Source organism: Citrus sinensis, chromosome 4 (assembly GCF_022201045.2).
Source record: "Citrus sinensis cultivar Valencia sweet orange chromosome 4, DVS_A1.0, whole genome shotgun sequence".
Lineage (NCBI taxonomy): Eukaryota > Viridiplantae > Streptophyta > Magnoliopsida > Sapindales > Rutaceae > Citrus > Citrus sinensis.
The window spans coordinates 18,852,972-18,925,060 of record NC_068559.1 but is presented as its reverse complement, the minus strand read 5'-3'; the positions used below and the strand labels follow the sequence as shown (position 1 = coordinate 18,925,060).

General features: G+C 34.4%; 3 protein-coding genes and 1 long non-coding RNA gene across 10 annotated transcripts; 3 read left to right on the top strand and 1 right to left on the bottom strand.

Annotated features, from left to right (window-relative positions):
* The first annotated feature begins 6,462 nt into the window (after positions 1-6,462).
* Positions 6,463-10,084, top strand: LOC102620579 (cyclic nucleotide-gated ion channel 1-like). Its single transcript, XM_006484848.4, has 7 exons — positions 6,463-6,854; positions 7,196-7,766; positions 8,074-8,253; positions 8,374-8,657; positions 8,786-8,897; positions 9,027-9,251; positions 9,426-10,084. Exons 1-7 carry the CDS (start codon positions 6,850-6,852, stop codon positions 9,954-9,956), a joined length of 1,908 nt encoding a protein of 635 aa, XP_006484911.1. The 5' UTR covers positions 6,463-6,849; the 3' UTR covers positions 9,957-10,084.
* Positions 10,085-32,128: 22,044 nt separating this feature from the next.
* LOC102620841 (callose synthase 7-like) lies at positions 32,129-62,062 on the top strand. 5 transcript variants are annotated; one of them, XM_052439472.1, is made up of 43 exons: positions 32,703-32,758; positions 33,396-33,484; positions 34,925-35,025; positions 36,112-36,224; positions 36,317-36,404; positions 36,507-36,617; positions 36,712-36,864; positions 38,201-38,290; positions 38,418-38,509; positions 38,658-38,781; positions 44,774-44,917; positions 45,003-45,079; positions 45,169-45,256; positions 46,111-46,233; positions 46,317-46,434; positions 46,687-46,955; positions 47,078-47,130; positions 47,272-47,332; positions 48,488-48,569; positions 48,660-48,709; positions 48,830-48,916; positions 49,134-49,238; positions 52,744-52,838; positions 52,931-53,012; positions 53,095-53,258; positions 53,360-53,486; positions 53,613-53,716; positions 53,830-53,935; positions 54,028-54,179; positions 54,726-54,835; positions 54,925-55,044; positions 55,130-55,198; positions 55,325-55,505; positions 55,597-55,708; positions 57,244-57,366; positions 57,452-57,570; positions 57,680-57,763; positions 58,925-59,037; positions 59,110-59,339; positions 59,562-60,362; positions 60,471-60,521; positions 60,640-60,822; positions 61,241-62,062. In XM_052439472.1, exons 2-43 carry the CDS (start codon positions 33,469-33,471, stop codon positions 61,493-61,495), a joined length of 5,526 nt encoding a protein of 1,841 aa, XP_052295432.1. In that variant the 5' UTR covers positions 32,703-32,758; positions 33,396-33,468; the 3' UTR covers positions 61,496-62,062. The 5 variants fall into 5 exon arrangements, 4 of the variants coding, with proteins under 4 accessions (XP_006484913.2, XP_006484912.2, XP_052295432.1 ...); XR_008054095.1 differs by lacking the exon at positions 33,396-33,484 and having other exon boundaries at positions 32,129-32,758; positions 60,605-60,822; positions 61,241-61,389; XM_006484850.4 differs by lacking the exon at positions 33,396-33,484 and having other exon boundaries at positions 32,131-32,758; positions 53,363-53,486.
* On the top strand, positions 55,715-57,236 carry LOC112498937 (uncharacterized). The gene is made up of 3 exons (XR_008054096.1): positions 55,715-56,069; positions 56,176-56,812; positions 56,912-57,236. It is a non-coding gene; the product is annotated as an uncharacterized LOC112498937 (long non-coding RNA).
* A 7,420-nt stretch (positions 62,063-69,482) lies between the features above and the next one.
* Positions 69,483-70,862, bottom strand: LOC102626323 (glutathione S-transferase F9-like). Of its 3 annotated transcripts, XR_001508725.3 has the most exons (3): positions 70,708-70,862; positions 70,503-70,551; positions 69,940-70,114 (listed from the first exon to the last, which is right to left on the bottom strand). XR_001508725.3 is itself a non-coding variant. In XM_015532195.3 (2 exons), exons 1-2 carry the CDS (start codon positions 70,739-70,741, stop codon positions 69,669-69,671), a joined length of 480 nt encoding a protein of 159 aa, XP_015387681.1. In that variant the 5' UTR covers positions 70,742-70,823; the 3' UTR covers positions 69,483-69,668. The 3 variants fall into 3 exon arrangements, 1 of the variants encoding a protein (XP_015387681.1); XM_015532195.3 differs by lacking the exon at positions 70,503-70,551 and having other exon boundaries at positions 69,483-70,114; positions 70,708-70,823; XR_001508726.3 differs by lacking the exons at positions 70,503-70,551; positions 70,708-70,862 and adding an exon at positions 70,186-70,496.
* Positions 70,863-72,089: the final 1,227 nt, after the last annotated feature.

Below are 72,089 nucleotides of genomic sequence, written 5' to 3'. Positions count from 1 at the left end.
GTTTACAAATCCATCAACAGTCCCATAAATTGTTCAAGAGAGTGACATTAAAAAACCAAGGATAGCATCAAATTTCTCCATTTTCAGTAAGCAAACTGTAAAAAGTTTGTGTCTCAACACAATCACACGCGTCTCCATGCACTTCTCGGAATCACGAACAACAACCACGCGCCTCTGTCACCACTCACGCACCCTAACGCGGTCCAGAGGTTGAAGATGACTCCAAATGACATGTCATTTTCATATCCAGAAGTGCAACAAATTGGAAAATGACTTTTTTTTCATTCCACAATAACCTACATGTCGGTTTCTTAATCAGAAAGAAAACGACGTTCAGAAAGAAAATGACGTGCCGTTTTATTCTTAGAAGTGCAACAACCTTAAAATGACTTGTCGTTTTTATTCAATCAGAACCGACATATCATTTTCTTAAGCAGAAACAAAACGCTTGCCGTTTGGGCTCAAAACAATTATTTTTTCCCTTGTTTGAAGCTATACGCCCAAAAAAACAAAAAAACAAAAAAAAGGAAAAAAAGGAAGAGAAAAAAAAAGAAAAGAAAAAATGGAGAAAATTTCAATTGAATTTACTCCTGTTGTCATTCAATCTGTTCAATTTAATGGGGTATTTAATGCCGGAATTGTCCTTATTTAGACAAACTACGATGTTTGGTCTCAAATAATGGAGATGCATCTCGTAGAAAGAGAAAAACTCTTATATATTTGTAGCAGCACAAAGCCATCTGAAGAATCTTCAAAGGAATATGAGAAATGGTATAGTGAGAACCAAAAAGTAAAAAGATGGTTACTCATATCCATGTCTCCTGAGATCATAAAGCGATATTTACGAATTCCTACAGCCTACGAAATCTGGAATGCATTATCAAAGACCTTCTATGATGGAAGAGATGAATTACAAGTTTTCACTCTAAACCAGAAGGTGTTATCTACCAAACAAAATGGACGATTACTCTCTAAATTTTACGGAGAATTGATCGAAATATTTCGAGAACTTGATCACCGAGATAAAGTGGTCATGAAGGATCCAGAAGATGTTGTAATAAACAGAAAATCTGTTGAAAGATTGAGAGTGCACATTTTTCTTGCAGGGCTTGATAAAGAATTTGACCAAGTTCGTGGAGAAATTCTACGAAAAGATACTATCCCAGACTTAGAAGAATGTTATTCTCTGATTCGAAGAAATATGTACAACAAAGCAAACTAAACAAGAAGGTTGACTCATAAACATCTGCTATGATAGCATGACAACAGCCTCAAAGAAAACTTGTTGACAAGTCATCACTTCATTGCACTCATTGTAAGAAAAAGGGTCATATAAAAGAACAATGCTTTGAAATCATTGGATATTCTGACGGGTGGGATACGCGGAAGAAGAACACTAAACAAGGATAAGAAAAACTACAGTAGCTAAATCCACATCCACAACAGATCCTAGAAAAGAATCTTCAGTACAAATTACAACCTCTGTCAGTCTAAGTAAGGCCCTTAAAACTCTTACACCTGTTATTAATAGTACATGGATAATTGATTCTGGTGCAAGTGATCATATGACTTTTGATTCTCGACAAATTTCTCAATTGAAATCATCTTTACAAAAACATGTTTCTACTGCAAATAGAACCACAACCTCAATTATTGGGGAAAGATCTTTATGACTCACAGATAAATTAAACTTAGACTCTGTGTTAATTGTTCAATCTTTAGATTATAATCTTTTATCTGTGTCTCAAATAACCACTTACTTATCATGTGTTGTAATTTTTTGGATTGCGTGTTTAAGGACATCCAAACGAAGCAAACAATTGGTTATGGTATTAGACGAGACAACTTGTAATACCTGGAAATGACATTAACAAACACTGAAAAGCTAAGCCCCGCATTAGTAGCAGATAGTTCCATGGAAAAAAGAAAATCATAAACTTGGTTATGGCATAGACGTTTAGGGCATGTATCATTTGGTTACTTAAAAAAATTATTTCTTAATTTGTTTCTGAAATTTGATGTTTGTAACTTTAAATGTGATGTTTGTGAACTTTCAAAAAGCCATCGAACTACTTTTCTATTGTCCTTAAATAAGAATTCAATTCCTTTCATGGTAGTACATTCTGATAGATGGGGACCATCTAAAGTTTCTACAATTGGAGAAGTTCGTTGGTTTGTTACATTTATTGATGATTGTAGCAGAATGACATGGATTTTTTTGATGAAATCAAAAGATGAAGTAAACTCTTTATTTCAAAGATTTCATAAGATGGTGACGACTCAATTTCAGACACAAATTCGAGTTATATATATTGATAATAGAGGCGAGTATATGAGCACAATAATTCAACAGTTTCTGAAATCACAAGGAACTGTCCATCAAATCACTTGTGTGGGCACACCCCAATAAAATGGTGTTGCTGAATGAAAAAACATACATTTACTAGAAGTTATTTGAGAATAACTAATCCAGGCCCACATGCCACTATATTATTGGGGAGAAGCACTGGCATCCGCAACATACTTGATCAATCGAACACCTTCAAGCTCCCTTGGATTCCATACTTCTTTCCAAGTTCTAAATAAAGCAATTATATCACCAAATGTGCTGAATTTACCCCCACATGTGTTTGGCTGTGGTGCCTTCGTTCATTTGCCGCAACAGGATAAATTATCTCCTCGAGCACTACGTTGTGTGTTTGTAGGGTATGTCTTACATTAAAAGGGGTACTGATGCTATCATCCTCCATCAAGAAAAATATATATCACCATGGATGTTGTCTTTCATGAAGATATCATGTACTACCTATCGGAGCCTAAATTTCAGGGGCAGTATTGAAGAGGAAATTCATACTCTTACATATCTTCCACCTGAAGAAGATTAATCCTCCATTGAGGTAGTAAACCTTCAAGATATTGGAAAAAAAAATGGCGATGATTCTTGGGTTGAAATAAGTGAAGATACATTTGGGAAGCAAAATAACTCAGGCACAACCATAATCGAGTACGAGTTTCATGAAGAACCACATGAAGAAATACATAACCAATCATCTGCAGAGGATATTCCTACCACAAGTCTCAATCTAATCAGAAGAATACTTCCCCAACGTCAAAATAGAGGTATCCCTAAATCCACATATGAGTCTGACCTCTCTAGTAGAGTCAAATACCCTATAAGTTATTTTGTGTCTAACTGTCATGACCCAACCCAGACTTGGCAAGATATTGTCCGCTTTGGGCCTTAACAAGGCCCGCACGGATTTGTTCTTGGGGCGCCCATACACCCCAAAACGCGTCTTGCCAATTAAGGTGTGGATCACCCCTTATAAACCCAGCATCTCTCCCGTGCTTTGCCAATGTGGGATTCGCCTAGGGTGTTACATACACCCCCCTTGGGGACTCAGCGTCCTCGCTGAGGTTTGCCCCACCATCGCTCAAGAGGACACGCGGAGCCGCTCTGATACCATAATGTCATGACCCAACCCAGACCTGATACCATAATGTAACACCCTAGGCGAATCCCACATCGGCAAAGCACGGGAGAGATGCTGGGTTTATAAGGGGTGATCCACACCTTAATTGGCAAGACGCGTTTTGGGGTGTATGGGCGCCCCAAGAACAAATCCGTGCGGGCCTTATTAAGGCGCAAAGCGGACAATATCTTGCCAGGTCTGGGTTGGGTCATGACACTAACTATCGCTTGTCAGAATCAAATTAGTCATTTGTGAATCAATTATCTATTGTATCTATTCCTAACAGTGTGCAGGAAGCCTTAAAAGACCCAAAGTGGAAAGCAATTATGAATGACAAAATGAGATCTCTTCAGAAAAATCAAACATGGGAACTAGTTGATCTTCCACCAGGAAAGAAACCAGTGGGTTGCCGATGGATCTACACTATAAAGTACAAGATAGATGGCTCAATCGAACAATACAAAGCAAGGCTCGCAGATAAGGATTACACCCAAACCTACGGGGATAGATTATACTGATACATTTGCATCGGTAGCAAAAAAATTAATATTATTCATATCTTATTATCATTAGCAACAAGCTTGGATTGACCAGTGCAACAATTTAATATAAAGAATGCTTTCCTTCATGGAGACCTGTTTGAAGAAATTTATATGGATCTACCACCAGGATGTAGTGGACTAGAATGACTCAATCAGAAAGTATGCAAATTAAAGAAATTATTATACGGGTTGAAGTAATCCCCAAGAGCATGGTTCGGGAAATTCACAAAGGTTATAAGTGTTTTTGGCTATAACCAAAGCAGTTCATATCATACCTTATTTATTAAAAAATGGCAAGGTAAAATTACTGTCCTTATCATCTATGTGGATGATATGGTAGTTACAGGTAACAACGAGGAAGAAAGAAAGGCTCTTCAGAAGTATTTGTTGAGAGAGTTTGAGATGAAGGATTTAGGAGCCTTAAAACACTTTCTTGGAATTGAGATTTCTCGATCTAAGGAATGAATATTCCTGTCTCAAAGGAAATATGCCTTAGATCTATTGCATGAAACAAGAATGTCAGCTTGTCAGCTTATTGACACCCCAATAGAAGAAGGACTGAAGTTTTGTATTACCTCAGACCAAGTTCCAGTAGACAAAGGAAGATATCAAAGGTTGATTGGAAGATTGATGTACTTGTCCCACACAAGGCTAGATCTTGCTTATGCATTGAGTGTTGTAAGTTAGTTTATGCATAATCCCGGAGAACAACATATGGTAGCAGTAATGTAGATCCTGAGGTACCTGAAGTCAAATCCAAGAAAAGAAATCTTTTTTTCTAAAAATGAAGATTACAACAACATAAAAGTTTATACTGATACAGATTGGGCCGAGTCAGCTAGTGATAGACGCTCTACCTTAGGCTATTTTACCTTTGTGGGAGGCAATCTTGTCACATGGAGAAGCAAGAAATAACACGTTGTTGCCCATTCGAGCGCTGAAGCAGAATATCGAGGCATAGCCCTTGGGGTATGTGAAGGGTTATGGATAAGCTTTATCTTAAAAGATTTGAGCTATCCATCATAACAACCAATACAGCTATACTGTGACAACAAAACTGCACGAGATAATGCTCATAACCCAGTTCAACACGATCGAACAAAACACGTCGAGGTAGATAGATTTTTCATCAAGGAGAAATTAGATGAAAAAAGTCTTAGAACTGCCGAAAATTCGATCAGAAGATCAACTTGCAAATATTTTAACGAAGGCCATTTCAAGCAGAGCATTTACAAAATTCATAGACAAGCTGGGCATGCAAGACATCTATGCACCAGCTTGAGGGGGAGTGTTGAGAATGCCAAATAAAACGGCATTGAAGGAAGTTTTCAAAGGCATGATCCGCACTTGCCAAAGACACGATCTGCACCGAACGGATCGACACATTTCCTTCCGTAATCACGTATGTAATCTTTGAAAAAAATGTAGTCTCTGCATCTATAAATAACACTCAATGTATAATGTTTTATTTTGAGAAATGAAAAACAAGTTTCTTCAGTTTTGAGATTAATATTTGGGATATATAGCATTATTGTTATTAATTTAATTTTTTCTACCTTATGCACTTAGCAAGATTGTTAACTTAGTGCCTGTTTGGTATGACTTATTTAATGATCATAAGTATTTATTTTATTTCATAAGCTCTTATTATAATTTTTGTTGTTGTTTGGTTGCTTTTCTAATAGAGTTTTTGAAGCTTAAATAAGCTATTTTGCCTACTAGCAAAATTTCAAATTTTGGGCTTTTTGGAGTAGAGGTTGAAAAGTTTTTTTAAATGTTAAAATATTTAAAATATCATATACTTATTTGAATATTTTACTTTATTCTTGTCATAACATAACTTTAAAAAACTTATCTATTAAAGTAATTTCATAAATTTTTAATAAAAAATTTTATTGACAACTAAATAATTAAATTTTTTTCAGTAAAAACTTTATTTATAAAAGCTCTACTAATAAAAAATCTATTTAAATGAGCTCTACTTAAAAAACTGTATCAAACGGAGCCTTAATCTACTGGGCCAAATGGAAATCAGAAAATTTTATTGTATGTTAATTTCTTTAAGAAGTTGCTCGTTATTACTGTATTCTGTTTTGCACCTGCTTAAGAGTTGATTTTGCTTTTTGCCTTTTTGTGGGCTTTGGATTCTTTACTTACAAGTGTAGTAATATATGTCTTTTGGAACTGAATAATCACGAAACCAGTAGAAGAATCAAACTTTATATTTCTGCCAATTCGGTCAAGTTACTTCCTTAAATTTAGTGGAGAATGCTTCAACATTGAGCACTCCGATGGAATAATTTTTTTTTTCTCCCCTCTTTATCACAAATAAGTAGAAGTCGACGTGGGGATCAAGTAACTCTCTTCCCCCTCCCCCTGCCCCACCCCCCGCCCCCTTCTTTTTCCCCTCAATTTTGTTATATCAAGTAGCTCAAACCTAAGGCTAATACAGTTGAGTAAAATTGTTGGTTTGAGCTGTTTTCATTTTTTTTTTAAATTCTATCTTTCGAAAATCAGATTTAGAATGATGCTAATTTAATTAATACTTTACATTTTCTAATATTTAGTTAATTACTTTATCTTTTTTGTGGGTGTCAAATTTAAAAAATAAATAAATATAGACGACTTTTTTTTTCTTTTTTTATTGGAACTTTATTTTGGTGTGTAGCACTTCTATGGGACTGCATGAATTGATATTTAAATAAATAATTGTTTAACACTTGCATGCATATGTTTATTGAACTGGTTGTGTAAATACCAGTATAAGAAGCAGACTTTAGATTACTAATTTGGCCAAGTGAACTCCGCAGTCTTCTGCACAAATCGGCCCTCCAATGGAGTAAGTTCCCTACATTTTTTTTTTCAGTAGAAGTAAACATATAGGATCATGCAAGTTTTTATTTTTATTTTTTTCTCCTCTCTCCTCAGTGTTGGTATATTCATCGAATTTGGCTTAGTAAATTAGTTAACAAGTTGTTAATATCAACCTCAACTTTATTATTTTTTTTTCATTTTTTTTTCAGTTAAAGAAAACTTTTAGAAGGTTACTAATACTTAAGATATTTTATAATTTTAAGATGGTACATTTCGGATATATAGATTTTATATTCCAACAATGCTGCTTAATGATGCATGATAATATCATAATGGATAAATATATTCTATGCATGCTTTGATCAGTTCTCAGGGCTTGCAATTAGAGGAAGGTAGGACAAGGCCACCTTCTGGAGAACGTAGAGATGGAACATGCTCATTCTGGGAAAATGTCCGAAATACATGTTCACGTGCCAAAAATTGTATTGCACCTATTGCAACATTCCTAATTTTCATTTTGTCTCTGCCGGCAGTATCCTATTTGACTGCTGGTTTGATATCAGTGGCGTTATTTCTAGTGGCCATATTATCTCTGGTGATGTTTCTGCAAATATTGGTGCCGATTTACTGGCGGTTTGCAGTTGGGGAGAAAACATTTATTTCATTGAGGATGATTGCAATAACCTTGGATCCTTTTTTCTTCTACATTCCCGTTCTGAATAATCAAAACAAGTGCTTTCAATTGGACAGAAATTTGGGAATTACAGCTACTTTCCTCCGTTCCTTCATCGATCTTCATAAGTTACCCCGAATTATCCATCTGATGTATGTTGAATTACGCGGAAACAAGGAAGAAGTGAAAAAATCTGCATACGCAACCGCACGTTTGTGGATTTTCTTCCTCATTGATATTCTGGCTGTTCTTCCCATCCCCCAGGTATGGCAAATATCCAATCTTTCTGTTTGTTACTTTATATATAAATATCCACTCTTTGTATTTGTTTCAATTTAGAATCCTTAAATTTGTTAAATTTTGAAAAAACTCTTAAGCTATATGATTTAACAACATGCTTAACAATTTTTTCGAACGTTAAATCCAGAATCTTGAACCAAATCAGTAGTCGAGCTATACTCAAGTGCAAATGTTCATGTCACCTGAGCATTTTCATGTAAAGTTTATATTAAATCTTATCTGTCAGATTTCTATTTTCATATATCGCTAAAATGAACTGGAAACTCTCCAGGTGCTAGTGATGCTAGCGAAATCTCATAGAATGAGCGGCAGGAAATTTTTATTTTCGATGACGTTCTTTCTTCTACAATATGTGCTGAGGGTCATTCGAACCTACGGCTTACTTACCAAAAATGACTCAACGTGGGCCATTGTTTCATTCAATCTTTTTCTTTACATGCATGGCGGCCATGTAAGTTAAAAGTACCATATCCATCTGTAAGTCAATTGCCACAATTTAGTTGAGTTCCTCCTCAAACTCAGCAAATTTTTCTTTTTCCTGATCATGGTGCCATGGTGCTGCTCTGTTTAGGTATTTGGAGCATTATGGTACTTTTTGGCCATAGAAAAAGTGACCGCATGCTGGAAGAAAACCTGCATAAATCATCATATTAGATGCAGTAGCAGATCTTTCTACTGTGATGATAGTTTAAGAGACTACAAATTTCTTGATGAATTTTGTCCTATAACGACTGGAAATAAAACAAACTACGATTTTGGACTATTTGAAGATGCTCTTCAGTCTGGTATTGTGGGGGTGACATATTTTCCCCAGAAATTCTTGCATTGTTTACGATGGGGCCTACAAAATCTCAGGTTAATTTGTGCATGCAAGATACTTTTTTCTTTGTGGTTGGATGGTATGTTAATAATTAAGTGAAGTTGAATGTTTAGATATATGCAGACTAATTGAACTTATTTTTTTTTAAATCTTTTCTTTATAGTGCTTTTGGACAGAACCTGGAAGCAAGTACCGATATCTTGGACAACATATTTGCAATTTGTATGACCAACTTTGGCGTGGTGCTGTTTGTCTTTCTAATTGGAAAGATGCAGGTATTACAATATTTATTGCTCTCAATTAACTAATTTTCTTACGATAAATATTTAAGATTGAAGCTAGCTAGAAGCTAGAGCTCAATTGATTTTTAGTTTAATTTTATTAATTATCTCTCATTTGGGCAGTCTGACACCGAAAGATCAAGGAGTCGAGAACAGAAATTGAAGGAGATAAAGCAGGGGCCGTCCTTCGGCAGACTCTCTTCTCGACTCCAACAGAAGATAAAAAATTATAAACAGCAGAACTGGATAGACGACAAGCATGCCGATGTAGTTAATTTGGTCAATAATCTTCCCCAGGGTCTTAGAAGCCAAGTAAAGGGAGAGCTGGGCACAGAACTGCTCAGGAATGTGAGTTCCTGCTATATATATATATATAGCTAAAACAATCACTCGTTCTAATCTTCCAATCATGGAAAAAAAACTAGGAAATGAATTTGAGAAGGATCCCAAAATATAACTTTATTCTCAGCATTTAGTGTTCAATTGAATGATACATATACGTTGCGATTCTTGAATGTCTAGGTAAAGGAGTTCGAAAGGTGGGGCGAAAAAGAGTTGGTGGATCTGAGTGATTGTCTCAATCCCGTTTTCTTTACTGATCGTACACGCATTTTTCGGGAGGGAGACCCAATTGATGAGATGGTTTTTGTGTTGGAGGGTAAGCTTTGGAGCCACAGCGCCAGAAATGTAACTATAGCCACCTCCTCTGATGGTCATAATGGGAAAAAAGATTATCTCAGATATGGTGACTTCTGCGGAGAAGAACTTATTGCTTGGGCTCAGCAGAAGGTGGATAACCCCTCCTCATCCAACCTCCCCATTTCAACCACAACTATTCAAGCACTTACTGAAGTTGAGGGCTTCTATCTTTTGGCCAGTGACTTGAAAAATGCATTCATTGAGCATCGTCGGTATCAGATTGTTCGGGCCGTTCGTCTCATCCAAACATTTTGGCGTTTCAGGAGGATTTTGCGTTTTAAAATGAATCAAAGACGGAGCATAAATTTAGAGAATTCTGGTGATGTTGCTTTCACTACAAATCAAACTTCTTGATGCCAAGCAGCCAACAGAGATTATCAGGATGTAGAGTAGTAGTTCACTTAAAACATCTCCCTACTATATAGTATATTATGATAAATTCAGCAAGCTATATGCAATAAGCAAACTGACATTAGAGCCTTGCTCAAGATGTCCTTTAGATTGTTGGCAATACTGGTCCTCTGCAACTGCTCCTTTGGGGGTAATCTTCAATGGCTGCCTCAAGTCCTTAACGAACCAAAGATTTCTCACATCTTGACCCTCCAAAGATTAAACTCATTTTCACCATTGAATTTCTGAACTTCATATTTCTGTTGTGTCAATCAGCTCTAACACCAGTTTGTTAAAGCAAATTTAATCAACTAAATCCAATCATCCCCAAGAACAAATGATCTTTCGATCAAAAACGATCTTTCTATCAAGAACACACAACAATAAATTTGAGTGCATACAAGATCGAATCAAACAAGAATCGAAAGCAAAACAATAAATGATTATAAATTTATGTCAAAATTCAATTGAGTGCTTATGCTTATTAATTTTTTCTTTTTTTTAAGGAAAATAATCCTTCATCAGATTAAAGAGTGAATAAACGCATTTAATTTGTGCTGGGGACACGGTCCAGCCAAACGACAGATGCATTACCTCCTAAAGCTAGTTTAGCTAAGGTGTGCCCATTAGCAATAGGAGACCTAGGTGTGTATTGAATTTTGACTTCATTGAAATCATTCTTCTTCTCTTCAATCTGTGACACCACCCAATTTATATCTGTCTTGCTACCCTTTCTATTGTTTGGCAAATCAACTTCTTCTTGGCAATCATTTAAAAAATCACTGCTGGCAATCCTGCATTTTTAGCCACCTGCCTTCCCCATTCAACCACTTCAGTTTCTGCGTATTTAAGACACATTACCATTGCAAATTCAGGTTATGATAGCTGCTGCAACAATTGCACCCCATCCTTCTCTCATTACCACTCCTAGGCTAACAATGTGATTGTCCATGTTAGCAGCTGCATTAACATTGACTTTGCAGCAGCCTGTAGGTGGGGAGTCCATAGCCTGAGCTTCGCAACCCCTTTTTGTTTGGATAGATCTCTTAACACTCTTGTAAGCATCCGCCATTTCTTCAGCTGTGGCAGCTAGTATTAATGGGTTCAATTTCTTTCCTTGAAAAAGGAATTGGTTTATTGCATTCCAAGTAAATAGCCCATCAATTAGAGACTGGATCTCAATGTCTGTCTTGCTTAACTTCCTTGATGTATCAAACAATATCTAATTTCCAAAACGAGAATTACTTAATATCACCAAAACAAAATATAGTACATAATATCACCAAAACACCCAACTCCTTAAACTTTGTACAGCATTTTTCCTTTATTTTATAACAATTCACCATTCGCATATTAATATAAAATAACTCTTAATTATAATTGATTATTTAATAAAATTAACAAATAAAGTTAAGAGTGATAAATATAATATTACTATTAACAATCATAAACGGGCACATTCCAAGTTCCCGCTTCCGATCTCAGCTTCCATTCCACTGACAAGACTCAAGACCAAAGCAAAACAAAATAAATACAAAAAGTAGAAACAAATGCTCAACAACCGTCAGCAAAAGCAGAGTTGTCCCCTTCACTTCCATATTTGCTTATCAAAAGCAAAACACTCTCTATCAATCAATTCCTTAGATTCATGTACAGTCATTTCAAAAAAAAAAAATTGTAGAGACTGAGGAGAATGGATTCTTTTCTTGCTTGTAGAGACAACCACTTCGCCCCACTTGACACCCAAAGCATCTCTCTTTCTCTTTCAATTCAAATTACAAATATCCACAAAGAAAAAAGAACATGTTGTCTCTTCACGAACCCAACTCCAAAACAAAAGAACAAAGGCAGTTTACTTCTTGGGGCTGTGATAAACTTTGCAGTTTTCCTTGTCCTCAGCATTTCTAGATGCAGAAAAGAACTTTAGGTTTTGAGTCCAGTCCTATGTCTATCAATTGCCTAAGGGGCCGAGGAAGACATCTCATGGACTGTTAGTGAAGATTTTTTCTATATCATGAGTTATTGGTTTTCAAAGCACCTTTATGTCACTCCAGATAAGTGTGAATCCGAATCATGAGATGGCTTTTGATGGTCCAGATTAAGAACTCAAAACAACTTAAATATCTAGTCATAGTCCTTAACTTCAAAGCATTAATGGGACACATGAATGCAATGCTTTTTGGATTAATTTCTCTCTTGATTTTAACTCATTAAAGTCTGCGATGTAAGTTTGTATGAACAAGAAACATTTCCCTCTTGTGAATAAATTATTGAGAGCGAACAAAAGCAATATGTCAATGTCATGGCTGCTAGTGTTCAAATCTTTGCAGTCCTTTTGCCTATGTTCTTTCCGATGGTTGCCTCAGGAATGAGCTTCAGCCTTTCTTCAGCCTTTGTTGGTAGACCATAAATGTTACGGATTTTCCATTTTCTTATAGACAATCAACGGGTCAATAACACCTCTTGCCTAAAAAAACTTGATCTTATAGACGACTTTCTAATTCTTTGTTCTCATGCTTTGGCTTTTGATCCCAAATACTTCGGATATTGCTTCACTGAATTTAGTTAAGGATAGATATAATTTCTTGGTTAGGGGCGGCTTCAAATATAGGCGAATTAGACAGTTGCGTAGGACTCATATGTTAAAAAGACTCCAAAGTGGCTGCCTCGATCCCACATGTGAGGAAGACCCCCTTTTTTTTAAGTATTTCCTTAATATACTCAAATTAATAATTTTTTAATTAAATTCAAGAAGATAAAATTCTTTATCTGTTTAAAAAAGGTCCTTAATTATTTAACATTATAAAATTTCATGCTAAAAATTATTGCATTTATTGGTTCCCTTTTGAACTGAAAAAAAAAAGTTTCTTGAAATAATAGTTCTAAAAGAAGTAAAAAAGATATCTTCTTGATTACTTTTCTTTTTTAAAATTTCTTATTATCTTGCTGATTGTTGGTATTCAATATATAGTTAAAAATTGATTGAATTTTGAGCTCTCTTATGTTTCTTTGAGCATTGAAGTTGTTGAATGTAAGGAGGCCTCGTAAAAAAAATTGTTTGCCTAAGGCCCTCAACACTCTAAATGTAACACTCCAAAATCCAACACGAGTAGAGCACATGATGAAGGAGGTTACTTACAAATCAAAATTCTTACACAAAATCCTCAAACTGAAATACCTTAAATTTTATTCAAATAAATCCACAAATCTATATGTCTATATATTTTCTCCCGAAAACATAAATTTAACAAAAGTCTAAAAAATCTCCAATTACAAGTTCATAAAATAAACAAACTTAAAGAAACATGAGTTTATCCTTCTCCTATTCAACTAGCAAAAGTAAATGAATATCTGGCTCCAAAGATAAGCACACCTCTCAACAAGGTATTTAATCTGTAAAAAATATTGACAAAGGATGAGCCATCAACTCGGTAAGAAAAACCATTCCCAACACATTAGACTTATCGAATACCAAAAACATTGCAAGCCTTCTTTTTATTACAACATTTATTATAAATCATAAATTTCATAAAACGACATATTACAACAAAATGACATAAATTCATAGTAGTTTGGAATATCAAAAACATAATTAATCATGGGAGTAATTCATAGAGCAAATATACAGAAAGCAACAAGGTTAGCTCATGTCACATAATATTACCTATACTCCCGGTGACCTAACTAGAAATAGAATCAGAATCAGAATCAGAATAATTACGGACAATGAGCCAAAATAATTAAATTCATTTTTCATATATAAAGATTTGCATGTGGCACTTTGTACTATATGTGGCACTTTACGGCACTATGACTAGGGATGGCAATGGGCACCGCCCGCAGCGGGTTTGCCATTACCAAACCCAAACCCGCACAAAATTTAAATTACCAAACCCACCCGCAACCCGCAGTGGGTTTTAATTTTTTTAAAAAAACCCACCCGCAGCGGGTTTTAACAATTACCAAACCCGTAATGGTATCCGGCGGATTTTTTGCGGGTTTCCGTATTTAAAATCACAAATATTTAATATATAAATTTATAATAATAACCTCAAGTTCCATATAACATATTCAATTTTATATTTAAACAATGTAAATGAAAAATTAAAATTTCCACATCAATTCAACACAAATTCTCAAATTTAAGTATAAATTATACAAATCTATTTAAAAAACACAAACTAATATCTAAAAATAATAATTACATTTCATATTATCATTTAAAACAAGATCAAAGAGAATATATTTATTTTATTCACCACCATAAGCACCCATCTAACACAATGCCTAAAATAATAATTAAGATTAATATTTTCAAATACTAATCCGAAGGGAAATACCTTTAGTTTTCTTTAGGTTATGACTTTAGAATAAGAGATGAGTCATATACACACATACACAACTTTGAGCCTTTTGCTATTTGGTAATTTGATTAATTACATTATTTTCTTTATATATTTTTATATTTAAATTAAATTAAAAATATTTGAAAAAAATTATTGCGGGTTTGGTGGATATCCATGCGGGTATCCACCGGGTATAAGATTAATACCAAACCCACCCGCATCCATATGCGGGTTTTAATTTATAATATTAAACCCGCCCGCAATGGATAAAATTACCCGCAACGGGCGGGTTTTGGCGGGTGGGTTTGGGCGGGTTTGCGGGTACAATTGACATCCCTAACTATGACCCCTAAAAGGTGGCCCTTATATAGCCTCAAGAGGTGGCCCCCGAACAATCATAAATAATCTATATTGTATAAATGATCAAAAAATTCTTATCAGGCTCATTAAAAGATCATAACAATGAATTAAGCTTGCAAAATAAATTCCATTCTAATATTTTAGAGGCAAATTCATAAAAGATAATCATGTAACAAAATAAATTACTTATTTAAAGGAATTTATGATATTCTATTAAACCATAAAAATAACATAATTTTCAGATTTGAAAACATTTACAAAACTAATTTTTGTTATGAAAATCAATTAATTTTCAAAGAAGTATAAAAACACATGTACTTATAATACGGATACATTAGGAATGAAGTTACTTACCTCGATAAAAGTAATGATCTAAACATACCTCTAAGCCTCTAATCCTAAACACCTCAAACACCTTAAACAAATAGAAGATGTAACTATTAACAACTTATTCTAAGAATTTGATTTTCTAATTCGTACCCGTCCAAGTCTGATTCTCAGAATTTTAACTCTTAATCTAAAAATCAGAATGACACAATATTTTACAGTACTATTCAAGACATTCATCGGTATCTCCCATAAAATTTTTAAGAGGATTTGACACCAAAAACATTTTCAAACTATTTTTTTCTTGATAAATTCAAAATTGTCTCATAGTGCCTTAATTGAACAGTATGGGTTTTGAGATTTTTATAAAATTATATATTAATTAGAAAATTATGAAATTAAAACCAGAAATACTAGACGCAGATATTAACCTCCATTTAAAATGTTAGAATTTTTCGAATTCATTTGGTATTGCAAATAATTTTGTAAATTTGGTCGTTTTGCTGGAATTGTAGTTCTTCAATGCAACAATGTTAGTTTTGAAAATCCATATAAAATCGAAAATAAAGTCAAATCTTATGAAAAAAAATTTATTCAATAAGCTTTGCATGTCTACTTTAAGAAAGATAGGTTCTTGTTAAAAATGATTCATAAATATATGTTTTATTTCGGGATATTCATAATGTCTAGAATTGTTCAGTGTGTTTATTGTGTTAGAGATTAACTAACATGACTCAACAATAAAGCGCACTAAACATAACTTAACACATCCTAAATCATACCTAATGGTTTGTAACCATTTAAAATCATGCCAATAAAACCCTGAGTAGAGCACAACGATAGGAAATCATGTAGAGCATAGAGAGAGTAAAACTTACCAACCATTAAGATTCTCTCTCCTAAGCAAAAGTTTGAATTGTAGGGCAATGAGTAAAAGAGTATTAAGCAATAAAGAGAATAAAAAAAATGTTGTGGATTTAAGGTTATGGAAGAGAGAAAATGTATACATTTATAGGGAACCTTAGGAAATCCTATTATCTTTTGGAAAGAATAAGTTTTTTTCCAAAATTACCCCATGAATGCTAATTATGGATTTAATAATCCTGATTAATAAGGGTGATAATGTGATTTATGAATTCTAATAAAACAAAATTTTCATAATTTAAGATTATGGAAATTTGGCGTTACATTAAAGCCGCTCCCATTCTTGGTCTATATAGTATGGTCTTCCCCTATGAGTTCTATCTAGAAAACATTTATTGTTTATTTGGACATGAACATTACAATCCTTGATTTTGAGCAGAGTTGAAAGTGGATTATATAAAAGAAACTAGAAAGGGCATACAAACTTTTGCTTGTAAAGTTTTTTTCTATATATTTTTAAATTATTCAACTCTCATTTCACACCAATCTAAGATTTTATTTGAGGTTGAGGTTGAAACTCTATAAGTGACTTATTTCATAAGTTTTGACAATAATAGCACATGGTAAATTTTTTAAAGCTACTTGTTTTATAAGTTTCTTTATTTTAATAGCAAAGTTTAAAAGTAGGTAGGAGTTACTTTTTGTTAGCAGCTTATTCCACTGCACATTTTTTAAGTTCCTATTACAACATTAATATTTTAACAAAAAATTATATCTTATTTTTTTATAAACCCTAATATATAAATAAACGACAATTTAAACTTATGTTTATTTCAATCATTATATAATAAAACAATAGTTTTATCATAAAATTTACTAAATGCATGCACTATTTCAAACTCATATCAACAGTGACAACATAGTTTTCACACCAAGCTAATTTTTTAATTAACAACTTATTTCATTCATCTCCGCAATCTCAAATTAGTCCTAATGGTCTATCTTGAATATCTTTTCCTTTGTAATTTTAATTTTAATTTTTTTTGCATATGTAGTTCGTCTCTGCATTCCCAAATTGGTCCTAAGGGTTTATCTTGAATATCTTTTTCTTTGTGGTTTTAATTTCATTTATTATTTAACAAAAATAAAAGAAGAGAAAATAAAACTCTAAATGAGTGCCATAACTGAATGGCTTTGCACCAGTACAGTTGGTTTTATTTTCTGCTTACTAGTGATAAATACATATCGTTTTCATGGGAAAGTGGGTACTACTACTCTAAGGAATATAAATTCACTTTTCTTTTCTAGAAAAAGAATGGTTTTAAAGATTTTCACCTGCAATTAATATTGCTTTAAGATGCAATATCTATTTTCTTTTCTATTTTTGGATGCATGCCACATTACTTTGGTAAGCTCCTTTTGTTTATTGATTTATTTGTTATAGTGTGTGTGTGTGTGTGTGTTTTCTTTGGCTAAATGTTGATGGTTACCATGAATTGTCTATGACAAAGGTACTTTCTGTTTGGATTATTGCTCTTTAAAGCATATTGATTTATTTATTTATAATAAACATATTTTTTATTAATAAAATATTTGAGATATTTGTTAGATATCTTAATTGCATAAATATTTTGTATAAAGTCCGTTTAATAATATTGTATATATTTATGTGATCATCATATGGATTCACAGAAAAATATAAATACAAATTATCTTATGATTAAATAATTAAGTTCGTAGTTGATAAATAAAGTTGGACGCTCTATTTATGTTTAGACTGAAATGCTATCTAAGCAACCCAAGAGGGGGGTGAATTGATTTTCTAAAAAATATAGAATGCTTGAACAAAACTCAATGCAAATCTTAAACAAATTTAAAATAATAATAAATAAACCAACTAAAATCTAAACTAAAATGTAAAGAGATAAGGGAAGAGAGATTCATACACAAAGATTTTTACGTAATTCGGCCAACCTTACCTACGTCCACGCTCCAAGGTCGCTAGGCTTGAGGATTTCACTAATCAAACCTCTAAGGCTTCAAGAACACTTACAATTGACTTCACAGGTGTTAATCAACCTTTACACCAAGAGATTATTCCCAATCTGTTAACCCAAGTGTATCCCAACACTTACAATCACTCAAAACAAATATTACAAATATGTTTTTCTCTCACACAATATATATGATTACAAATGAATGCTCAAGGTGTGAATAAATGAAATAAGAACAAATTTAAGGCTCAATGAATGTTGTATTCTTAATTACAAGCCCAATGATAACTCTTTGATCAACCCTTATTTGAATTTAATTGAGCCATTTTCTAGTTAGAGTTGAAAAGTAGCCATTGTTGACTTTTTGAATGAAATCGGATCACCATTAACTGCTATCGGTTAACTGTTTTGACTAATCCAAGTGACCATTGAGCAGAATTTCAAGTAATCGGTTAACTGTTTGGAATTATCGGTTAGCTGTTAATTTCCAGAAACCTGCAAAACAAATTTGGTTTGACCGTTCTTGCTAAACGGTTCAAGGTTAGCATGTAGTTCCATTTTGAAAATTATCGGTTAGTCGTTTATTTCCAGAAACATGTAAAAAAAAATTTGGCTTGACTGTTTAAGTTAAACGGTTCAAGATAAAAAATTAATGCCTCTCTGGAAATTATCGGTTAACCATTTGTAGTAAATGGTTCACCGTTATTTTCCAAAATCATCATTTTTACAAAATTTCGCAGAGAATGATTTTCTGATTAAATTTAATGATTATCCATATTTCATGAACATATCTAGAAATATTATACGACTTTTAAGAAATTGTTTATTAATGAAAGCTCCAACATTTTTTTAATAAAAAACATATAAAGTTTGTTATCGTCAAAATCAATATTATAGACATACACATATTAACATAGACCGCAGTAAATTCATTGAATGATTTGTCTTAATCACGTATGAATTTACTAGTGTAGTTTAACTGCATTGAACTAAGTCACATATGAAATTTAATTAACCTTAAAATAAATGTCAGACTTATTAAATCTCATAGGCATTGATTTTATTGTAATCTCAATCTTGAGTTAATTATAGTTTTATGTTTGTGATTGTCATTTCATTTGAAGTTGCCAATGTGTGTAACATACATTTGTAGTAAAGATTACTTGGTATCTTGGTGGAAGCAATTATGAGCAATGAGATTATAGGTTAACAATATAGAATTTTTACAACACATCTTTTGATGGGTTTTCAGTACTTGATCATAGAATTCTATAGCCAAAATGTGTCAACATAATTAGTATGTTAAAAATGATCAATAGAGAAAGCCAATAAGTGTCAATTTAATTGGGGATGTAGTACAAATGATTGTTCAGTAAAGAAATCAATATGCCATGGGTTGAATTATTATTCGAGAACACTATCCTAGATAGAATACATCTATGGAAGCCAGTTTCAATCGTTTAGTGGAGTAGATTTGGAATCAAATAATTGGGCTAGTTCAATTACAAGCCTAAATATTGTAGCCACTATTGTATGTACCCATATGGTCCCTAGGTTAGCTCATTTACTTGATTACACCACTATTCGATTGATAAGCAAGATAACTAGCTATTTGAGTTAAAAGTCTAAATATAGCACTTGGTAGGAGGCTCCATTTAATATGCTTGTGTGTAAGGGGCCTTATGTTATTTTATAAGGTGGGCCCCTATAACAGGAACAAGTAACTCCACTTTTGGGCTTTATCTTATTTTTAATTTAAATCAAATATTTTAATTTAATAGAATTAAAAAAGGAGATAAATAAAAAGCCTAGGGTTTTCACTAATAGGGATATAAAAAGGACTTGTTTCTCTATAAAAAGGGACATAAGAGCCATAATATATAGATCAGAGAAAAAAAAAATTCTCTCTAACTTTGAGAGGAAAATTTTCTCTTGCTAGTTGCTGTGAGCTGTGATAAAGGTGCTCACATGTTAAGTGCAAATTAAACTTGAGTCTTAACTTGGAAGATCGTTGGTGATAGATCGTGATCTTATAAGATTGGTGGTGACAAATCGTGATTTAGGAGTCTGAATATGTTCTACGAAAAAGCAAAAGTATGATTTCTAGATTATGGTAATTTTATATATTGTATGAGAATTGCAATCCAAATATTTTCGTTGCAAAATTATTTTTAAACCAAAGATTGGTATCAGAGCAATCTCATATTAATATATAGAGTTACTGTATGAAAACAATCTCTTGTATTATATGTATAAGATGAGTGACACTAATTTTATATATCATTTCATTATGTGAATGACTAACATAATGCGATAATATCATTTGATTGTTGTATGACTAACATAGTACCACATATATATTATAAAATTTCTCATACTTGAGAGGGCAAATTTAATAGTTATTGTTGGTTTTTATGGTCTTCATTTTATTTTTACCCTTTCTTCATTAAAGTACAATCCTTGTTTTTGGAAATTCATTTTGTTAACACTAAATACTTGTCTTAAATACTATGGTTAGCCCAAAAAGCTTAATTGTAATAGCCTGAGCTCAACAACCAAGTAGATATTGTTCGCTTTGAGTACACAATCTATCACAGTTTTGTGGCCTTTGTAACCCAAAAGGCGTCTATTTAGTTAGGAGAGCTCAAGACTTATAAACTAGTGTAGGAACTCTCTTGCTAACGATGTGGGATGTTATATACCTCCCCCTTAAGGACCTTGCATCCTCGTGAGGGCCACTAGAAATAGAATGGGATGAAATCATATCATTAATATATCCATCCACACATCGGATTGTGAGTCGTCTCTGATACCACAAATGTTATACCCTAAATTTACCCAAGAATCTCAAGAGAAATTTAGAATGAAACCTCATAACATTAATCTTATTATTATTATTATCAAATAAAATCGATATTGTCTATAGTCAAACATAGTCTCTAAAACAATAAATAACACAATAATTCTCCAAAATAAAATCCAGCTCTAAGTAATAACCAAAGTAGTTACAAAATATTCATCAAGAAAACGTCAAATTTTTTCAGCTAACAAATCCACATCTCTAAAATCAATCTGCAAAATGTTGGAGAGAATGGGTGAACTGTTAGCTTAGTAAGCAAACTAATGCATAAGTTTATTAATAAAGATAAAGTATATAATAATCATTATGATGTACCATAAATTAGAAAACAGTAATCATTTCATAGTCTAATAAATATGTACGGTAAAACTCAGAATCAGTTAAATCATAAGGTAATAATCATTTTTAATAAATAATTATTTAAGAGATCATTTATTAATAAAACCTTTCATTTGTTCAATTTACTCACGTAGTGCCACCTGTACTCTCGATGACCCAATCAGTAGTTCAGTATATCACTTGTACTCCCAGTGACTTGGTCAGTAATTCAATCGGGATATTTTATCATGTAACAATCGTCAATAGGTGCACACAATACAACTAATTGTTCAGTCATATCAGTGTCTTAACTACGCACAATGAGCCAAAACCTTAAATACAGTTTTCAATTTTTCAATATCAATCATTCAGTAAAATTTTGGTAAAATACTCTTATGGGACATTGAATCAGCAAAGCTTTACAAATATTTTTAAGAAAAAAAAATTATGAAAAGACAAGTCTTTTAAAATCATTTTGAAAACAAATTTAAGAAAACATTTTAAATAAGTTTTAACCAATATATAACTTATTATCATAAACTATAATAGTAAAATTACTTCAAAATCATGAAATGCCATTCCATATGAACAACATTACTCTTTTTCTTTTAAGTATTTACATATATACTTGTAAAAAATATTATGCATAAATTTACTTACTTCGATCCGAAGCAATCAACAATATCTAATCACTTGAGCTCACTCTTGGTTGTTGGGTTTGCTTATTGCTATAGGTATCAATGTGCAAGTTTACACAATTAATATAATGATGAGTATTCAGATTGTCTCCATAGGGATTGATGTCATAGGATTTGCTACAACAATCTTAACAGTACAATTTCAATTTAATTAAGATAAAATGATTGATGAAACTAAAAACCTAACAAAATTAAAAATGCAATAAACAGAATACAATAAAGAAAATTCTTAAATCGAACGCAAAGATAAACTCAATGGGAAAGGAGTAGTTGAGTGGTTAAACTCATTTAATGGTATTGACTATTTTTCCACATACAGTACTGTTGCTACAACATCTACTACAATATTGGGTAAAATCTCTCATGTATCCTCAGATGTCACTTGTTGAATATCTTATATCTAAATGCAACCTAACAGTGACCAATTATTATGTTAATATTTGATATAACATTATGCGTTCTAGGTTCCAATTGCCTAATAAGGTGAATTCCTATGTCTGGTTCTTCACTAATCTTAGATTAAGAATGACCCTTTGAAATCGAGATTAACTCAACTTGAGAAACTCAATCTAAAATCAAGTATTGTCTTGATCTATTCCATTAAGTCAGACCTTTTTTAGGCTGCTTCTTAGCTAGTAACCACTAAATTGGTGGTCAGCTAAAATAAGATTTGCAATAAGTAAAATCAAGATAAAATGTTGCAACAAATCCAAAGCAACACAAATATATCAGTCAAATAACCATTAAGCTTGTTTAACACTTAACCAGAACAAAGTTTAGATCATGATGAAAGTTAAAATAGTAACTATTGTAATATTTTCAAATGCTATTGGTGTCAATGTGCAAGTGTACATAACAAGTAATATAATGATGAAATCTTTAATGTTGCAGTGATTGTTCTAAATTAAAATAAGATAATTGATGAAACTAAATAACTAATTAAAATAAAATGCAATAATTAAAAATGTAATAAACAAAATTCTCACGTCAAACACAAGTAAAACCAATGGGAATTGTGTAGTTGAGTGATTAAACTCTCTTAATGGTTTTGACTATTTATTCTAATTTTAGGTTTAGTTGCTGCAGCATCTGTTACAAACACTGGGTAGGATCCTCATGTATCCTCAGTTGTCGTATGTTGGATGTCTTATATCTATATGCAAATTAACATTGACAAATTGTTATGCCAACATAAGATATAGCATTACACTCTTCGGTGCTAATTACCCTACGAGGTGAATCTCTATGTTTAATTTATCACTAATTTTAGATTAAGCATGATCTTTTTGGAATCAAGTAAAACTCAACTTAGGAAACCCAATCTAAAATCAATTATTGCTTTGATATATTCCACTAAGATAGGCCCTTTTGTGGCTCTTTCTTAGCGAGAATCATTAAATGGATAGTCAGCCGAAATAATGAATAGAAATAAGTATTATAAAAACAAATGGCTATAGCAAACATGCAGCAATACATCCAATCAGTCAATGAACCATTAAATTTGTTTATCACTCAACAACGAATAAGTTTAGTTGATGGCTTGCAAAAGAAAAATAACAGAGGTTCAACCATCAAATATATTCTCATGATTAAAGAGTAAACGAGAAAACAAGAAAAAAATAAAAAAGATTGGTCCCCCGCCTGATCTTGCAAATTTTCTCGTCAAGTGCAACCTTAAATCTTGCTCTTGAATTCTGTTTTTCTCTTGTTTCTTTTCGCTTTTTGTTCTTGGGTTGACGGCTTCTTCATTTCCTTTGTGTGTGTGCCTTTTTTATAGTTGAAAATTACGGAAATCAGAAGTCTAGGGCTCGTATCCTCCAGATTAGGAAACTCCATATTGTAATATGTTAAGTATGTCGCCCAAAATCTTTTCTATCAATGCTCCAGAATTCCCACAACAATAGTTACTACAACAATGGTTACATCATCTGCACTATTCCAGACTTGTTTCAATTCTTCTGCAGCCATGTTCATTTCTTCTTTTTGCAAGCCCATTACAACGGCATCCTTTCCTTGAAATTCGAGCTTCCAATTACCTACAATTATGCATAAGATTTAAGCATACAATTATTCGAATTCATACAAACTTTATTACAATAAAACTAAAATGGATGTCGATGCAAACTATTATTAAAATGCAACAAAACACATCTTTGACTCTCTAAATAATCTTGATTTAAGTCTAAAACTGACATGATAACTTTCATTTCATAGAGTTATCAGTAACCATAATTATTTTTTCCATCAAATACATTCCAATAAAGAAAAGAAAACAAGAAAATAAAGATAAGGAATTATTCTCGCTTGATCTTGCAATCTCTTTTTTTTTTCTCTTTGAATCCCCTGATGTAGCCCTCGAATCTTTCTTATTCTCTGTTTTCTTTTGTTTTCTCTATTGTTTTTCTTGAGTGACATCTCTTTTTTTTTGTTATGCGTGCTCTTTTTTACATCTTGGAATCAAGGCAACCAAAAGCGTGTGGCCATGTGCCTCTCATTTTTGGAAACCTTAGATTGTAATCTTTTTGTGTCTATAGCTGCTTTGTTAGTTAACATGCGCGAAATCTTATCTGCAGTTGCTGCAGGATTTCTACAGCAACGACTACAGCACCTTCTCTGTTCCAGACTTGTTTTAGTTCTTTTTAAGCCAAGTTCTTTATTATCTCTGCAAGTCTGTTGTTGCAGCATTCCATCTATGAAACTTGAGCTTTTTGTTCACCTACAATCATGCACATAATTAGAGTACAAAGTGATTTAAAACACAATTAATTTATTAAAATTAAACTTAAATAGATGCTTATGTAAAATGTAACTAAATAATGAAATAAAAATATATCACTTACTCTCTAAGTAATATTGATTTAAATGTGGAAATGCCATGATAATTCTCATTCCATAGAGTTACCATTGACCTATAATTATCAAGACAAGATTCTCATTAATATCTTATTCAATTCTGACCTTGAGGAAAACCCAAAAAAATCCTTAAACCATTAACTCTTACTTAAGTACATCAATTCACCTGACAATAGTTGACTACTTTATAGGAGCTGATTTCTAATAAGCTATAAATATGTAAGAAAATCATAAATATTGCAAAGAGATACTGTAAACATGTTGGCATTCAATATAAAATATCATAAGATTAATAAGAGTTCATAAACATCTCCAAAACCTAATTTCCTATAAAAACATCAAAATTATCCAGTGGTGATATAAACAGAGGACTACTGAATTCATAACTTTAGTTATACATGTTCAAAAATGGTGATTCAAGTTTTAATAATTAGAAAAAAAATATGGAATCAGAATTAAAATTGGGTTACTTCAAATTATAGAAAATAGTTTCTAGGATTACAGCAGCCCAACTCTATGATTTTTTAATGATTTTTAAATAAAGCCAAAAATTATGAACTTAAATATATAGAAACTAGACATATACACGTACGAAAATAAAAATTCCCAGAATTTTCAAAAGTCGTTTGAGTTACTAAATAAATTATAGAAGTGAGAACTACTGTTAAAAATCATAATTTTGAAGCACTAATGTTCTGACATCGAAAAATCATTACAATTAATGTACAATGAGTTTTTGAAAATAAACATATGGATAGAAAGATAAAGATGTCTAGTTTAATAAACTATATGAGATACAATGAAAAATAGCAACCGTATAACATTCAATATATATTGTTCACAATTTTCAAGATAACATAGCAGCACTACATCCACTCAATAGCAATATAAAATCAATACATAATCATGCTTTCACAATTTTATCAATATAACACAAACAAAACCATTCAACCAATCACATAAAATCATAAATAAAACCAAAAGTTTAAAAGATCATAAATTCTTGCCTATCTTTAAAACAAAATCAAAACTCAAGAGCTTTTTTAATAGAAAAGAGAAAAACAATCAAAATCTTCTTCTCTTCCTATTCTAAGAACACAGGGGTTTACTCTTGTGTTTGTTGTTGTATTCTTTTTTTCACTAGCCTCCATGGTTTTGAGAAACAAAGTAACGTAAGAGGAGTTTTTATAAAGTCAAGCCTTTTAATACGCAAGGAATTTATTTCCTTTTGTAATAAGTATTTAATAAATTGGTAAATCAAATAAATAAAAATTAAAAATTAAAACATCCTCAAATATCATTAGCCTAAAATACTATATTCTATAAAATGCATATTAAATAAAATAATAATAGAACAAAATATAGGTGTTACAATTTTTCCCATCCTTAAAAGAAATTTCGTCCACAAAATTTACAACCTCGCCTTATTCCTCAAAATGCTGAGGGTACTTTTCCTTAATCTCTATCTCTCGTTCCCAAGCAGGTTCTTCTATAGAATAACTCACCCAATAAATTTTCAGTAAAGGTTAACTCTTTTCCTTAAAACTTGTTCCTTCTTGTCTAGGATCTTTATCGATTGCTCACCGTATGACATATCATTCGAGATTTGAATAGGTGGGTAATGCTAAACATGATCAACAATGTACTTCTTCAACATTGACATATGAAATACACCGTGAAGCCTCGAAAGGCTCAATGGCAAAGCCACTCAATATGTCATTGTGCTAATCTTCTCTACAATCTAAAAAGGCATAATAAACCTAGGACTAAGTTTACCTCTCTTTCCAAAACGAAAGACTCTTTTCCAAGATGAGACTTCCAAGAAAACATAATCCCTAACTTGGAACTGCATATCACATCTACGTCGATCAACATAACTCTTCTACCTACTTTAAGCTATACGGAGACACTTTTATATCAACTTAATTTTGTCAACAGTAATTTGAACCGACTTTACACTTTTGCCCATAGAAAGTTTCAAAAGGCGCCATGCCTATGCTATAATGGAAGCTACTACCATAGGCAAACTCTACTAAAGGCAAAAGTTCTTAATTACCTCCTAAATCCAATACAAAAGCTCGCAACATGTCTTTAAAAGTTTGGATAGTCCTTTCTGACTGTCCATCGGTCAGAGGATGAAAGATAGTGATGAACCTTAACTTAATCTCAAATGGCTTTTACAAACCACCTAAAAAACTAGAGGTGAATCATAGATCTCAATTTGAGACAATGTACGCTGGCACTCTATGTAATCTCACTATCTCATTTATAAAAAGTTACCCCAGTTTCCAAAAGGTGCCAATACTCTTCATTGGTAAAAAGTGCACTGATTTAGTTAATCGATCCACAATAACTCATATCGAGTTGCAATCTTTCCTCAAGCAAGGCAATCCACTCACAAAATCTATAGTGATGTGCTCCCACTTCTACTTTGGACTAGAAAGTGACTAAAGAGATCTCATTGGTTTTTGATGCTCAATCTTCACTTGCTGACACACTAAGCATTTGGAAAAATAATCAGCAATATCACTTTTTATATTCATCTACCAGAAATTTTTCTTTAATTTTTAATACATTTTAGTCTTCTGGGATGAAACACTAAAATTGAGTCATGGCCCTCTTGCATAGTCTCATTTTTCAACTCATTTTCTGCTAGTACACGGTCCCTATCTAAACCACAGAACACCATTATCATCAAGTCTGAGCTCAGAGCGTCCAGCCTTCATTGCCTCGAAAATTTTTCTGAATTGTGGATCCTCACTTTATGCAGCCTTAATTCTATCAATCGAGGTAGGCTAAGCCTTCAAATAAGATAAACCTCAATTTGCCATGTAAAATAAGTTCAATCCCTATCTTCTTCAAATCCTCCAATATGTGACCCTGAGTAGTAATCATACGTGCCAATCAACCCAATGACTTCCTACTAAGAGCATTAAGCAATCATAATCTTTAACTAGCTCTAACCATCTCTTTTGCCTTAAGCTCAGTTCTTTCGGGGTGAACAAGTATTTTAAACTCTTGCAATCTATTTAGATTTCATGAGTTTCACCATAAAGATAATGTCTACAAATCTTTAAAGCAAAGACCACAGTAGCTAACTCTAAGTCATGAATTAGATAATTCTGTTTATAACTCTTTAATTGTCACGATGCATGTACAACTACTTTACCATGTTGCATTAATACATATCGTAGTCTATTTTTAGAAGCATCATATCCGTCCATATCATATGTGCTGGGTGAAGAGCTAAGACTATGCTTGGGCCGAGGTTAGGCTATAAATGACATAACCGCCATCGCTAGAAAAAATTGTCAAAACAAGAGTAGAAACTAGTCTATTCTTTAATACTTGAAAGCTCTTTTCACATTCATAACTCCATTCAAACTTAGAATTCTTCCTAGTTAATGGATTTGTAAGATTAGAGAATATATTCACGATATGTCTATAATAACCAACCAAACATATCTAATATTAGCAACATTAATTGGTTTTGGCTAATTTACCAAAGCCTCAACCTTGGCTAGATCAACAAAGATGCCTTCCTTAATAACAACATGCCCTAAAAAAATTACTCAGTCAAGTCAGAACTCATACTTCTTGAACTTTGCATAGAGCTTCCTTTCTTGAAGTGTTTGAAAAACCGCCCTTAAATATTCTTCATGCTCCTCTATGGTTTTAGAGTACACCGAAATGTCATCGATGAAAACAATGACAAATCGATCAAAAAAAGGTTGGAAGACTCTATTCATCAAGTCTATAAATCTTGTTAGAGCATTAGTTAACCCAAAAGGCATCTCAAGAAATTCATAATACCTATATCGAATTTGGAAAGCTGTTTTAAGCACATCCTTATTCTTCACTTTTAGCTGATGATACCCAAATCATAGGTTAATTTTAGATAATATTGCTGCACCAAATTTAATTATTAATAATCATTGCATAATAATATAGAACCATATTTTTTCTTTACAAATAATATTATATCTCCCTAAGAAGATATATTAAGGCAGATAAAACTTTATCAAAATGTTCTTGCAATTTAACTTTTAATTCCTTTCACTCAACAGATGCTATACAATAAAGTGCTTTAGAAAATTTGATTTCTCAATTAGAAGGTAAGCTAGGTAAATCCTTAGGAAATACATCTAAAAATATATACTAATCTTGGTGGGGGCCCAACGGACATAATATTGACCGATGACGTGGCAGCATCATATTCTACCAACCTAGGTTCTTACTGTAGGCCTAACAAATTGAATTAATGCCCATTGACTTTTGTGTTGATATGATGATGTGGCAGTATATTATTGGACCGAAAACATGCATACAATATGTGCATATGCATGAAATGACAATCTTGATAATGTGTTCCATCTAGTCAGAGCTTGCAATGGAGCATAATCCTGTGCATTCAAATTGTTTTCATCCTATGGCCGTGATTTACCTATTGTATGTATAAATAAGGAGCTCCCTCCTAATTTGACAGTCTTGAATTCAAATTTGAGCTTCATTTTATCTAATTCTCTCTATCTTGAATTCTTATGTATTTTAATATAAAATTATCATTTTACCCTTGGTTCAATATGTGTAACTAATTTAATTTCTAGCTTAGGTAAAAGGTTAAACCTCAACATGCTTCATGGGCGTAATTTGGTAAATTTATTTTCTCTCCATCTCTTATTTATGTAGGTTGTTTAACTTATCGTCGGCAGATAATGTATCTTATGTAGGTTTTGTATGCTATACCGACTCCTTGGTGAAATATCATTATTGTCTGACATAATAAGCACTTTACATCATATTTATTAGAGAAAGAATTCCCTTTAATGTTTGTAGGTTGTCTTAACTTAGTGTTAACAGAGAGTGCATTTACATTATTTAGTGATGGTCTTGCAATGTTGTCGACAAAATGATTATTATTATCGGACACAACATGTACTTGACACCACACTTAACGAAAGATCATTACCCTCCGGCACAATGAGCGCTTGACACCATATTTTTTAGAGTGAGGCTTATAAAGAGTGGAAACCATATTTTTTGTATATTTTTTTAGTATATTAAATTATCTAGTATCTGAAGACCACGTTGGGCCATGTTCGAGCTGGGTAAGACCAATAGAGCGGCAAAGCTCTCCCAACAAGTATTTAACGTAGCTGCATTCCTAAGTCTTGAACTAAGGATCTTGATTAAGTGAGAACAACCCCATGTTAGCCAATCTACGCGCTTGTTAGTTGATGATCAGTTTCATAACATTAATTTTATCTTTACATCTTGAAAGTATTGAAATGGTCAATCCCCTCCACTACAGCGTTGACACGTGTACAAGGGAAGCCAGACCCAAGTCAAATCTAATTTGATTGGAGCCTATCCTTACCAAGGAGATTGTAGTTCAACCAAATTGAGTAAAACATGTGACAACGTAAAAATCTCACCACCTTATAAATTAATATTATACTATTATATTGAAATATATATATATATATTAATTTTTTTAATTTATTCCTTACTTTTATTCAAAAATTATTATATATAAAAAAAACACAAACACCACATTGTTAATAACTGTGTCACAAGTACATATTACTTAAAATAAAATTTATAGACATTTATGTTAATGTCACAAACTGCCAACGAGAAGATGCTATAGTCATATTGATAGATAGATGATTTATTTAATTATTTCTCTTGTACTCATGTCGGCACGAAGAATGTAGGGTTTTTTATTTAAATATACCATATTTACCCCTAAATACTAAATCTATACCTTATTATACACACACGCCTCATGAAGGTGGGAAAAGTAAAAAACACCCTTAAAAACCATGAATTTACTCCATTTCTTCCTTTCACAATCTTTTGCTCTCACCATTCTTTTCTCATGGTTTCCTCTTCTCATTGTTTCTTCCTCTCATGGTTTTATCCTCTCTCACAATTTCATCTCTTACCTTTAATACAAAGGTTTTGCTAAAGTCAAGTATTCTCAGCTATTTACTCGACTTCGATAAAAGAAGTCGAGACTTGAAGTTGATTGTTCTTAGCTATTTAAACTGACTTTGATGAGAGGAGAATTTTTTGTGAATATTGGGCATGGTTCAGTTTAAATTGAGTATTATCGACCATTTACTGAACTTCGATAAAAGAAGAGAATTTTTATGGAATGAATACTCGGGCAAAGTTACATTGAAGTCGAGTATTCTCGACTATTTACCCTACTTCAATGGAAGAAGTTGAGTATACTCAGTTATTTACCTGACTTCAATGAGAGGAGAATTTTTGCTCAACATTGGGCATGGTTCAATTGAAGTCAAGTATTTTCGACTATTTATCAAATTTCGATGAAAAAGGTCAAGAATTTTTGGTAAATATTGGGTGTTGTTAAGTTGAAGTTAAGTATACTTGACTATTTACCTGATTTCAATAAAAGAAGTCGAGAATTAAAGTCGAGTATTCTCAATTATTTATTCAACTTTGATAAGTCCAGTTTTGTGATGATTTCTACTGAGAATACTTTTATACTTTTCCTAATTTTTTAAGGGTTTTTATTTATATATCCCCAATTTACCCTTAAATACCAAATTTATACCCTATTACATATATATACCTCACGAAGATAGGAAAAGTAAAAAATAACCTTAAAAAAACCAAGAATCCACACATTTCTTCCTCTCAGTGCAGGAAGAAGTCAAATACGAAGTCGGGTAAGTCGAGAATTTAGTCGAGTAAGAATTGGAGATAAGTAAGTCGAGTATATGGTCTAGTAGGAAGTCAAGTAAACATATTGAATGAGTTGAGTATTAAGTAAAAGTCAAGTAAAATTTATGTAATTTTTAAAGAGGTCAAGTATTAAGTCGAGTAAGTACATTGAGTCGAGTATTAATATTTTTAAAGAACTGAAGTATGGTAAGTTGAGCATTCAGTCGACTAAGAAGTGAAGACAATCGAATAAGTCGAACATCTAGTCGAGTACGAAGTCGGGTATGAAGTCTGGTAAGTTGAACATTCAGTCGAGTAAGAAGTGAAGGCAATTGAATAAGTCGAGTATTTAGTCGAGTACGAAGTCGGGTATGAAGTATGGTAAGTTGAGCATTTAGTTGAGTAAGAAGTGAAGACAATTGAATAAGTTGAGTATCTAGTCGGGTATGAAGTCTAGTAAGTTGAGCATTCAGTTGAGTAAGAAGTGAAGACAATTGAATAAGTCGAGTATCTAGTCGAATAAGTAGATTGAATGAGTCGAGTATTAATTTTTTGTTGGTATTTTATTGAGGTTATTTTTATATTTTTCTTGATTTTTTTAAGGATTTATGTGTAAAATTATAAATTTTAATAGATAGAGGTATATTTTGGATATTACGAGGGAAACGGGGTATTTCCCACGCAATTCCCTCTTTTTTTTTTAAGTTTATACGTGTAAAGTTAAAGAGTCTAACAATATTTTGGATATTTTGGTGGGAAGGGGTATATCCCACGCAATTCCCGCTTCTTGCATGTACCAATTCCCGCTTCCGACCTTAGCTTCCACTGGCCCAAAAAAACAAAAGCAGTATCACCAAGAAAAAGCAGAAACAAAAGCTCAATAAGCGTTATCGAAAGCAGAGTCATCCCCTTCGGTTCACTTCCATATTTTCTTTACCAAAAACAAAAGCATTCTTCTCAATCAATCAGTCAATCAATTCCTTAACTTAGAGAATTTTTTATTAAAAAAAATTGTATCATATTCATAAACGTAAATTCTTTTCTTGCTCAAGGAGACAACCACTTTGCCCCACTTAACGCCCAAAGCATTTCTCTTTCTCTTTCAATACAAATACCCACAAAGATTTAAAAAAAAAGAAGAAATTATGTTGTCTCTTCACAAACCCAACTCAAAACAACAAGGAAATACTGAAACGAGTGGTTCACTTAATAGTAGTAGTGAGTTGTTCGAAGAAGAACGTTATGGCGAGTTCGAGTGGGACCCAGAAAGATGGGGGCCCACCACCGCGGACGCAGTCGAAGAAGACGAGTCGAGCCCAGACCAACGTGCACAACGAAGACGGCTCTGCCATTGACAGTGAGCTCGTGCCTTCGTCTTTGGCTTTCATTTCTCCAATTCTTCGTGTTGCTAGTGAAATCGAGAAGGACAATCCAAGAGTTGCCTATCTCTGTTCGTTCTTCTTCTTCTTCTTTTGTCTCTTTTTATTTTATTTTATTTATTTATTTTAATTGGGTCTGTTAATGTGATGTGTTTGGTTGCTTGCTTGTTGTTTGTTATTTGATGGGTTCTGTTCATGTGTGTAATGTATCTTAGGTGCTAAGCAAATTAATGGGTGTTTAGAGCACATGTTAAATAGATAGAATCCATTACAATTTGATTCCTCTTTCATTTTTTTTTTGGCTCCAAAGAAGTGCAATGTGTGTGTTTATATGGTGTTGTGGATATGCTTGAATTCTGCAATTCGTTTGTGAAATGATGTGCTTTCAATTTGGTGAGTTTCAATTAGGTAGGTTTGAAGGTCAGTGTGTGGCAAATGAAATTGTTCTACATTTGAGAGGTGGGTGAAAATTAGGAACTCTATATTGAAAAACTATTGAGGTTTTGCTTTATGGTACATACTTGAAAAGAGATGTGAGCCATGTGTTGTGTTGGTGAGAAAGTGAATGACAAAAATGGTGCATCAAATGCCTTCACCTGATGCATTTCTTGTTTAATTTGGAAAAGGAAGACGAGTGCTCAGCATACTAGTGCATGAAAGTAATAGTTATTGCCTAATTTGATCGATAGATGCATTTTAAGCTTTCAGAGATGTATGAATATATGATGCTGGCTCTAAATTGGAGAAAAAAGCTTTTGGAGGTAGAGCTTATTGATCTGTCATGCAAATCTCAAAAGGTAACGGTTTACTTCCTGGGCCTGTGATAGCCTTTGCTGTTTTCCTTGTCCTCAGCATTTCTACATGCAGAAAAGAACTTTAGGTTTTAAGTCCAGTGGTATATGTCTATCAATTGCCTAAGCGGCCCAGGAAGACATCTCATGGACTGTTGAAGATTTTTTTCTATATCACAGTTCATTAGATGGCTTTTCATGCTCCAGAGTAAGAACACAAAACCACTCAAATATCTAGTCATAATCCTCTTTAGTTTCAAGGCATTAATTGAACAATGCTTTTTGAAGGGTTTCCTCGTTTTTAACTCCTTAATTTATCTTTTTTGTTAGTATGAACAAGAAATGTTTCCCTTTTGTGAATAAAGTACTGGGAGCCAACAAAAGCAATATACCATGGTTGCTAGGTTAGGAATCTATGCAGTCCTTTAGCCGATGTTCTTTCCAATGGTTGTTTTAGGAATGATCTTCAGCCTTTCTTCAGCTTTTGTTGATATACCATAAATGTTACATATTTTCCATTTTCTCATAGACAATCAATGGGTTTCTATCTTGAGCACTCAATAATACTTCTTGACTGAAAAAAGTTTATCTTATAGACCACTTTCTAATTCTTTGCTCTCCTGCTTTGGCTTTTGTTCCCAGATTGATATATTGTATGTTTGATCCCAATTACTTCAGATTGTGCTTCATTGAATATAGTTGGAATTAATTTTTTAAGAGTTGGAGTATGCCCTTTCCATAGGAGGTCTGTCAATTTTTTTTTTTTTTTAATTTGGACATGAACATTATAATCCTTGATGATGGAGCTGGTTGAAAGTTGATTAGGTAGAAGAAAGGGGATCCAAACTTTTGCTCGTAAATTTCTTTTGTATGTATACTTTTTTAATTATTCAACTCTTATCTCACATCAATCTAAGGGTTTATCTTAGATATCTTTTTCTTTGTAGTTCTAAATATTATTTTGCATATGTAGTTCTTACAATAAAAAAAAAAAATCCATTTATTATTTAACAAAAAGAAAAGAAGAGAAAAGAAAAAACTAAATAAGTGTCATAACTGAATGGCTTTGCACCAATATTTGGTTTTACGTTCTGCTTAACAGTGATAAATATATATTGTTTTCATGAGAAAGTGGGTATTTACTGCTCTAAGAAATATAAAATCACTTTTTCTAGAAAAAGAAAGGTTTATAAAATTTTTCCCCTCAAACTAATGTTGCTTAAGATGCAATATCTATTTTCTTTTTTATTCTTAGGTGCATGATATGTTTGTTTAGTAAGTGCCTTTTGGTTATTATTTTATTTTTTATTTATAATTTTTCGTGTGTATTTTCTTTGGCCAAATGTTGATAGTTACCATGACTAGTCTATGACAAAGGTACTTTGAACGTGCTTCTGTGGTTGAAATTTACCTTGATTGTGACCTCAGTATATTTTTTTCAACCAGGTCGCTTCCATGCACTCGATAAGGCCCATAGGATGGATCCAACATCAAGTGGACGTGGTGTCCGGCAGTTTAAGACCTATCTGTTGCATAAACTCGAGAAGGTAGACCTAATAGTTATTGTTGGTTATTATAATTCTTAATTTTTCTTTTCTTACTTTTTTCATTGAAGTACAGTCCTTGTTTTTGGAAATTTTTTATTTTAAGACTTGTCTTAAATACTATTGTTAGCCTATGAGCTTAAGCTCTTGGGTCAAGCAGTTTCTCTAATTTGGTATAAATGCCAAGGTCTTAAGTTCTCTTTCCCCTACATGCAAACTTTCTCATCTATTTCTTCAATTTCCTGGCTCACTATTGGTTTTTGGTCTTAGTCCATGTTTCAAGTGATAAGGGCTGTTAAGATTTGTCTTAAATACTATTTCTGGGCCCTTACCTATGAGTTTATGCTTTTGGGTCAAGCGGTTTCTCTAACATATGTTAATCATCTAAATGATTTATCTTTTTGTTTGGTATGTATAGCAGTATAGAAGTTAGACCACCTTTATTAACTTTTCTAATGGTTTGGTTCTCTGCAAATTTTGAATATATGTGTCAATGGGGTTATAATTTGGAAGTTTGGCCCAAAAGGCCTTTAACTCATCCTCATCTTGCCAAAATAGGTCCCGGGGGGATGTATAAATGGGGTCTTACCCATTCAGCCTTTTATATTAAATGACCTCTCTCAAGACTTGAATTCTGTAGTTAACATCCGCAGCCAAGGACTTTTTAACTTGCGCTTGCCTAATGTCAATAATTCTTTGTAATCTTGCGTATTTATCTAGAGTAATTGCCCCTTTTGATATGTATTTATCTTCATCATCTTTTAAGAAGAACTCGAGAGCTGGTGGTCACCATGGAGTAGGCATTGTAAGATTTCATAGATAAATTTTACAGAGACTGTAATCTCCTATTGCAATGTATATGATATTGATGGTTATCTTATTGATTGTCTAAGATATGCACATGAATTCATTGGCTAAGTATTTTAGATACATCTTACTAGCTTTCTTTTTTCTTTCTTTCTCTTATCTATTTATTTATTTTTTGAATTCTTATTAGCTTTCAGAACTGATGTCAAGAATAAAATCCAATGACATTTCAAGAAATCCAAAATGAAAATTTGTCACATCCTAAATTTCTATTTGTTGCAGGAGGAAGAAGAAACAAAATGTCAGCTTGCAAGAAATAATCGAAATGAAATCATAGCATACTATCGGAATTTCTATAATGAACAAATTAAAGGAGGCCAATATACAAAAAAACCGTAAGGCTTGATGTTAAATTGTTGACGTGCCCACTTCAGCTAAACACAATATTCATTATCTTGTTCTTTTTCATTTTTGCTTCCTGTTCAAGGGAGGAGATGGCTAAGATTTTGCAGACTGCAGTAGTTCTGTATGATGTGCTGGAAACAGTGGTACCTCCGGAAACAGTTGACGATCAGGTTTGATTTGTATAATATCAGTTTCATTACATATATTTTTAAGTTTATCTTTGCATCTGGAAAGTAATGAAAGGTTAATTCGCAATTGATTTGTCCTTGCAGATCCACAGGTATGCTCAAGATGTTCAGAGGAAAAGAGAACAATATGAACACTATAACATTCTTCCTCTAAATGCTGTTGGGGCCAAAGCAGCAATCATGGAACTTCCTGAGGTCACATATTTGTAGTATTTGTAATCTTTGTTTTTCTTATGCTCATTAATTTTATACATACTCAATTTTCTTTATCCTCCCTGTGGGAGTATAGATCAAAGCTGCACTTCATGCACTGCGTGATGTGCAAAACCTTCCCATGCCTAGTGTTCGTTTGGCAACCAATGCTCCTCATGACTTGCCTGAGGAAAGGAACAAATCGGTTTTTGACATACTTGATTGGCTTTCTTCTGTTTTTGGGTTTCAGGTAACTTATTCCTCGAATCCCCCAGTTTCCTTTTATTTTTCTATCTACATGTCACCTGCTGTAGGCTTCAGTTCATTGGTTATTAAGTTTAACTCTGTTCTTAGTCCGCTATTTATGATCCCACTATATCATATCAAAATTGATGATAAACCTTGGACTTGACTTAGAGAATCAGCTATTCTCTTGATGCAATGCACTCCGGGTATTTCTTCCCCGTCCCAACTCCATCTAACTGAGTAACTAGGACAGAGGTATCATTTTCACCTGTTGGGTAATAGAGATTCAACTTTCTAAGCCTCACATCCAGGTTAGTTAGGATTTATTGTACAAATCTTTTCCCCATATTATTTCCTACCAGAGTCATATTGCTTGCAGCCTCTTTAGAACTAAACATTCTGTTCTCTTCCAATACTTCTAGGTGCATATTTCTTAGTCTGTTTCTTTCTCCTTTTTTTTTTTTTTTAAATACCACTTCAATATAGTCGCTCTTCTGTGCTGAAAGATTCTAGGTCAATGTTGGACATAACAACAAGCAACTCATATTCAACTGATCCTGATATGTCCTCAGTCTATTTTTGACGAATTTATTCATTTCATATCTTGTAAATTCTTTATTCCTCTGTTCCATCTTAATCATCATCCATTATTTCCACATCCATTTTAGAGAACCGTTCTTTCTTAACTGCGTCAAACCATGCTCCATGAAGTGTAACTGGACTTGTGACTGTTTATAAATATTTTTCTTCTGCGCTGTGGTAATTTTAGAATCACGTAATACTTCAGTTTAACTTCTCTAAAAGTTTTAATTCTTCACTCTCCTAGTGGACAGCTGGTCCACTCTATGTTTTGATTCTTCATACTTAGTACAATTTTGAGTTTCTTATCAAAAAGAGGGGGGGGGGGGGGGGGGGGGAACTTCTCTAATCATCCACCTCACTTTAATTCTGCTGGTTTCAACAGTTACATAATTTTCTACTTGCAAAAATATATTATCCTCGCTTTAGTTCTGTGGTCATCATATGCATCGGTCTCTATAGTTTATATATAATTGACTTAAGATTAACTAAAAGAAGGACACTTAATGGTTATAATTTTTCACCATATTCCCTTGTATTTTATCTTATTCTTACTTAACCTAAAACCTTAGACTCATAAAATTATTTCTTGATAGCTCCAGCTTGTGACCAGCTTGTGATACTTATCATCCTGGTTTGATCTATATGTACAATGTTGTCTGTGAATTATGTGTATATCTTAAAAATCAAATGAATTTCTTTTGAAGAAAGCATCATTCTATCTGAAACTTTCTTTTTGTGCTTCTTAATGGAATTTGAAGAAAGGAAATATAGCGAATCAGAGGGAGCACCTTATACTGCTTCTTGCCAATATGGATGTACGAAAAAGGGATCTTGTAGACTATACCCAGGTAAATATTTTTCTACTGCCCACTTAATGCTTTCTGATATCTTAGATTTTGCCAATATGCTTAATATATGTCTTAATTGTATTCCTTATATCTTCTTATATTGAAAATTGACAAAAGCTTATTTCAGCTTAGAAGCAGCACTGTACAGAATTTGATGGATAAAATCTTTAAGAACTATTGGTCATGGTGTAAGTACTTGTGTTGTGAACAAAATAATAGGTAAGTTACCATGTTGCCTTCCAAAATTATAAGCTTAAACCATGGATTGGTGGATTTTTTACACACTGTAATATGCGGTGTACAACAAGATGATCCTTTAGTGAGAGGATTATTTTCATTTAGTGAGAGGATTATTTTCACTTTGCAGGGTTCCTCCAGGTTCTGACAAACAACAGCTACAGCTTATCTACATTGGGCTTTATCTTCTTATCTGGGGTGAAGCTTCAAATATTCGTTTTATGCCTGAATGCATTTGCTACATCTTCCATAATGTAAGTTTACTGTCACTAAATACGATTGGTGATGTGAGTATTCTCTATCTGTAGGCGGGAGCGAGTTTCTTTATGTCTTGCAGTATTATTTTTTGGAAGGTGGAACTTTCTTTGTATTTTAGACTAGTGCAACCGTGAATCTTCGATCAACTGAAGATGAAGGTTGCTTACTTGTTCATCAATTATTATTATAAAGTTCTGTCTTGAGTCCTCTGGTTTTTCTTACTCTAGATCATCTCTGCATCAATCTTCTGAAATAAAATTATAAAGTAATTAGTCATTAGTGTGCATATATTCGAAGTTTATTGAAGAAGAGGTTGAACAGAAATATGTGGTCTTCTCACTTTAAAAGGATCCTAGATTTAGATGTCTCTTTCATTTGTTTATCCTGTCAAACCTGGGGTATGAGCTGGCAATTTTGACAGGCATGCGTGAGTTTACGACTGGCTATTTCTGTAACAAAATATAGGAAGGAAACAGTAAACACTGCACTTTCATATATACTTTATTAATCAAACTACAAGATTATATATATGCTTGAAGCTAACATAGACTAGGAGTCTTATCTTAGCAAAGTCCTTTATTCTAGGGATAAAAACAAAAAATAAGTAGATAGAACATATCATGTAAAACAACCACCAGATAAAGATAACTCTATTTTTTCAAATTCTGCCACACTCCCCCTCAAGCTGGACAAAAAACATTGAACATTCCCAGCTTGTCTACCAACTTTTCAAACACTGGTTTGACTAATCCTTTAGTAAGAAGATCTGCAGTTTGTTGAGATGTAGGCACATATGTCATAGAAATTACTCCTTCTATCTTCTCCTTGATGAAATGCCGGTCAACCTCAACATGCTTAGTTCTATCATGATGTACTGGATTATGAGAAATATCTATGGTTGCCTTATTGTCACAATAAAGTTTCATAGGTTGAATATCTGCGATTTTTAGCTCCCCTAATAATAGTTTCAGCCATAACAACTCACAGATACCTTGAGCTACTGCTCTGAACTCTGCTTCAGCACTACTTCTTGCCACAACTGACTGTTTTTTACTTCTCCAAGTTACTAAATTCCCCCATACAAATGTGCAATAGCCTGACGTAGATCTTCTATCCTTAATTGAACCAGCCCAATCAGCGTCTGTGAAGGCTTCAACACTTCTTGCCTCATTCTTTTTGAAGAGAAGACCTTTTCCTGGAGTTCCTTTAAGATATCTCAGGATTCGATAAACAGCTTCCATATGTTCCTCGCATGGAGCATGCATGAATTGACTTACAACACTAACCGCAAAAGCAATATCAGGTCTAGTGTGGGAAAGATAGATGAGTTTCCCAACAAGTCGCTGATATCTCCCTCTCTCAACAGGAATACTGTCCTTCAAGTCTCCTAATTTCAAATTTGCATCCATTGGTGTGTCTACAGGCTTACAACCTATCATTCATGTTTCTTTCAAAAGGTCTATAACATATTTCCTTTGAGAAACAGATATGCCTATGTTATTTCTTGCCACTTCCATGCCTAGAAAGTATCTTAGGGATCCAAGGTCCTTTATGTCAAATTCTGTTGCAAGAATTTTCTTTAATCTCTTTATTTCAACAATATCATTCCCAGTCAATATTATATCATCAACATAAACAATAAGAACAGTAATCTTACCATCCTTATGTCTATAAAATAACGTGTGGTATGTCTGAGCTTGTTTGTATTCTTGCTGTTGTATAGCCCTAGAGAATCTGTCAAACCAAGCTCTAGGTGACTGTTTCAGTCCATAGAGTGATTTTTTCAATTTACACACTAGTCCTCTTCCTTCCTTATCAAATCCAGGTGGCAACTCCATGTAAACTTCCTCTACTAAGTCTCCGTTAAGAAAAGCATTCTTAACATCTAATTGTTGAAGTGGCCAATCCAAGTTTGCAGCCAAGGATAATAGAACTCGAATTGTATTTAATTTAGCGACTGGAGCAAATGTTTCCTGGTAATCAATCCCGTATGTTTGAGTGAACCCCTTTGCTACTAGTCGTGCCTTATACCTCTCTATTGATCCATCAGACCTATACTTGACAGTAAAAACCCATTTACAACCCACTGGAACCTTTCCTTTTGGTTTTTGTACCAGCTCCCATGTTCCCATCTGTTCTAGAGCACTCATCTCCTCCATAACAGCCTGTCTCCACTGCGAGTCTTCTAACGCTTCTTGAATATTCTTTGGAATTTGTACACCTGAAAGATTAGTAACAAATGCTCGAAGAGAAGGTGACAGTCGGTCATAGGTCACATAATTAGAAATAGGATATTGAGCACAAGATCTAATCCCCTTTCTTAAGGCTATAGGAACATCAAGATCAGCAATTTCAGGTTTAAGAACAGTATTTTGAGGCTGTATACCTTCATTCAGTTCGGTCTCTTGACAGTGCTGTCGGTGAACAGGTTCCTCAACTCTTTGCGGATTATTCCGTCGTGAATAAACACGTAGCTCTTGTTGTTGCTGTGTTTCTCCCCCTGTCTTGAAATTTTCATCATCAGTAGACTTCATTGGCTGAGATGAATTTTGAGTTGTTTCTAATGAAGACAAATCTGATTGAGACTGACACGGCTGAACGGCAGTGAGTTTAGGTGGAGATAACAATTCTGAAGACTGGGGAAAAATTGGAGATGGTAAGGACGCTTCCCAAAAATTCCCTTCATTAGAACTCTCCCCCTAAAGGGAATTCTGGGCATAGAAAGGGTGAGTTTCAAAAAAGGTAACATCCATAGAAATGAAATATTTGTGCTGTTCAGGAGAATAACATCGATAACCTTTTTGAGTGGCTGAGTAACCTAAAAAAATACACTTATGAGCTCTAGGATCTAGCTTTGTTTGAGCCAAACTATGGACATGGACAAAGGAAGTACAACCAAAGACTTTAAGTGGCAGATCCGTACATACTCGAGTGTGTGGATAATATTGGAGAAACATGTTAAGTGGAGTTTGGTAATTAAGAACCTTAGAAGGCATGCGATTAATTAAGTACGATGCCGTAAGAATAGCATCTCCCCAGAATTGTTTAGGTACATTGGTAGTGAACATAAGAGACCGTGCTACTTCAAGTAGATGACGATTTTTTCTTTCGGAGACACCATTTTGTTGTGGAGTATAAACACAAGAACTTTGGTGTATAATCCCATGGTGTGAAAGAAATTGACTAAGAGAAGTGTTAAAAAATTCTCTACCATTATCAGTACGTAAAATCTGGATTTTGGCTTGGAATTGTGTTTGGATCATGGAGTGAAAATTTTTAAAGGTTTGTGCTGCGTCAGATTTATCCTTTAATAGATACACCCAACAGATTCGTGTGTGATCATCAATAAAAGTAAGAAACCATTTTATACCCGTAAGGTTTGAGACACGAGAAGGTCCCCATATGTCACTATGAATCATTGCAAAAGGTCTGGAAGGTTTGTATGATTGAGAAGGAAAATAGGAACGCTGATGTTCAGCCAATTGACATACTTCACAATGAATCATAAGAGAATCTTTATTACGAAATAATTCAGGAAACAAATTTCTTAAATATGGAAAGCTAGGATGACCTAACCTACGATGCCACAACATTATTTTTTGTTCCCTAAACATAGAAAGAGATCCACAGTCAGCAGTATGAGCTTGTTTATTCACGTTGAAATCCTCAAAATAGTAAAGTCCCCCATGTTCCCTAGCACTGCCAATCCTCCTCCCCGAAATTAGGTCCTGAAATTCACAAGAGGAGTGCGAAAAATTAGCAACACAATTAAGATCTTTAGTGATTTGGCTGACAGAGAGTAGATTGCAAGATAATTTAGGAACATGGAGAACTGATTTGAGAATTATGCTAGGAGTAATCTTTATAGTGCCCATCCCTGCAACAACTGAAAGTGAACCATCAGCTATCCTTACTTTAAAATGATCTGGACTAGGAGCATAAGAAGAGAAAAAATGAATGCAGCCTGTCATGTGATCTGTGGCGCCAGAATCAATGATCCAGGGATCTGGAACCTTGGCAGAAGCATGAAAAACTGTTGGGATCTGGAAAATACCTTTTTGGGCCAGCAAAGAGGACGAAGGAATAGGGGTTAAAAGTTTTTGAAGCTGCTCAAGTTGTGATCTGTGGCGCCAGAATCAATGATCCAGGGATCTGGAACCTTGGCAGAAGCATGAAAAACTGTTGGGATCTGGAAAATACCTTTTTGGGCCAGCAAAGAGGACGAAGGAATAGGGGTTAAAAGTTTTTGAAGCTGCTCAAGTTGTTCTTTGGTAAATGATGGAATCACACTGCTTACACCTTCCTTTAGAACACTTTGATCAGTGTCAGTTGCAGATTGAAATCCTTTTGGACTTCGCTTATTGCCTCTATTGTCTTTCCAATTTGTTGGTTTACCATGTAGCCTCCAACAACGCTCTTTGGTGTGATTCGGTTTGTGGCAATGATCACACCACAGCTGGCCACCTTTGTTGGAATTATTAGATCCCTGAACAGCCAAAGCAGACATTTCAGGTGCTATAAGTGATTTTGGCTCCCCAAGCATGACCCGTTTACGACTCTCTTCTCGTCTGACTTCAGCAAAGATTTCTCGGATGGAAGGTAATGGTTTAGTGCCAAGTATACGACCACGAACATCATCAAGCTCCTTATTAAGACCAGCCAAAAAGTCATAAATTCGATCTTTATCCACCAGTTTTTTGTATCGAGCACCATCATCAATACACCTCCATTCACACTCATTGAATAGATCTAATTCCTGCCAAAGATTCTTCAGAGAGTTAAAATAATGGGTTACATCCATATCACCTTGTTTCAAGTTACAAGCCATATTCCTCAATTCAAACAGCTGTGATGAATTTTCCAAATCCGAGTAAGTTTCTTTGACAGCTTCCCACAGTTCAGCAGCTGTTTGGTAAAATAAATATGTCTGCCCGATGTTTGGTTCCATTGAGTTAACCAGTCATGCCATAACGATAGAATTTTCAGCATCCCATATTTGAAATGCAGGATCATTTTCATCTGGCCTTTGCTTTTGGCCAAGGAGATAGCCAAGTTTTCCACGCCCTCGAATTACCATTTGAACAGAACGAGACCATGGGAGAAAGTTCTTTCCGTTGAGTTTGTGGGATGTAATTTGAAGTGATGTATTTTCAGTAATTGCAGTGTGAACAATTGTAGGAGTTGACAGAGAAGGAATCTGAGATGTTTCAGCAGATTCGGAAGAGTCAATACTCCTACTTGTGCCAGTCATGGCTGTTTTTACCATGGTTTCCTTCAACTAATACCTAGCTCTGATACCATGTAACAAAATATAGGAAGGAAACAGTAAACACTGCACTTTCATATATACTTTATTAATCAAACTACAAGATTATATATAGGCTTGAAGCTAACATAGACTAGGAGTCTTATCTTAGCAAAGTCCTTTATTCTAGGGATAAAAACAAAAAATAAGTAGATAGAACATATCATGTAAAACAACCACCAGATAAAGATAACTCTATTTTTTCAAATTCTGCCACAATTTCTCACTGTAATTTGAGCGATCTGAACTGCCTACCGCGTTTGTCATAATTTCCCACTAGTCATTAGTCATATTTCTAGATGGAATTTCCCAAAACTATATGAGATAGACAATGTAGCAGTAACAGAACCCACTGTGGAATTTCCCAAAACTATATGACATAGACAATGCAGCAGTAACAGAACCCACTCATACACAGTTATATGCTGATATTGTTTCTGATACCATTGTTAATCTGATTTCTTTGGTTTGCTTCTTCTTATCATAGCTAATGGCTTTTCATAAACATAAGTGTCATTAAATTTTACATGATAGGAAAATCCATAATGAATGATTTGGTAAAACTCCATGATCATATAAGCAATCGTATTCAGTTATAGCAAATTCAAGATTGGGACTGGGGATCTAGTATGTCAATTCCACAGAATTAAAGTAATCCTCTGTCTGTTTCCTGATTATCTAAGATGGCAGATGTGGTTTATGGAATTTTGCTTAGCAATGTACATCCTGTCACTGGAGACACGAACCATGGTAACCAAACAATTGCACCTGATGAAGAAACATTTCTGCAGACTGTCATAACCCCCATCTACCAGGTGTTGCAGAAGGTATTGTTTTGCTGTATTGCACATATTGTCTTTTTCAACACTTGCAGCTTTCTATGTGGAAATTGATTATCTTTGTTGGAAAAAGGAAGCCAAGAGAAACAAAGGGGGCAAGGCAAGCCATTCTAGGTGGAGAAACTATGATGATTTAAATGAGTACTTTTGGTGAGTTTTCTAATAGTAACTTTCTTTTTCATACTTCAATCAGATAATTATTATCTGAAACTCGTCAAAACCCCAACAATTGTTTTCAGGTCCAGAAAGTGTTTTAGTCTAAAGTGGCCAATGGACCCCAAAGCAGATTTTTTTGTTCATTCAGACGTGGTATTGCCTTCACATGAGGTTCAGTCCTGTCTTATGCTGTTTTTATTTTTATTTTTATTTTTTTCAATTTTTAAATGCTAAGGTAAATTCGTAGTGTATTGATCATCTTTTACTTACTCAAGAGTATTGTGTTTCTTATAGAAGAAGTATTGTTGCTTAATGATTTCCAAGAATCATAAATATAAAAATTCATTTATTATCTTTTGATTCCCTGCGCTAGAGATAAGTTTGATCATTGGTTGATGATATAGTGTCACACTAGGAACCACATGTCATATTGCATTTGACAATGTTTTGTTGATACACACAAAAATCATATGTAATTATTAAGTTGATTGAAAGGTACTCAAAATGGTTGGTAAAATAATATTTGAATTAATAGAATATTTCAACCTGCATTACAAATCTTCCTTTCTCTCCAGAATTATTTTAAATTGTAACAAAAAGGGGTGAGAATAAGGAAGCCACTATCAAGAAAAAGGATTACAATTATCAGAAGATCATTTGATTTTGTTTATACTGAAATTAATGGGTAACGTTGCAATATTATTCTCAAAACTGGCAAGTGATAGACTGCTGAAGTTTAGCTGTTGGATATGACTCATTTTAATTTAGACGGGAAGAAAAATACTTTTATCACTGGTAAGGCAATTCAGATTTTGAGATTCGAACCATCAAATTGAGCATCATTATATCTGGTAGATATACAGAATCAAAATGATAGAAGATTAACATTTTCTGCTTCTCTTTCTCCCAAATGATTTGATGTATTTGTCACCTAGATTAGTGCAATGAAGTCCTTGTACCGGTATTATGTTTCTCTATTTATTATTAATTTTTTTAGTATTTAAGGTTCATATGTTTGTTTGCAGAGGCCTAATCAAGTACCTGCTGAAACGAGAAAGCCCAAGACTAATTTTGTTGAAGCTCGCACATTTTGGCACCTCTATAGGAGTTTTGACCGAATGTGGATATTCTTTATAATGGCTTTCCAGGTGGCATAGCTGTGTGAGAATGTGATACTTTATTATGCCATTTTTGGAAAAATCAATTGTGTTTCTGAATTTATGGCTTTTAGGCTATGGTAATTGTTGCGTGGACTTCTGATGGATCACCGGCTGCAGTTTTTGATGAGGATGTGTTCAGAAGTGTATTGACCATTTTCATTACTCAAGCTTTTCTTAATTTACTGCAAGGTATTGTTGATATGAGATTAAAAGTTGGAATTTGTTTCTCCATCTCAATAATTAGTCCTTGTTGCCTACTTGTAATCATACACAGAATGAAACTTAGCTGTATTATATCTCTGTATTTAGCAATTTTGAAGCTTGATTATGTTACAGTGCTGCAGTTATAGTCCTGCAGGTTCATCCTGTCATCAACAGCATGTTGATGATTGATACAAATTTAGTCAATCATTTCTTACTTTCCTACTCGTTTTCCTGCAGCTGCATTGGATATAGTCCTCAGCTTCAATGCTTGGAGGAGCTTGAAATGTACCCAAATACTAAGATACCTTCTGAAATTTGCAGTCGCTGCTGTGTGGGCAGTGATTCTGCCAATTTGGCAAAGCCAGGGATCTTTATATAATTTTGCTGTTGCAATTTATTTGGTGCCCAATATATTGGCTGCTTTTCTATTTTTTCTTCCGCAATTGTCGAGAATTATGGAGCAGTCAAACTCACTTATCGTCAGACTTTTTATGTGGTGGGGTCAGGTAAGAATATCTAGAATGGTTACATTTCACCGATGTTCTTGTTCTTATTTCTCTTTCTTGCCTTTTGAATTTTTTTAGTAAACTGTATAAGTGTTCTTTTTGTATATTTTATTATCCTGCAGCCGAAACTGTATGTTGGAAGAGACTTGCATGAAGGCATGTTCCAACTTCTGAAGTAAGATAAGAGGATGCTTTTGGTTTTCATTTCTTTTTTGCCTTTATCTTATTGGGGTTTGGGAGTTTGGGGGATTTAAAGTCTAGTGCTATGATTTGGATGTGCCTCTTCTCCATTAACAGATAAATTTTGTGTGCCCAGATATACATTGTTTTGGATCCTGTTGCTAATCTGCAAGCTACCATTCAGCTATTACGTGGAGGTGATTTGTTCTTATATATGTTAATTGAATTAATACCTCTACAGTTCAAATTTAGTGCTGAATTAAGTGCAAGCACATCTGTTAGATGCCTAAAATCATTCATGAAGTTGATGCATGTAAATACTTTTGTCTGCATGTGCAGATAAGCTTATGTATCTTAAAATTCATTTAAATTAGTATCTATATGTATTGTTGCCAGTTGTCTCAAGAAAATTGGGTTGAACATTTTGGACTCTCCTAACCTCCATGATAATTAATATCTATATGATAATGATTTTCATCTGGCATGGTCGGGCACAGGCATCCCACGTAATTCAGTCTTATGGTTCCTCATTATCTGCATATGGCCTTTTTTTCCTAGGTGCTCATTTTGTATGGGCTTTTAGTTTAATGCTTCTATTCAGCGGGCATAGTGATTTATGACGGATGGTGTCATCTTAAATTCTAACCTTTCACCTTGATCCATCACTAGTCATTTAACTTCCCTCTTGACCATGAAAGGAGCCCAATCCAAATTTATTTTGTTTGATCCGATGTCTTTTTACATAAAGTCTCATGCTTATGTAAAGGGAGAGAATTCTGTCTGTTTGCAGAGTCTTTGAGGGCCCTGCCGCAACCTCACTTTTTGTTTTTATCCTTCGTAGGTAACTTTGTGCCATCTTCATCTATATACATCGGCACAAAGCCATCGTATATCGTTGTGGTGGCTTGTTTTTTCCTCAGTTTGTCATTGGCTACAAATCATAGTGGTTTCTTGAAATGCTTTTAAGTGCATTCCACATTTGGGTCTATTTCTCTATACTTGCAGCATGATATTGAGCACTGGTAAACAAGGATCTGGTCTGTAGTATTTGCTTCCACCACAGCTTTATAAAACAACTGGAGTTTGTGAAACGATGCAATCTTAGGCCAATCAAGTGTAAAAGAATGGAATATATGCAATATAAGTTGTTATATTTATAAAGAATTAAATACAAACTGTTAAACTTCCTTTAATTCCTATCAATAGCTATATGCTTTTATGCTTTATTTGTGCTGCAGCTATATCTTTTGATTGGGAAGAACATGTGAATTGATTCTGTGGTGCATAAATTTAAAAATACCATCTCAAACTCATGTCAATCTAAAGCAATAATTTACATATTTTCTTCATAGATATTGCCACTAATCAGATCTTCGAAGTTGATTATGAAGTTGCATGTCGATAACTATGAGTGGCATGAATTCTTTCCCAATGGTAATTATTCTTCTTTTATTTTTGGTTAAACTGTTATAATTTTACCTTCTATATGTGGCTGAAGAATGTTTTCATCTCAAATTGCTGTAGTAACCCATAATATTGGAGTTGTTATAGCAATATGGGCTCCAATTGTCCTGGTAAGTGGGCTGTAAACGAATATTTGGGAACAACAAATTTTATGCCTTCATGTTGTGTTTTGCATATTGCAGTTTTAACCTTTAACGTTTTTCATTTTGACTTGTTTTATCGGCATGTAGGTGTATTTTATGGATACTCAAATATGGTATTCCATATTTTCTACTCTTTTTGGTGGGATAAATGGGGCATTAAGCCATTTGGGTGAGGTTAGTGGCCAGTTGTTCTCATACTATGGGGAATCATGTTAATAAAAGATCAATTGTTCAGTGAGATATATTGATCTGGAAATCCTATAATTGATTTATATGGAAGATGTTATCCATCAAACTACTTGTTTATAGTAACACTTACATCAGTTAGATAATCATGATTTCCATTTTTTCATATTAATAATTGTTGTATGAACCCATTTTCATTTCTTAGATACAAACGCTTGGGATGTTGCGTTCTAGATTTGAATCTGTGCCAACAGCTTTTTGTCGGTGTCTTGTGCCATCGTCAGATGTAGATACAAAGCGAAGATACATGGTACTGCTAATTCTTGCTGACATATTAATATTTGCATCATTGTCTGGAACTTCAAATAATTTCCATATGCAGCTACATTTTCTTCCAAACATAAATGCTGGCAATTATTCCCCTCTAGGCTGCATTTTGCTTGCAGAATAGCATAGCATGAGATTTGTTGACCAGATAAGGTTAATATTCCAGTTCTGTGTTTAGTGCTGGGTGGAAATAATACTGGACATAACATCTAATTGTGGGAGAAAAAGTAGAAAAAAAAATGATGATAGGAATAACAAGGAAACAGGAAAAGTGAAAATCTAGATAAAAGAGGGGGAAAAAAAAAAAGAACTTTATTGGCTGATGACCTTTAGTGGTTGATGGAAAGTGACTGACGCTTGCTAGAGACTCTAATGCTGGCAAATGGAAGTCATTGGAATCCACCTCGCCCTCCCCTTGTTCTTGATCTCATAGTGATGAGGTTAGAAATCCCACCAAATAATACTGGCATGATGCTTCCAAAAGAGGATTGTACTATTTACAATCCTATCCACCCTTCACATCTGATGCAGCGGAATTTTAAAGTTCAAAATATTCCGTTGATTCTAGAGAATGCCGGAATAAAAGAACAACTAAACTCACGTTGATTCAAAAAAATACCGTGAATTTAGGGATTAAGACTCGTTGATTCCGCAGAATACCGAGAATTAACTGTTCAAATACTCACAAAGAGATTTGAAAATTGAAATATTATTAAACTCAAAATTCTCTGCTTTAAAGGCTACAAGAGGGAGCTATTTATAGTAGTAGTAATTATCTTAATTCATGAAGTAAAACAAAATCCTAAATTGAAAGGGAAACAAAATTCTAAATTAGAAAGGAATTAAAAAGTCTTTAAACTTTAGTTAATAAGGATACTAATCCTAGTATAATATGGATTCCTACTCTTCATCATTCCCCCCAGGGTGGAGAGAATTCGCCCTCGAATTCGGAGTGTCAACAACCACATCTTCATCATGATCACCTCTATAAGGAATAAGATGCTTGACATTAAATACATCGGCGGTGCGGATATGACTAGGAAGTTTTAACCTGTAGGCATTAGGATTTATCTTCTCTATAATCTCCAAAGGGCCGATTTTCCTAGCAGAAAGCTTGTTGTACTCACCAGCTGAGAATCTATCTTTAGTTAGGACAGCCCAAACAAGATCTCCCACTTGAAATTCCAAAGCTTGACGTTTTTTGTCTGCCACAATTTTATCACCATGTTCTTCAACAGATTGAGCGATACCACTACTATCAAAAGTTGGCTCTACAGTGAACTCTTCAGTGTCTTCCTCCTGATAGTCTTCGCTTTCCTCTGTGCCTACGAATAAGCCTTTACCATACTTTCCTCCCTTTTTACATTCTGTCATTCGGTGCTCATTTTCTCCGCAATTAAAACAGCGTAATCCCGAACCCGAGGATTGAGTTTTGCTGCTTTGACCGATTTCACTAGGTTTACTAGTTTTATTTGGAGGATTTGGAGGAGTGAAATTACGAAATTGGGAAGTTGGGTTTGAATTATCACGAACAACACTTCGAGCACCCCGAAAACTTGAGTCATTAGTACGTCGACTAAATTGCTTCTCCAACTGCAAGGCTTGTTGGTGTGCCTCTGAAACAGAGTATGGGTCAAGTAAATTTAATTGGTCTTGAAATTGAGATCGTAGGCCTCCAATGTAGCGGGAAACCTGTTGTTCTTCTGTCTCTGTCAAGTCATTGCGTGCCACCAACCAATGGAATTCTGTAGTGTAATCATCCACTGATCGATTACCTTGCCTTAAATTCTGTAGCTGTTGGTATAACAGTTTGGCGTAATTATAAGGCAAGAATGCTCCACGCAAGTGCTTCTTGAACTTTTCCCAAGAATCAATCTTCTTTTTGCCTTGCCTAATCCTTGTGAGCTTAGTTTGTTGCTACCAAGCTGCTGCTCTTCCACGAAATCGAGTTGCGGCAAGCGAAACTAGTTTATTTTCAGGAACTTCTTTGTATTCGAAAACTTCCTCAATAGCGTTAATCCAATCCAATAATTCTTTAGGTCGACCACTTCCTTGAAATTCGGGAATATCAATTCTCAACCCAGATTCCCATCTTCTGTCATCAGTAGACTCAGTTCTAGGTCGACGCCTAGAGAATGGGTTAGCAAAGCTTCCACTTGATTTGTCTTCACGTTTTGGAGTACGATGGCGTTCGTCAAGTAACTCTGCCATTCGTGCCATTTGTGCAGCTAACATATCAATTCTGGCTGTCATACTAGCCAATGCTTCATCTTTAGAAACATCTTCTTGATTGTAAGTTGCAGTATGAGCATCACGAGCTTTTCTTGGAGACATTTTTCAAATTCGGGTTTAAAAAGGTAGTGGGACTAAACTGAAAGTAAATAAAAATTTTAGGCCGAAACTGTAATTAAGCAAAAGTTTTAGATTTCCGATGACGATGGTCGGAAATCGAGTAAGGATGGGTGGATCTGAAAGATTTTGGGTTGGTAAGTATGATGGTGGTGGTGGTTTGTCCGAAAAAAGTGGTGTTTTGGCCGGAAATTGTAGATAAAGCTGACGATTTTGGAGGGCTTCAGTTTCCGGTGGTTTGAACGTTTGGTGGTAGATGGAGTTAGATTGGTGATACCAGGTTTTGGCTCTGATACCAAACTGATGCAGCGGAAGTTTAAAGTTCAAAATATTCCGTTGATTCTAGAGAATGCCGGAATAAAAGAACAACTCAACTCACATTGATTCAAAAGAATACCGTGAATTTAGGGATTAAGACTCGTTGATTTCGCAGAATACCGAGAATTAACTGTTCAAATACTCACAAAGAGATTTGAAAATTGAAATATTATTAAACTCAAAATTCTCTGCTTTAAAGGCTACAAGAGGGAGCTATTTATAGTAGTAGTAATTATCCTAATTCATGAAGTAAAACAAAATCCTAAATTGAAAGGGAAACAAAATTCTAAATTAGAAAGGAATTAAAGTCTTTAAACTTTAGTTAATAAGGAAACTAATCCTAGTATAATATGGATTCCTACTCTTCATCAACATCATAAGTGAATGTGATGTAGGACAATTGAAGAAAGAAAGAGAGAAAAGAGAAAGGGATGAGAAATCAGAATTGGGAGGTAGTAGGAAGTAAATGCATTATGCTTTATTATTCAGTGTATTTTTTTTTTAAATAATTATTAACTCATACACACATTGAAGCTCAAACCCAGGCCCCAAGCCCTAGGAAAGCCGCTCCTTACCACTAGAGCTAGACCTTAGCTTCACATTTAAAAGTTACACAAGCTTATTCATAGGCATAGGCATGAATAAGAAAAAGATAAAACCCTAAGATAGTCCAAGAAAATAATGGAAATCCCATAAGTACATATCTCTAACAGAACCTCCATCAGTATTAGTTTCAGTATTTTTAATCAAATTGTCCCCATACCAATTTAGATCTTTTCATCTTTCGTGTCTTTGGCTAAAGAAATTATTAACTGTGGCAGGATGAGTCTACGGAACGAAGGAATATTGCAAATTTTTCTCATGTGTGGAATAAATTCATAGAATCTATGCGGGAGGAGGATCTGATCAGCAATGAGTTAGGACTGCATCCTTGTTTAAAAAGCTTGTCTTATATCGGAGACATCATTTATGATTTTTTAATTTTTTCTTTGATTTATAATTGTTTAGGGATAGAGACTTGTTGCTGGTGCCATATTCTTCAAATGATGTCTCTGTTACCCAGTGGCCACCTTTTCTGCTTGCTAGCAAGGTAAACTTTTTGAGTGGTTTCTCATGTTAATTTATGCTATGCTCAATTTCTAACTTACTTTCTTATGTCGGATGTATAACAGATTCATATTGCATTAGACATGGCAAAGGATTTTAAAGAGAAAGAGGACACTGACTTATTTAGGAAGATAAAGAATGATGGTTATATGCATTCAGCAGTCATTGAATGTTATGAGACGCTCCGGGAAATAATTTATGGTCTTCTGGAAGATGAAACTGATAGGAAGTAAGAGTAAATTTCCAATTATTTCCAATATTTCCATGGATAAACAGAAGGCTCCTGATATTGGAAATCTCATTGTTTGTTTCCTTTTTTCTGTTATGGAGCAGTGTTGTGAAGCAGATTTGTTATAACGTAGACATTAGCATTCAGCAACACAGGTTCTTGAATGAATTTCGCATGGCTGGGATGCCTTCACTCTGTGAAAAGTTGGAGAAGTTTGTAAAACTCTTGGTAATATTTTTCCTTTATCTTTTCCTTTTTTACCTTTTTTCTCCTATTGCTGAGTGCTTCAGCAATGAATTTGTAGATTTAATTTCAGTTCTGAGTACTCAAGTTGGTTGATGGGTTGGGTGACAGCTATCTAAGTATGAAGATGTAGACGTATACAAGTCTCAGATAATTAATTTCCTCCAAGATATTATGAAAATCATCCTTCAGGACATTATGGTTAACGGCTTTGAGTAAGTGCAAGTGCTGATGAATTCAAACTTTGGATGTAAAACCTAGTTGTACTTATATGATTGATGAACCTTGATGAATTGTATATGATATGGGTTTCCACTTCTTCCCATAGAATCCTTGAAAGATTTCACACGCAAATTCAGAATAATGATAAAGAGGAGCAGATATTTGAAAAGCTAAATATCACCATTATGGAGAATAAATCTTGGAGGGAAAAGGTACTCTTATTAGTCATTTGTTTGTTTCAGTTATCACTTGAAAATATTATGTTGGGTTCTAGTATTCTTATTACATTCCTCATTTTCTATAGGTGGTTAGGCTCCATTTTCTCTTGACTGTCAAAGAATCTGCCGTAAATGTGCCAACGAATTTGGATGCACGCCGTCGTATAACTTTCTTTGCAAATTCCTTATTTATGAAGATGCCAAGTGCTCCAAAAGTTCGTGACATGATCTCCTTTAGGTCAGTCATTGTTGAACACTTATTTACTGAAATATTGAAGCTTATCTCACTAGAAAGGAAAATCCTCTGTATTATTTTTAGGGAGCCCCTATGTTACAATTAATGTAACATACACACTCAACAACAACCACACAAATAATAGGCCCACACAATTTGTGTGGTTGTTGTTGAGTGTGTATGTTACATTAATTGTAACATAGCATTTGCCTTATTTTTATGATGCTGTTATACTGAACAATCTGTTTGAGAACCATCAGTGCTGTAATTAGAGTGGCAGTAAAGGGTTGAAAGTTCGCGTGTTTCACACGGTTGCATTAGCAATTTGCTTCCCCTTTTGGTCACTTAACACTATTGTCCATATCTCTTATGAATGTGTTGCCTCTTTCTCTTTCAATTATCATCAAGGAGTCAGAAATGTGGATGTTTATGTTCGTTCTCTCTCTCTCTCTTTCTCTCTCGCTTTTCTTTCTTCTTTTTTTTCCCAATTTGTTTAAGAGCTGTATATGTTCTATTTTAACATAGTTTCTTTTTTGATCCATGATATAGTGTTTTGACACCATATTATAGAGAAGATGTTCTTTACTCTGTTGATGAACTTAATAACGAAAATGAGGATGGAATATCAACTTTGTTTTACCTACAGAAAATATATCCTGGTGAGTTTTAGATCCACTGCTGCAATATGCATTGTTGTTGTTTTGATTGGTAAAAACTTACTGAACAGCTATGTTTGTCTGGGAATTAGATGAATGGAAGAATTTGCAAAAGCGCATAAATGACCCTAAATTTAATTATTCTGATGCTGACAAGGAGGAGGCTACTTGTCATTGGGCATCTTACAGAGGGCAGACACTTTCTAGAACAGGTCCATATGAAAACTTTGAAGTTTATCTTGTAGTAGAATGATTTATATAGCTATTTCATTAAATATATCTATATGTTTCTGCCAGTGAGAGGGATGATGTACTACAAGCAGGCTCTTGAACTGCAATGCTTTCTGGAATCTGCAGGAGACAATGGTTTATGCTTTCTGTCAGAGAATAAATTACAATTCCAAATTGCCATCTTCCATATTTCTATTTCAGTATTGTTCAAAGTTGATACCATAGCATGTTAAATAAACTGTTAAGAAACTATTTATGCAGCAATTTTTGGTGGCTATCGGATCATGGAATCAAGTCAGGAAGATGAAAGGGCTTCTGCGCAAGCTCTGGTCAATATGAAGTTTACCTATGTTGCTTCTTGTCAGATCTATGGTGCTCAGAAAAAATCTGATGATTGGAGAGATCGAAGTTGTTACAAGAACATTCTACATCTCATGATAAAGTAAGTTTAATTTGTTGTCTGATGTACTACACTATCTCCATGTGATTTAGTTTTCAAATTACAATCTTTGAATTATGTAAACACTGTACAGGTATCCATCCCTGCGTGTTGCTTACCTGGATGAAAGGGAGGAAATTGTGAATGGAAAATCTCAGAAATTTCATTACTCCGTGCTTTTGAAGGGAGGTGATAAGTATGATGAGGTATGAATAGTAATCAGTAGTTTGATGTAGAATTCACATGCTTGAAGACGTATTTTCTAAATGGCTAATGTTAGATAGGTACTTACAGTGGTTAGTAGTTAGTTCAACTTGTAAGATATGTTTGAATGATGCAAGACATTTAGAGTGAACCCTATTCTGATCGCAGGGAGAAGGGATTTGGACTGCTTTTGTGAAATATTTAGTATAAAATATGAACTTTCTTTATTAAAGGAGAAAAAGATGGATGCTTTCAGTTAGTTGTTTAATCTTATAACTTCAATCATTGGCATTGTCCATTTACTTTTAAGAGACTTAATTTTTCAAAACCATCTAGTTAAGTAATTTATTCATTAGTAACAAGGTATAAATTAATCTTATAACTTCAATCATTGGCATTGTCCATTTACTTTTAAGAGACTTAATTTTTCAAAACCATCTAGTTAAGTAATTTATTCATTAGTAACAAGGTATAAAATCATGTTCCTGATTCTTTATGTGTAGTTGGACACTAGGAAAAACTTTAGTTGGTAACTTTCTTCTGTTAAGATTGTTGTTAGTTTTGTTTGTAGGTGCCTCTCTTGTGTCTTATGTGTGACCTATATTATTGGATGAGTTACATTAGTTTTAGGGTTTGCTGACCATTTCTATGTGGCCTTATATTCAGTTGTGAGTCAGACTTATGATTGCTGAATAAAGATGATGTTTTCCCTCTCAATTTCCTCGGTTTATTCTCCTCTTTTCTTTTCTCTCTATTGGTTCTACACCAATTATTCTTCTATCTTATCATATCTTTAGTTTGGTGTTGCATTGTCAATACAATTACTCTATTTCCACCAAGATATAGCATTTTAACTTCATGATGTGAAATGCAATTGTTCCATTATAAAATGTTAGCATACCAAAATGTTGGTTTGCTAGATTCTCCTTTCATCATCCAGTTATTGAGAATTTTTTTTTTTTTTAAAAAAAAAAAAAGAGAAGTGAAAAAAAGAGAGAATCCTCAATAAGCAAGGTTAAATTGAGTGGAGCATGCAGAGGGGAAATACAGTTAGCGCCCTTTTCCGTACCAGTACAAATAGAGTGTTCCGATAGCCAACCCAAATTGTGAGTAAGAGTTTTTTTGTCATAAGGTTGAGCTTTAGCATAAAGTTGAGTTAAGTCTACTTCCTAACGACATTTGCTTTGAATTTCCACCTACTTTAGTGATACTCATGCATGCACTGTTCCCAAGGGGACAACACAGTTGGTTTGTCCTCTTGGAGTGGAAGCAAAAGGTCAAGGGATCGCAACCCCCCTTGCACTCCGGCCTTGGCAGGAGGATGGAGTGGAGCGCATGGTAACTGAAAAATACACTAACACATTGAATGAGCATGTCCTTCTGCCTAACTATAGTTCAAGATCATGGGCTTTTTTATGTCATTCAGATAAAGAACTACAAAGAAATGTCAACGACAATGCTTGTTTGCGAGGAGTTCTTTCCCATCTCTTGTTAGAAATTGCTTTTAATATCCCTGGATTATTGTCTGTATTGCTAGGAAATATATCGGATCAAGCTTCCAGGACCTCCAACAGTTATTGGTGAAGGAAGACCTGAGAATCAAAACCACGCCATTATCTTTACTCGTGGAGAAGCGTTGCAGACCATAGACATGAATCAGGTAACTTTCGTTCTCCTTCTGCCTTCTTTTAAGATATAGTAACAAGTGGTTCAATGTGTGTTCCCGTGCTTGTCTCTTTTCCCAGGACAATTACTTTGAGGAGGCTTTCAAAATGAGAAATGTATTGGAGGAATTCCTGAAGTCTACTTCTGGGCAGAGAGAACCTACAATATTGGGTCTGAGGGAGCATATTTTTACCGGAAGGTCAGCCTAACAACACCCATTTTATCTTGATGAATTTGGGAAAAAGTGTTGTTTACACAATCAGCAAGTGTATTTATATATGCTACTTTCTCCCGTCTATGTTATACAGTGTGTCATCACTTGCATGGTTCATATCCAACCAAGAGACTAGCTTTGTCACTATTTCCCAACGAATTTTAGTAAATCCTTTGAGGTAAGCCTTAATCTATTTTAAATCACTGCTTAATTGTTCTTGCATTTAATCCTTTTAATCGTTACATTGGACTTCATCCTTATGGAACTGGGATTTTGTGTTTTATGTGCAAACATTTTTTTCCTTTTACCTCAGTATGGCCACAAAAGGTGGGTGGTAGGTTTGAATCAACATTTACTGGTATGAAGTGTATTTGAATGTATGATACTCCAAAATTTGTTTATATTCAGAGCTTGTAAGTTAATCTGATAGTTGTGCCAACACATGTTTGTGTTTGAAACCTCTTGTACTATTATCTCTGTTGTCCCATTCTATTGTTAGACACAAATGTATCTGCATTGTCCAGTTACACAGTTGTTTAACTTAGCCACTTGTCTTCTAACCTCGGTCTAGTTTCCTGATGTCCAACTACATGCTGGAAAACACTTTAGCCTATGGAAACCCTAAAATATGATTTTCCCATCCCAAACCATCAAGTAGCAGAAAAAGTTTCCATCCTAATTATCTTCCAGGTACACATTAACAAAGTTCTATGATGTTGGCTGCTTCCCACATCATTAGTTCCAAACACATGAATAGCACTGCAAAATGTGAAGCCAAATCAAAATTAACACTCAAAACACTACAGCTACTGGTAACACCAACGGGTTTAGTTGACTGGTAAAAGACCCTTGGATTCAACCAAGAAATCAGGGGTTCAAAGCCCATTGGGGCCGCCTTACATTGGGTATTTGTTTCATTGTTCTTCTATATATCCCAATATCTCTCGACCTTTTGTGTTCACTGAATTCTAAATTGGGAATATGCTGCCAGACACTACAAGCTCGATAGCTTTGTTAATGGGGTCAACCTGCATTGGATAGAAACGTAATCCTGAAATTAAGTTCTTATGCATCCAAGGGGAAAAAGGAAAGACTCGTGGGCTGTAAACATCCCAGATAGCTGACCCCAAGGGGTTTTGGACTGAATCCAAATGTACCGCTCCATCCAACCTCTTGGGGTTCTCTTTTACAAATAAGCTATGTTGCAACTGTAGATCAGTTAAAAGTTTATGGATGTTAGGCAAAAAAGCAAAGTCGTGGGAAGAATAATTTGCGGAAAGCTTATTTCTGTCTTTCTACTATTGGAGGTCCTTTTAAATGTTTCATATTAACTTTGTAGGGTACGTTTTTACTATGGTCATCCTGATATATTTGACCGAATCTTCCACATAACAAGGGGTGGCATTGGAAAGGCTTCAAGGGTGATTAACTACGGTGCGGATATATATGCAGGTAATATTTAGTTCTTCAGAATATATCAACTTAGAAATCTATTCTGATGGCTAATTGTGTTGAAATCTTCAGGGATGAATTCAACTCTCCGTGGAGGATACATAACACATCACGAATATATTCAAGTAGGCAAGGGGCGTGACATGGGTATGAATCAATTATCATTATCTGAGGCAAGGGTTGCAGGTGTTAATGGAGAGCAGACATTTAGTCGTGATGTTTACCGGCTCGGGCACTGTTTTGACTTCTTTAGAATGCTTTCATTCTACTTTACAACAGTTGGATTCTACCTTAGTAGCATGGTATGTTAACCAAACTAGTCTCATTGTTTAAATGTTTCTTAGGAGCTCCAATAGATTTATAGTTCACGCCTTCGTGATACCTATTACTTGTTGAGTTTCTGCACCAATCAACATTGTACAATGATAGTCTCTTGAAACAATTTTTTTTCTTTTCATATAAAATTTATGATTTAAATCAATTCAATATATGTATTGTCACTTATCCAAGGCTGTCTTTTTCAGGTAATTGTGCTAACTGTGTATGTGTTCTTGTATGGACGTTTATACTTGGTTATGAGTGGATTAGAAAGAGAGATTCTTGAGAATCCAGGCATGCATCAAAGCATGGCCCTCGAAGAGGCTTTGGCTACACAGTCTGTCTTTCAGCTTGGTTTGTTATTGGTTCTTCCAATGGTTATGGAAATTGGCCTCGAAAAAGGGTTTTGCAGTGCTCTCTGTGATTTTATCATCATGCAGCTGCAGCTGGCTTCTGTATTCTTCGCATTTCAGCTCGGAACAAAAGTGCATTATTTTGGCAAAACAATCTTACATGGAAGCTGTAAATATCGAGCTACTGGTCGAGGATTTGTTGTTTATCATGCAAAGTTTTCTGAGAACTACAGGCAGTACTCCCGAAGTCACTTTGTGAAAGGACTGGAGCTGGTTATACTATTGGTCTTGTATGAAGTATATTGGCATTCGTATCGCAGTTCAAATAAATTTTACTTGTTTATCACACTCTCTATGTGGTTCCTGGTTGGCTCCTGGTTGTTTGCTCCTTTTGTGTTCAATCCATCTGGTTTTGACTGGCAAAAAACAGTAGATGATTGGACGGATTGGAAGAGGTGGATGGGAAATCGTGGTGGTATTGGCACCCTGCCCTATAGAAGTTGGGAATCATGGTGGGATGAAGAACAAGAACACCTCAAATTCTCAAATATAAGGGGAAGGATTCTTGAGATTATCCTTGTTTTTCGCTTCTTCATTTACCAGTATGGAATTGTCTACCACCTTGATATAGCTCATCGTGGCAAGAATACTGTGGTATAGTTCATTACTGTCTGATAATAAATTTTGCTTATTGGTCTGCAAATTCTTTTGTTATGGCATATATTTGCTATATTTATCATATTCTCCAATTTTTTTTTTAAGGTGTATGGACTCTCTTGGCTAGTTCTAGTAACCACCCTTCTAGTTCTGAAGGTATGGAAACGAAATTCGCTTGTACTGAGGGGATGAACCTTTACCCCACATATTGTGGAGGAAGTATGCATATTATTAAGTAGTGTTCTTGTGTTTTTGTTTTTTCTGTTCTTGTTAGATGGTATCAATGGGCGGACGAAGATCTGGTGCCGAGTTTCAGCTCATGTTCAGGATTAAAGCACTTGTTTTCCTTGGCTTCATGTCAGTCATGACCGTCTTATTTGTAGTATGCAGTCTCACCATATCAGATTTATTTGCCTGCATGCTTGCTTTTCTGCCTACTGGGTGGGCCATTTTACTGGTAAGTTTGAACTTCAACTACTTTTGGTAGTACACAGTATAAGCCAAATCTATAATCTGGGTTACTTTTTCAATGTATTCCCTTTTTCAGTATGTTCCAAATTGATCATCATATTGCGATCCTAAGTGCATGCAATAAAACCTACTCATGTGAATTACTGCATTGTACTTGATGAAATGCTTTTTTTTGTCTCCTCTTAGCTTAACTTTATTCACTATCCAACTTCGCTGCCTAGTGTTTACTTTTATACCTAAAAAACTCACTCTCACAATCCTAAAATCTTTCTTCTTTTCTAGAAAAACTGCATGATTGTTATTTTTCATCACACACTATCCAATTAACTACAGTCCTTTAATACATATAACTATGAACTACACTGCTTGCTAAATCATATTTCATTTTGCTTTGTCGTTTCCAGATTGGGCAAGTTTGCAGGCCATTGTTCAAGGCAATAGGGCTCTGGGATTCAGTAAAGGAGCTGGCGAGAGCGTATGAGTACATAATGGGATTGCTACTCTTTGCACCCATAGCCATTTTATCGTGGTTCCCGTTTGTATCCAAGTTCCAAACACGCCTGCTCTTCAATCAAGCATTCAGCAGAGGTCTCCGGATTTCTATGATTCTCCTCAGGAGAAAGGACAGGACCAAGACATTTTCTGGAAAATCTACATGATTGTTATTTTTCATCACACTCGCTAAATTAAAGAAATCAATTAGGATGGGACTACAGATAACTGATGAACAGTGCTTGCTAAATCATATTTCATTTTGGTTTGTCCTTACAAGTTTGGGCAAGTTTGCAGGCCATTGTTTAAGGCAATAGGATTTTGGGATTCAACAAAGGAGCTAGGCAGACCACGAGTACCTAATGAGATTGCCAGTCTTCGCGCCCATAGCCATTTTCTCGTGGCTTCCATTCGCATCTGAGTTCCAAACACGCCTGCTCTTCAATCAAGCATTCAGCAGAGGTCTCCAGATTTCTATGATTGTCACCAGGAGAAAAGACTGAGACAGCAACAAATTGAAGTTCATAGTATCACACATTTTAATCCCTTTATTTAATGTTGTTTTGTAGTCATCAAGTTGAAGTAATTAAGGTGTTGTTTGGTATTGAGGTGTTGTAACTACAATTATTGTGAAAAAAACTGTAATTATAAAATAAAAATAAATAGTATGTAGTAAATATGATTTTTAATAATAATTTTGATAAAAATATTAAAAATATTATTTCATCATACAAGTTGTGGATTAAATTAACTTAATTTTTAAATTACAATAATTAGTATTTATTGAATATTTCAGTGCTATAACTAGAAAGTGATAAGCTGCTCCACTTAAATACCAAACTAAACATAACCCACCTTTAGAAAATCCAACTTTGTTGATTTTTTCTTTTTTTCATATGTATTTAAAGAAAATTAGAAGCTGCTTTTTTATCACCAATGATTCTTAAATTGTACCTATCAGGATTGAATATTGATTTGTAAATGACCATCTTGGTTTCATGTGTGCTAAATTTTCTAGCCGTTTGCATCACGTCACGCGTCTAAAAAACAAGAAAAAAAAGCGAAAGTTAAAAGAACTTTAAAATTAAGGGAGAATTTTGAAATAGATGGCCCAGTTGGTGTAAAGAAACTTATGTGTCACAATTAAAGAGGTTCGGCGAAAACAGTTAGGAAATTGGAGTGGTCCCACCCAGTTACCCACCGTGCATATACTTCAAAATCGTATACAGTTTAGTTTCTCAGTTGGGTGTGTTGTGTTCATGTTTGGCTGTGTTGTGAAATTAACCCTTTAATCACTGAATTAATCACATCCTAAGGTCTAACTCAAACTCAAAGACTCAAGAATTAAACCTTAGCTTATCGAAACAACTCACAGATCAAAGAACACAGCTCAAACAAATCAAGGACACACAAGAACTTAAGTAGTTCAACACCTTTGAGAGTGCCTACATCCACTAGAGAAAACAACACAGGGAGCAACTTTATTAAGCTTCAAGGTTACAAAGTTGATAACTCGCAATACAGAGAACACTCACAAAGCTTAACTCTCACTATGGCTGCCTTATCAATCTCACCTCGATATCACAAGATTACACCAGAACCAGCTTGTATATATATCTGTTATACAGGCATAACAGATCCAGAAATTTCCCTCCAAATTCAACAGCCTTAACCAACTTGATCACGAGCTCCTCACGCACCACTTTAAAGCCTTCCCTAAACGACTGCTAGCTATGTCGTTTAAGCTTATAGCAGGAGTGTGTTAATCACGTGAGGTTTAATGGTTTTGTACGACATTATCAAGTTGTCAGTTCTGGAATCTTGTTCAACTGAAATGACATGTCACTCATCTTCACAACTTAAAAACGACAAGTTGTTCTGACGAGTTTGAGTTCATTTCAACAATCTCCACCTTGAACTCAACACTCATAGCTCCCTCTTTTCACATTGTCTTCTCCCCATCTGCAGCTTCTTAAAACCTACAGATACCTGCTAAGTTCATGCAAAGGATGAACTTGGCACTAGGCACAACCTTGGTTAACATGTCAGCTGGATTTTCTTCAGTATGAATCTTCAGCAACTTTATAGCTCCCCTTGACACCTCAAGTCTCACAAAATGCAATTTAACATCTATATGTTTTGTTTTCTCGTAATGAGATTGATTCTTGTTAAGATGTATAGCACTCTGACTGTCACTGTATACCGTTACAGATTCTCGCTTAGCTCCCAACTTAGATGTCATGCCTTTCAGCCAAATTGCTTCTTTGAAAGCTTCAGCTGCTGCAGTATACTCAGCCTCTGTAGTGGACAAAGCCATTACATTATGTAATGTTGCTTTCCAGCTAACTATGCAGCCTCCCAAAGTAAACAAATACCTTATTTGTGACCTTCTTTTATCAAGATCACCAGCAAAGTCAGCATCTACATAACCAATTAATGTGTGTCCATTCTTACCTTCTCCACCATAGACCAAACCAACCTCCAGAGTTCCCTTCAGATACCTCATAATCCACTGAACAGCTCTCCAGTGTTCATATCCTGGATTTGCCATAAACCTGCTCACCAAACTCACAGCATATGAGATATCAGGTCTGGTGAGTACCATGGCATACATGAGGCTACCTACTGCACTTGAGTAGGGTATACAAGCCATTTTTTATTGTTCTGCCTCAGTTTGAGGACACTGGGCAGCAGACAACTTGAAGTGGCTTGCCAATGGTGTCTGAACTTGCTTAGCATCATTCATTCCAAACCTCACCAGAACCTTCTTAATGTAGCTTTGTTGAGTTAAGAACAAAAATTTCTTGCTCATGTTCCTGATGATATCCATCCCCATAATTCTCTTAGCTTCTTCAAGTTACTTCATTTCAAATTCCCTGCTTAAAAGTTTCTTTAAATGATTGATCTCTTCCTTGTCATGGCATGCGATCAGCATGTCATCTACATACAGCAGAAGATATATCATTCCCCTTCCACTTGTCTCTTTGAAGTACACACAGCAATCATAGTTGCACATGTTGAAGGCATGTGTTATCATGAAGTTGTCAAACTTCAGATACCATTGCCTAGGTGATTGTTTTAACCCATATAGAGACTTTTTAAGTAAGCAGACACAATCTTCTTTACCAGATGTCACATACCCTTTAGGCTGTTGTATTACAATTTCCTCTTGTAATTCACCATGCAGGAAGGTTGTTTTTACATCCATCTGCTCAAGATGCATATCCTGAACAGCCACAAGTGCAAGAATAATTCTGATGGAAGCATGTCTCACTACAGGGGAAAATACTTTAGTGAAGTCAATTCCCTCCTTTTGTGTGAAGCCCCTTGCCACCAATCTGGCCTTAAATCTTCTAAGTTCAGCACTAGGTATCTCATCTTTAATCTTGAAGATCCATTTACAGCTTACTGTCTTCCTCTTAGCTGGTTTTTCAATCAATTCCCAGGTCTTGTTTTTCATCAGGGATGCCATCTCTTCATCCATTGCCCTCTTCCATTCCAGCTTGTTTTTACCTGTGATAGCTTCCTGATAAGTTCTAGGTTCATCATCATTCAGCTCTTGAGCAGCAGTCAAAACATATGCAATCAAATCAGCCACTGCATATCTTTTAGGTGGTCTTATTGTCCTTCTCTTTCTGTCTCTTGCCAGCTGATAGACGTCCTCTTCACTTTCTGCTGATTCATGTTCAACACCAGCTTCAGGTTCTATTTTAGCACCTTCAATTTCAGGCTCAAGTTCTTTCAAGTTATGAGGCTCCACCTGAAACTTCACTTTATTAGTTTCAGCACCTGATTCAGTGTTGTTAATAGGGCTCCTTGGTCTATTCAAAAACTCATCTTCATGGAAAATTACATCTCTGCTTATGATGCACTGTGGTGGTTTTGAGTCAACACACCACAATCTATAGCCTTTGACACCCTTTGGATACCCCCAAAAACCTGTATTTTAATGCTCTTGGTTCTAGCTTACCCTGTTTTACATGAGCATATACTGTGCAGCCAAAGATTCTGAGTTTTGTATAATCAACCATTCTCCCTTACCATAGTTCCATTGGTGTTTTACAACCTATAGCAGTTGATGGGCTCATGTTGACTAGGTAGCATGCTGTATTTAAGGCTTCTTCCCAAAGGGTTTTTGGAAGCTTAGAATAGATCAGCATGCACCTTACCTTCTCCACCAAAGTTCTATTCATCTTCTCAGCAAGACCATTTTGTTGAGGAGTATAGGTGATAGTTTTGTGCCTCTGAATACCATTCTTCTCACAGAATTCTTCAAACAACTTATTGCAGTACTCCAAGCCATTATCTGTCCTCAGAGTTTTCACCTTCAAACCAGTTTGGTTTTCAATAAAAATCTTCCACTTTTTGAATTTTTCCAGAACCTCATCTTTACTTTTAAGTGCAAAGACCCAAATCATCCTTGAAAAATCATCTATAAAAGTCCAAAAGTATCTACACCTACCTAGTGAATTCACTTGTGCAGGCCCCCACAAATCAGAGTGTATGTATCCAAGTTTCTCTTTGGTGGTATGAGCTGCAGTCTCAAACCTTAGCCTGGAAGACTTTCCTAATATACAGTCTTCACAGAACCCCAAAGCTTCCATCTGATCTTTCCCAAACACTTCTTGATTTTGTAGCTCTCTCAAACCTCTTTCACTCATATGCCCCATCCTCAAATGCCACAACATTGATTTGTTCCCTCTATTGTCAGTTATATTTGCCTCTCCAACAGCAGGGCAATCTCTTTTAAAATGCCATTCTTTATGGCAATGGAAACACTTCAAATTTCTCTATTTAGACTTTGATCTGCCTTGTTTCTTTCACTTGCTTTCTCTCTTCTCAGGTCTGCCTCTAGCCATCAGTCCCTCACTTGATTCACTTTCTGGATTATCTTGCTTATCTTTCAGTTTCTTGGTGCCAAGAGCAGATTTGACCTCTTCCGGGGAGAGTGTTTGCCTCCCATACAGCAATGCATCCACAAAGTGCTCGTATGACTTTGGTAAATAACTAATTAGTAGCAAAGTTTTGCTCTCATCACTCAGTCCTTCATCAATAGTCTCCAGTTCATCACAAACCTTATTGAACTCGTCTATATGCTCATTTGATGATATGCCCCTTTAATCATCTTCAGTGAGAACATCTTCTTTTTTATGTAAAGTCTATTTGCCAAAGACTTTGTCATATACAGATTCTCCAACTTGGCCCATAAACCAGCAACAGTCTTTTCTTTAGCCACTTCTCGAATTACAGAGTCACCAAGACTTAGAATGATTGTGCTTCTGGCTTTCTTGTCTATCTATGCTACTTGTTCTGGGGTCTTAGATGATGAAGCCTCACTTCCTTCAAGCTTAGAGACTGGATCTATGGCTTCTCCCAGGCCTTGAGCAATCAGCAAAGCCTCCATCTTGATCTTCCACATGTTAAAATCATTTTGCCCCGTAAACTTCTCAAGATCCACTTTTGAGCCCATTCTTGAACCTTGAAATCAGAGTTAAGGCTTTGATACCAATTGTTGTGAAATTAACCCTTTAATCACTGGATTAATCACACCCCAAGATCTAACTCAGACTCAAAGACTCAAGAATTAAACCTTAGCTTATCGAAACAACTCACAGATCAAAGAACACAGCTCAAACAAATCAAGAACACACAAGAACTTAAGTGGTTCAACACCTTTGAGGGTGCCTACATACACTGGAGAAAACAACCAAAACCAGCTTGTATATATATCTGTTATGCAGGCATAACAGATCCAGAAATTTCCTTATAAATTCAACAGCCTTAACCAACTTGATCACGAGCTCCTCACGCACCACTTTAAAGCCTTCCTTAAACGACTGCTAGCTATGTCGTTTAAGCTTATAGCAGGAGTGCGTTAATCACGTGAGGTTTAATGGTTTTGTACGACATTATCAAGTTGTCTCAAGTTGTCGGCTCTAGAATCTTGTTCAACTGAAATGACATGTCACTCATCTTCACAACTTAAAAACGACAAGTTGTTCTGACGAGTTTGAGTTCATTTCCACAGGCTGCCACGTGTCTCTTGTGCTTCCATTCTAAGTTGTTTCGTGATTCAGTATGTAATTCTGCTCGATTGATATTATATTTTACAGGAGCAAGCCCAGAGCCCATTCCACATGACAAGGCAATGAGCAGCTGCCAAAAGTTTTTTAGAGTACGCATCGATTCATATCCTCTTCATCCTTTAATTTTTTGTCAGCAAAGGCCTTCACTTGACTTTCATCACCAGCCAATGCTCCAGGATTTTTTACGGCAAAAGATTTAGTATATGTCATTGTCTCAGTGGAAAATGTTAGTGATAACCTGTATGCATCCTCCCTCTGGTCTTTGATTGAATGTAATTCTAAGAGATGAGTAAAGTAGAAGCGGCAGCAGATCATGAATGTAATGATTCGCGCCCATAATGTAATTATAATGATCAAGAGATAGGCCGCAATGGTCAAAGCAACATCTGAAAAAGCCTTCAAGCACTTCTTATCATTAGCTGAATTTGACTCTGATTCTTACCAGAGACATGAACAAAAGAACACAAAAATTGGCAGCGGTGCAGCAATTAGAAGGCAAGTGCTTGGATGGCCCTTCCATATGGTGTCATAAGCTTGGATTAATGCTTGCCCTTCCCCACCAAGAGTATTCAAGATCTTTTGTCATGCCCAGGGGCGGATTCACCTTAGGACCAGTGGGGACTTAAGCCCCCACTGGAAAAAAAAAATTTTAATAATTAATTTAGTTTTCATAAAATTCTCAATAATTTTTTCTAAAGCCCCCACTAATTTATAGTCAAGCCTACAATACATAATTATACTTAAATTCTCACATTCTAATTTTTTAAATTCAAATAAAAAAAGATGGACTTTGCAAACTAAAATCAAACTCATAAATATTAATATTAATTTAATTTTTAAACGGCCCACAAACTCATTAATAATTTTTTTTATTAATCTTACTTTTCCAATTCCACTACTAATCCAACGCCCATAAAAAATTCCTAAACATTTACTTATTTTGGTTGTTTACATAGAAAAAATTTTATTTAATAACATTGATAATGAAGTTATAATACAATGTATCAATGTATAGTACAATGTATCAATCTTTTAAATTTATATTTTTATTACTTTTAAAAAAAATTTATGTTACTGTTGAATAAGCCCCCAGTGAATCACTATGCTGTCTCCGCCCCTAGTCATGCCCCCTCGTGCCCCCAATTTTTTTATTTTTTTTTGGTTTATTAGTTTTTAATACTAAAAACTCTTACTCTTCGTAGAATGTAATCTGACATAACACTATAACATGTGAATAAAACTCAAAATTATGAAAGTAAATAATGTAATATATGCAGTGTTTTTATGCAACCAATATAATTATATGTGGCATTGATTTATATAAAATAGTTTGTAGAATAAAATTTATGACTCCAACATTATTTATAATTTAACAAATAGATAAGTGACTAGTTAATCTAGTAGATTTAAATAGCATCACACCCTTTTTCTTTTTTAAATAGAGTTGATTATGGTCCATTGCTAGAATTTAAAAACTTCCGTAGCTCATAGTGAATCAAAAAATTACTGTAGCCTATTAATAATATTATGAAAAGTTTCAAAAGCAACAAGAAATTAACCCTCAAAATTATTTCTTCAAGTTTACTTGTATATATAATATATATGACATGAGCATAATGACAAATTGCTTATCGTCTCAAACCTATCATCAAAAAAAAAAAAAAATTGTAACGTGACAGCTATAAATGTTTCAAAGCACTATGTATTACCTAATTCTAATAATTCAGCTATAATTGTTTTCAAATTACGATGTATTACCTAATTCAACCTCTGTATTAAGATTTGTCTTAAATTATTATTGGACTTTTATCTATTGGCTTGAACTTTTGAGCTAAACAATTTTTCTAAAATGGTATTAGAAGTAAAGTCTCAAGTTTGAATCTGAACTTCACATGCAAAATCTTTAAACAATTTCTTAAATTTTATAACTCATTTTGAGGCTCTTATTCTTTTTGGTCCATCTAGGAGTTTCTATCTTCAATTCATAAGGAATGTCATCCCTTTTAAGTAAGCAATTTCAACACGAATTGTGGTAAAAATTTCAGTAAAAAAATTGGGCGCACTGAGATAACATTCTACAATGGCGACAACAAGAATTCGCCGCACTCCAACCATTTGTTTATTAAAACGAAGACACTGAAGAAACACATCCGCAAAACACAGAAACAAACCAAGTAGCAGTAGAGTAAAACACAAGCCCCAAGATTAAAAAACTCAGCCAAAAGCAGAGACTTATTCAACACAAATTAAGTAGCTAATAAAGCTCAAGGACTTTCTTCCAGGATAGCCTGTTGCTAATATCATCCCACCAGGCACTCACATGCTTCCTGTCTCTAATCATATACTCCTTCTCCATCGGCCCAACCAAGTATTGAGTAAATGGAAGGTGGCTCAGATCAGCCAGGCTGAAGAAATCCCCGGCCAAATACTTGCTCTTCGACAGCCTCTCCTCGTAAACGTCGAGAACTTTTCCAAGCTTTTCCTCGCTCTCCTTTATCAAATTCTCATCGGCAGGAAGTCCCCTCTTCGCGAAAAATAAAATTTGCGTGGTCATCTGGTAAATTGGTGGGTGAAAGTTGTGTGCCTCTACTTCCAGCCATTGTTCCACCAGGCCTCTTTCTTCAACTGTTCTTCCCAGAAGATCGGTTGTTCCTTGAGACTTGTACTTCTCGGCATAATACCTTATGATAGCTCGCGATTCTGCAAATGAATCAATACCTGAAACGTTAAACTTATAACTACAATATAAAACTTCTGAAGTTGAAAGTTACCTGTGCCATGTTTAAGTTCGTAATTAGTTAATTAAAAGAATACATCTCCTTCAAGTCTCTAGAGTTTTTCCAAGATATTTGTGCAATTATTTTCATAGTTGATCCATCTAACTTTTTCAATAATTAATTTTTCTGATATAATTTAAACATCAATAAAATTGATATGCAGTAAATAAGAACTAAAAAATAACTAAATGAATTGCAAAGAAAACAGATATACCAAGACCCAACTATCTGGTCAATTAACTCAAACCTAAAAGTTATTTTGCTCTTACTTAAATTTCACATTTCAGTATATGTGAAAACGAAAGGTGTACCGTATAGAGTAAAATCTCCATCTTGAATAACTGGAAGGGATCCAAAAGGCTGCACATATTATTTTGTCAAAATTGAAAGCAAAAGAGTTAATTAATTAATTAATCAAAGCAAATCAAGACACACGATCTTCAATATAGAAGTTAAATAATTTATATATACATAATAATAAAAATGATGCTTAATTAATTGAATTTATAAATGAACCTGTAATTTGAGGACCGTACACCTTTACCACCATTGTTGTTGCTTACGCTAATCTCTTAATTATTTCTCACTAAAAGTCAGTGAGTGTGTGCACGGTTCATAGGAGTTGCGTATCCGTTTAATATATAGTGCCATTGTGGAGTTTTTCTTAATATTTATATATTAATTTCCAATCAGTGATTGGTGATGTGATTTATAGATTTAATGCTGATGGACCTGAATTTTGAGTTTTTGTCGAGTACTGAATAAATTAGTGATTGTTAAGAAAGAAAAATTAAATAATAAATAAAATAATGAATCCTCACTATTGATTAGGTGCTCAAACAAAATTTTAGTTCAGTATTAAATCCTAATCATGATTTATTGATAGAGATAAGTAAACCAATGGTGATATGTAACTCTCTTAATTTATCTCATTAATTAGCCCCTATTTCTCAACAAATGCATTAATAAGTTTAAAATAATTTTTCGCTCTCAACATACCAATATAATCCCCAATTTATCCTTATTATCATTCATTTCTTTAGAAATTCCTCATCTCAAATTATGAACCCTCGATTTTTTTTTTTTAACTTAATTAAATTGTTTGTTTCTTATTTTAGAATAACCTTGAAGAGATGAAGAAGAAAGGAAACCTTGCAGCTCATTGCAAATGAGTTATGAATTATCACATATTTTATAACTGTACTTGCTTCTCTATGTTAATCCAGCATAACATACTGAAGTGAAAGATTGAAGCGAAAGAACCTAAAGGCCGCTGTAAAGAAGACAACTGGTGGAGAAGGAGATGAAGAGGATGGGGATTAAACAACTGGCTTGTACCAATCCTTGACCAATTCCAATCAAGATTTTTGCATTGCCATCATCTTTCTATTGCTATTTTATCTTTTTTTTTTTAAACATGTTAAAACATTCTTATAAAAGTAGCAGTGAGTGAGTTAAAAGAAAAAAAATTACCATTATTGGAAAAGGGATAATCGTTGTCATATATAGTTTCAGTTAAATAAATTACAGGTTGAACGGTTTAAAAAATTAAACACTGATTGTAAAAGTGTGGTGCAAATAAAACGTGAAACCCATTTATGTTTTTCAGTAATTCCACGTAAGGACAAAATGAGACAAAATTCTCTGTGCACGTCTCTCATTTCTTTTCTTTCACGTGGCTGTATATGCTTTTTGTCTTGAGACACTTTTCTTAATTTTTCTCACATCCACACCTCTTTTGCTTTTGATTTTGCTTTCCCTGCGTCTTTTCATTCTTTTTGTTTTGTTTTCTCTGCATGGCCTCTAGTCCTTTGCTCCTTTTTTTTTTTTTTTTTCTATATATCTATTCCAATTCTTTTGCCTTTGCCATGTAAAAATTGACCATCATGATAAGTGAG

Bases quoted from the DNA above. Each gene is read 5' to 3' on its own strand.
- LOC102620579 (XM_006484848.4), top strand. The intron at 7,767-8,073 runs GTATGGCAAATA...GAAACTCTCCAG, and splicing joins CTGTTCTTCCCATCCCCCAG to GTGCTAGTGATGCTAGCGAA. The intron at 9,252-9,425 runs GTGAGTTCCTGC...TTGAATGTCTAG, and splicing joins GCACAGAACTGCTCAGGAAT to GTAAAGGAGTTCGAAAGGTG.
- LOC102620841 (XM_006484849.4), top strand. From the start codon at position 32,551: ATGGCGAGTTCGAGTGGGACCCAGAAAGATGGGGGCCCACCACCGCGG. The intron at 47,333-48,487 runs GTGATTTGTTCT...TTTTCTTCATAG, and splicing joins CATTCAGCTATTACGTGGAG to ATATTGCCACTAATCAGATC. The intron at 53,936-54,027 runs GTACTCTTATTA...CATTTTCTATAG, and splicing joins ATAAATCTTGGAGGGAAAAG to GTGGTTAGGCTCCATTTTCT.
- LOC102626323 (XM_015532195.3), bottom strand. From the start codon at position 70,741: ATGGTGGTAAAGGTGTACGGTCCTCAAATTACAG. The intron at 70,115-70,707 runs GTTCATTTATAA...ATTCATTTGCAG, and splicing joins GTACGGTCCTCAAATTACAG to AATCGCGAGCTATCATAAGG.